We start from the raw sequence: 65,867 nt of genomic DNA, 5'->3' as shown, positions 1-65,867 counted from the left end.
GGGAAATGTTAAAGAGTGTTTTGAAGGACTTTTAAACATCCAAAATGGTAGTAATATTTTATGAAAGTTTGTGTATTTATTGCATTGAAATTTACACCATTTGGTCATTAATATAAACAAAAATCTACTGTTTAAATACATTCAATTAATGATGTATGTGACATATAATAAAGACCACATACATTATTAATTGAATGTATCTAAAGAGTGAATTTTTGCTTATATTAGTGACTGGAGGGTGTAAGTTTTTACTCCTTCCGTTTAAAATGAGTGTCACTTTAGGCAAAAAAATTATTTCAAAATGGATGTCACTTTACAATTCCAATGCAACTTTAATTTTACTCTCTCAAACTTTTCTCTCACACAATTTTCATTGCAACTTTAAATTTATCTTTTTCTTATAAAATAAGACAGTTTAGTAAAAGTGTTATGTCTAATGATTATTTTATTATATTCCTTAATATATGTGTAATTGAGTAAAACGACACTCATTTTAAAACGGAATAATTATTTCTTTTATGAATAATTTTTTCAAAAGAGTTCTCGATGAACATCCGTTGACAAGATCCTACTTTTAATTAAGAACCTAGAGATATGGAATGAGAGAGATAGGGTTGGTGTTGATTGATCTAGAAATATAAAGGCTGTTAGTTGGAAGTTAATAAGGCTGCAAGTGAAAAGAAAAGGTAAAAGGAAAAAGGTTCTACCAACCAACCAAGAAAAAGTGAAAAAGGCCAATAGCGTCATTCAAGGAAAAACAAATTGTGATTATGGTTTGTTCAGCAAAAGCAGAAGGCAATTAAGAAGAGTTAATGAATGTGTTGGATGAAGTATATTCAGTGTTGGAACAGTAAACATCCATTCTGTGTTAAATACGACTTGTGATAGAGGTTGCACATGTTAACATTGCCACGTGGTATCCATCTTGTTGTGGTATTCTAAGTTCTTAAAGTTCTTCTTCTCACAAAACACAATCTGGCTGTATGCAACACACTCCATCCCTACAATTTGTCTATCCATGGCTTGTGGTCCATGTGGATTCATGGATAGATATACATATACTCTGGTCCCCTATCCTTGCCCTCTTTTTCTTCTCATTTTCATCTCTATCAAATCAATAATTCAATTATAAAAAATATCTGTAGTACAGAATATCGCAAAATATGCTTGTACAATCCTTAAAAAAAAATAAAAAATATGCTTGTACAAAAATATGTCTGCATAGTAAAGTATTGTTAGCTTTTTATATTTTTCAACTCATTTTTGTTTCGGGAAAATACTTTTCAAGTCAAAGTGTTCCAGAAATGCCATTAATACGAGGTAATTTGGGAGACCTAATTTAGATTTAGATTCGTAAAATGTTGATTTTTTTTGAAGTTGATGACACGATAGAATCAATGAAAATATGAAATGGTGAACTAGTTGCAATTTTATTTATTTAATTATGAAAATGTTTGAAGTATACTCCTTCCGTCTCCGTCTCATATTATAAGAAAAAAAAATACATTTATTAGAAAAACTAAAACATATTTCCTCCGTTTTTAAATATAAGTAAAATTAACTTTTTAGGTTCATTCATTTAATGAGGTATGTTGTCTATATTATGAACCACATACATCATTAAATGATTGAATCTAAAAAGTCAATTTTGTTTATATTTAAAGACGGATGGAGTAGTAGTTTGTAATTTAGTTTTTTGTGTTATCTTTGAAATAAGTTTTATAGGAAGATGTAAAAACAATTTTCATTGATAGTTGATTATAGAGAAAATGGAAAAGAGAGCAAATTGAACGCACTTTACATTTAATTTTTCTTTGGAAAAGATAATTTTTTGAAAAAACATAATTAAATATGATAAAAGTTGGTCTTTTTTGCTTATAATTTAGGATAAAGAAAATAAGTTTTTTTTTTTTTGCTTATAATATGAAACGGAAAGAGTACATATATATGGGGAGAGACATCAGACATAGATGTGATGTGAGAGATGTAGTGCACGTTTGATACTACTATGTTTATAAAAACAAAGTTTGATAAAAATCACGGCTAAAAATCATGTTAGCGTAGAAGTTGGTATTTTGAGCATCTCAAAATCACTGCAAAAATGTATCAGAAAGAGTAGTGATATTTGTACATCCAATTGATGACAACTTTGGCGACAACCTTGTTTTTCTCTCTTTTTATTGGTCAAAAACAATGGAGAGAGAAAAAGAAAGAGAGAGAATAAGAATCTCATGTGAGTATGAGAGAGACAGTTGTCCAAAAGTTGTCACATAATAGTTGTACAAATATCATTTCTCTATCAGAAAACGTGCATACGTACTTTTGTATGTTGTAAATGTGAAACCAAACAGACACCTGGAGGTGTATGGGATTCAGACAAAATCAAACTAAAAATTATTCAATTTTTTTTTTATTCAATTCGAAAACCAAACTAAGCCAAATGAAATTGAACGGAATTGGTTCGGTTCTCAATTTTTTATTTGAAAATCCAATAATCCGATGACTTAGCTAATAACCAGCATTTTACTAACATTTTTACATCAAAACACAACATTTTCCAACTCGGTTATGGAAGTCATTCATCTCCAACTTTTTTGTCTTATTGGTTATATCAAGGTCGGTTTGTAAGAAGTCTCGAACATTTTCAAATATATTAAGACATTCTTGCATTGTGGAGTCCAATTTTATGCGTCTTAATAACCTTCTTATTTATCATTTCACAATGCTTCATATCTCTCTTCACCTTATCTTTAATCTGAACAAGATCTCTTACATCTTGGATCCGTTTGTTTTGACTTTTCAGCAACAAGAAACACTTCTACAAACTTCAAAAGTGAAAATTGAGTTTTCAATGTTATTTGGTTTGACTTTTCAGAATTGTTTCTATCCTCTAAAAACAATTCTCCTTAAAGCTACAATTCCTAATTTTTGGCTTTCCTAGAATCAATTCTACACTAAATTTAAAATTTTGATTATAACAACCTATTATTTTTCTTTATTACCCTTTATCAATTCTCATTCTTTTTGCTTTGTAATTAATTTGATGAACCAAATTTAATCAGGAAACTTAACCAACCAAATTAACCCCCATAAAATGTTTATGGTCATGAATTACCATGTTTTGGATTTTCCTTTACGGTATCCCCATTCAGATTTACAGTATTTTTTCTTTTACCTTTCTTTTACGCTATATTTTATATTTTTTGCAACTAATTCTAGTATTATTTAACTTAAATGTATTTTATCAAAAAATATAAAATATATGAACAAATATTTTGTAAAAAAATTAGTTTAATGATCGTATTTATTATGTTTTAAATTAATATATAGAAATTTTTTATTTAAATTAAATAATAATCTACATTTAGTATTGATCTACATATACATTCAACTATGCACATTTACTTGAATTTAGCTATATCTATTTTAGTAATTATACATTCAAAAGCAATTTTGATAAAAACTATCCAAACAACATTCAGTTTGTTTAATCAATTCTGCATTATTGTATCTAAATATAAATCAATTTTATCCAAAGCTAAACCAAACACACACCTTGTTCTAATCCAACAATCGAAAAATTGATCTTTTCAATTTCTATTTTACTTCAAGATATTTCCGAATTAATTTGTCCTTCTCTTACTTTGACAATTTCCAATTGCTTTGATTTCAATGACGTTGCTTTGGGCACAAACAAATTTGATGTCAACCCTTTTAATGGTAAAAATCAAAAGAAAAATAATTTTAGTCACATCATTTAATTATTTTTTCTTTTAATTATTTCTTTCGATCCTTATTATTTTTGACACAAAACAAACATCATTCATTCCAATTGATAGAGTACATCGATGCAATATAAGTTAGCTAAAAACAAAAAGGATGAATTTGTGGACAAATTCACAACATTCATGTTAATAACATAAAACGACAAAGTACACAAGCCAACAAATATGACTATATTAAAATCTCCGAAATAGCCATATCTCCGGATCTGCAACGTTGATGACGCAAAAGTCATTGGTTGAATCTGCATTGGATCGAAGCTGATCTGACAATCTGAACTGAACAAACACCTGAACAAGAGAGAAAAGACAAACAACGTCGCACAAAGACAACAAACAAAACAACGTTAAGACGATGAAATCACGAAAGAAAAACCTAATTCGATGTGAAAATCACTTATTTAAATAAAAAAGAAGGAGAAAAACGATGTAGATGAGTAATTTGGGGTCCACAATTGACCCTAAACCACCCCTCTTTGGTGGATGAAGATGAAGAAAAAACAAAAAACATCAAAATCAATATTCCTTTTCTTTATCTCTTTTTTTTTTTATTTTTTTTTATTACATCAACAAATTTATCACATCTATTATTTTACTCTTTTTTATCACATTCTCTCTCTAATGGGTTTCAAGCTTTTAAGAATTATTTTCCACTTTTTTACTTTTTTGTAAAACAGGGTTGATACTTGATACACCTCCTATGCTATAAGATTAGTTTGTTATGCATCCTACAAAGTTACTTTAAAAAAATATCTGCAACTACACATGCACTAACTTCTATTGTGCTATCCATGTGACCCACTATATATATCCACCTCATATTTGCACACTGACGGTATTTGAAGTGAGTTGGTCTCTAGCATGGAATATACGAGTGTTTTATACAATTAATTAGTTGTGTTTTTCTTAATTAATCACACAAATAACTCATTGAAAGTACTGTATGACCATATTTTTATTTTATTTATTATAACAAACCATGATCATGATCTTTTAACTAGAGACAAACTGCGTTACTGCTGGAAGACAAATAACATTATACTATCTAGTAGTATAAGTGAGTGTATAAACGGAACATATTATAGTTTTATATGGTCACGGGAAAAAAGCAAACTTGGTGGCTGAAGCACTATTATATTCAACATAGTTAAGATTCCCATGACATTTTTCTAATCAAAATTTGAACTTTTTACCATCAACGTGGATTCCCGTATGGTCATTCTGGCTCATTTGAGACTTTGAGTTTTCAGCATTTAAAGAATCATGGAAAAAAAAATGAATGGGTGCAACTATGCAAAAACAAGATGGTGCCTAAAGAAGTATTGCTAACTACTTTTTCATGTAGGCAGAATAATTTAGTTTTCATCACATTTTAGGAAAAATGAAGTGGGTTGAACTTTATGTCTTCGTCCAATTATCTATCATTTAGGCTACAATGTTTTGTTTGGAAGGTATTCAGAGATTTGAGATTAAATCTGGTTTTAATTTGTCCCATACTTGGAAAAGTGTCACATGGGACCCTACGACGTATTGGTTGATCATGAAAATGACACCTAATTGACAAGATAATGTGTCATTTGGTTACATAAGCATAATTTGCTGTATTAGATCTCACCAGGTACATGTGTGCAAAAATGCAAATGGAAATTTTTGGGTGTTAGTGGGGGATGCTTATGGGGTGAACCACTTAATCAAATAAAATCATGAAGCAAAATTCTCAAAGATCTACTAGTGAGGGATTTCACTTTTTAACTTTACCAAAAGTTTCCCATGCTTTGTAAATTGTACCATTACCTGTTTTGAGTGTTTCCCAACATTGCGTTTACGTCAAGATACAAGCACAACTTTAAAATGGTACTACTACTGTAAACTCGAATGCCAGAAAAGGTGTTTTTACCAATGGCCATCCAACAAATGATCTTCCAACAGGTGTTTTTAGAGCGAGAAATGATATTTGTATAACAATTTTTATACAATTTTAGACAACTTTCTCTCTCATACTCACATTATTTATATTATTATTCTCTCTCTTCCTTTTTCTCTTTCTATTGTTTTTAACCAATAACAAAAAAGAACAACAAGGTTGTCCCAAGAGTTATCATGAAATGGTTGTTCAAATATCATTACTCTTTTAGAGCATTTGTTAAGGAATTTAAGAGATAAAGTTTCATGTTGAAGATATTATTTTAAAACTTTTAAGAAAAATTATATACTATTTTTTTAATATACTCCACCCAAGTTTCAATTATAAACACCTTTTTACTTTTTAAAGTTTATATATTATTTATTCAATAAATTTAAAAAGTAAAAAGTTGTTTATAATTGAGATAAGATGTTTCTTAGTATTTTTCTTTGGAAAATGTTAACCAGTGTCCCATGAACACTAGTTAAGAAATTATAAAAAAAAATATTTTCTCGAAAATTGTGTATTTTAGTTTTTGAAACTTGAATAGGTGTTGCTTTTAATGCTGGTTTTATTTTTTTCTTTTTATTTTTAGCTGTTTTACTAGTGCCCGAGGAACACTGATTAACACGACCCTTTTTCTTTTACTAAAATCTTACTACTGCAAGGGTTTTTGATTTCATGTTTAGAAGCTTTAGAAGTGCTCTTCAAGATTCGGAAGCAAATTTAATTCTATAAAACTATGTTTGACATTTTTTTTAGAAGTCAATTTTGAAGTCTACGATCAGTTATACTTAAAGCTACTAGTGGCTATTAATGTCATTTTTTTTAAGAAGTTAAATTAGTCCATTCAAATTGATATCAGAGAAAATCGAACTTAATACCTTGATCGGTCTTAGGTCAACACCATCAAACCAATCCAAAAGTCACAACGGATTCATCAATGAATCAAACTGATGTTGAAAAATTAATTTGTATGCATCGATGATTTAAATTAATTACATATAAATCTAATTACATTTCACTATTTATATATTTGTGTATGTATAAAATAATATGATGCATAAATAGATGATGAGATTTAATTGGATATTATTATAAACCCGTTTTATGTTTTTTTTTTTTGTTACAAAGCTAAAGTAACAAAAAAACACAAAAAAAAAAAAAAACTACACTCCACGGAATCAAGTTTCCATAGAGTTCGCAATGAGGAGGTCCGAGAGGCTAGGTGGAGGGGGCAAGCATGGAACATGACGTCTATGCTAGATGACGCACCAAGCTTAGCAAGAAAATCAGCACAATTATTTTTTTCCCGGAGAGTACGGGCAACGCGAACATGCCATATTTGATGAAGTAAATTTTTGATGTCTTTAACCAAAGTAGCAAATTTGTAGAATCTTGGGTGTGAACGCGAAGAATGTTAACGCAAAGAAGAGAGTTTGTGAAACAGATTATGACATGATAATTCGACTGCTTAGCCAAAAGTAACCCTTGATAAATGGCATGAAACACGCCATGGTAAATTTTGAAGGAGCCTGAGAAACTTCATATCCAAATCTTGAAAAGGATGATGAAGCAAACCACCAAAACCAACTTTAACGGAGTTGCCAATACATCTACCATTAACATTAAGAGTAGTACAAGCTTGATTTGAGGAGTTTCATCATGTATTACTGGCTGGGAGCTAGAGAAGCAAGCGATGGAGGTGGAAGTCATATCACGGGCTTACATAGTGAAACAATATAGAATGATAGATGAGTTGGAAGAGCAAAAATAATTGTGATTAAGCCAAGTCCACCATATAGTTGCGGCAAAAGTGTTGGAGTTGATCGAAGATAGACCCTCTTTGAGCCAACAGATTACGTCTAAGTCGGAAAGGAAGTCAACATTGGATAAACCAAGAGCATGCCAAAGATTTCTAGAAGCTAAATAGTCTATATTACAATAAATGAATGACTCATTATGTTTATTACATCGGGGACATAGTGTAACACCCCGTTAACCCAACAACGTAAATATTAAATAAAATTAGAGTTAATCAACAAACAAAATGTCACACTGCTTTTCAAAAATTCATAAAAAGAATAAAATGATATTTATTAAATAATAACTTTGGTAAAACATATCAATTCATCGCAGCGGAATTATTTTCAACATTAAACAACTTTCAATAAATCTGGTACATCGCCTCAACATAATTATCTTTAAGGATTTAATCCAACACCAACAGGTTCATAATGATACATAAGGAATGATGAATACAACGACAATATTTCTCATCCCGTTACGTATCAGAGCATCTAAGACAAACGTGAGAGGAGGTCCACTCACGACAGCAACTATCCTCGATTACCTGCAAGTTACCCATACGAAGGGCAACATTTCCAAGCAGAAGGGGTGAGATTCACAAACAATAATAATAGGTATATAAATCATCAACTGTATTTAACAATCTAATTAACAACGGATAATTCAACAGTCTTGCTTCATATTTCATCAACATTAACAACACCTACGAACTCAACCAACAACAACGACAACAACTCAACCAACAACAACGACTATGCAACGTCACAACGACGAATGCGACAATGCACATGCATGTGGTACCATTTTAACGCATTTGAATGACTAAGCATTCCGGGGCATAAGTCCCCAACAATTTGAATGATAAACATTCCAGGGCATGAGCCCTCAACAGTTTGAATGATTAACATTCAAGGGCATGAGCCCTCAACGGTTTATGAGTATGCAATGGACTCAACTTTGTGTATATCAACATACAACTCAGCAACATCGACGACAACGACAACAACAATTGTGCATAAATAATTATGACTTGCTCCACAACTTGGTCAACTTAATGATATTAATAATCAACAACAACAGAGACAACAACATAAGCAACTTGCAACATAGCAATATTAATAACAACAACTTGAATGATATAAACAACGACATTTTCTATATCATACATTTTCCACAATATATATAGCTTAAATTAACCAACAACATCAATTATATTAGCTTAGATTCACTGAAAGGCTATACCTTTATAAACAACTTCCATTCCTACCCCAATGACCAACTCATGAACTAATTAGACCCTTTATACAACGTTATTTCTTTCCTAAAAACATCTCTAGATGGTTAGGATAAAGTCCATACACTTAGGAAGAAGTTTGGAAGCATTTGGAGTGAAGAAAATTGCATTTTTAAGGTTTCTGGTATGACATCATCGTGGCACGTTGGTCTCCCATCGTGGCACGATTTTTCCAGAATAGGACAGACAACATCAGATTTCCAACCTTCACGTTTTCGCGCATAAAAACCAAACCGTTAACCCGTTTTCGATGCCGTTTTCGCCTACACGCTCCTGACACTTAGCTCTATCATAATCTACAGAAAAATTCAAGTTTCAACCACCTAAAAATCGATTTCCCAAACCTCACATAATCTCTTATTTGCAAAACGTTTAGACACCGACTTTTCAAACGAAAATCCCAATTTCCATCGACTCAAACTCCAATACTGATTGGAAACTTAGTCTGTGATTATTCTACAATCTAAACATCCTTTATCACCCTAATCCATAAGATCATCTACTTCTTCCAACAATTCAATTCTACATTCTAACCCTAATTCCCAAATTCATAAACAACTACATGTTAAATCAATTTCAGAGTTTACATACACTATGATTATTGAGAGTTAGCCTCACCCTTACCTTAATTTAGATGAACGAAGCTCTACGATCTCTCCGGTTCTTCTCTTATCTTGTTTTCTCCCCTTTTCTCCAAAACGTTTTGTTTCACGTGAAAACTATTCTGACTTAGGTTTTCTCCTATTTATTCCCTCAACCTGCTTTATCTTATTCCACTAAACTCTTTTAAATTCTAAAACAGTCCCCACAACTTAATCTTATTTTCAAATCTTATTCTATTAAATAATAAAATAACACCACTTAATAAAATAACAACACACCACATAATCATTTTAATCACATAAATCATATAAATAGACTCTAAACTCAATAAAATAATCCAATAATTAAATAGGGCGTTACACATAGACCATTAAGAGCCAAGGCGGCGAAACAATAACATGGTGGGGACAAAATTATTGCAAGAAAATCAAATAAGGAACTTGATCTTTTTTGGAAGATGGAGGCTTCATATTAAAGACCATGTTAGAGGAGTTACACATGCACTTCTATGCTTCAAAATCCATAAGAAACCAACCCTGGTAGTTTAGCAACCATTTGTGTGTTTCAGACCATATGAAAGTATATATCTTCAGTGTCGGGGTTAAAGTGGAGATTAGGATTGTTGATTTGATCAATGATGTCTTGAGGTAATTGAGTGTAGAGGAGGGCGAGGCTATGGGGATACAATTCACAAACATCAATAATTCTCAAAGCAAGGTCGTTGATGTGCACATAAGGAACATTAGTACATAAAGGGCCGAAGGAAGTCAAGTGACTATACCAGAAGGAAGAGTTTCTAGAGCTTCCTTACCGAGTGAAGCCATCTTTAAGGATGTTTTTGGCTTTAATGATAAAACCCAAAGTTTTGGTGTTGGCATGAGAGAGACTGTGAGCGTCGAAGGTGTGCTTATGCGACAAATTTTTCACCCACAATTTGCCAGTTCCTTGAAGCATGTCCCAAACATGCTTTCCCACAAGAGAAGTCTTATCATCTCATGTCATCTGAATTTCTAGACCACACCCCAAATTTTGGGTCTAACAATTTTTACCCAACTCACCAAGTTAAGACCCGTGCTATTAGAGATTTTCCTTTCGAAGTTCCGAGTTGTTCGGTCTATAAGTTCACAAATAATATGAGGGAGCCAATCTACCCACATTTTTTTTATGATCATAATGGATTAAAGTGTAATACAAATTAACTTTTATGAAGTGTAATTTGAAGATCTCTTGGGGAAGGAACACATAATTTACTCTAGATTTTTACTTCCCAAAGAAGGATAGTGTAAAGTTTCACATAAAAAAAAAGATATGAGGGTTATTGAAGCTTCTCATAAGATTGATGAAGAGGGTAAAACTATTTATAAAATATGCATCCAATAATATTTAAGCCATATAAATTTTTGTTTTTAAAGGCCATATAAATATTGATTATATTAAAAAGATTAATATAAAATGGTGATAAAATATAATACAATTTAATACATACACTTTTTTCTCTAATAATTAGATACAATAGAAAGAAGAAGAAAAAGAATAAGCCCTGACCATGGTAAGTCATGAAGCACAAATCGCATGACATTTTTCTATATAAAAAAAAAAAGAAAAGAAAAAGTAAACAATAATCCCTTGTAAAAAAAAACACAATTATATTTCTTAACAACTCATTTTATCATAATTTTTCTCTTCCACATTATTAATATACGAGTCATGTTAACCGGTGCTTCCGTAACACTGATTAAGAAAACCAAAAGAGAAAGTTTTAACTTAAAAATGACACTTTTTAAGCTTTTAATGTATTGAAAACACAAATTTCAATGCAAATACTACCATATTTGATTCCTTAACTAGTGTCCCGGAGACACCAGTTAACATTTCCCGTAATATATTCATCACACCATTCTCATTATTTCTTTATCTTTCAAGATGCATACATTCATATAAAATGTATATATATACTACATCCGTCCCTAAATATAGGAGCCTTTTGCAAAAATTGCGGAGATTAAGAAAGTTGGTTGTAGTATTAAATTTGTATATAATTACTATTGTTTTTACAATTTTATCCTTAAGAGAAAGAGTTAATTTATGTTTTCAACATAATACTTATTGTTGATTGAGGAAAAAGATGCAAAATAAATAAGGGTAGGTTGGTAAAGAAATAATTAGTGTACTTGGAAATATCAAAGGAGTCTTATAAAAAGGGACAATTTTTTTTCTTCTCAAAAGGGTCTTATAATTAGGGACGGAGGTAGTATTTCAGTACGGTGTTTTTTACATGAAGCACATATATATATATATTCCATGCAAAAAATACCGCACTACAAAAATCTTAACACATAATCAATCGTAATTAACGTCCACTCACGGGTGCGGTTATCATGCATAAGAAAATCCTTCTGTGAGTTGTACTCCAAAACCATTAGATGTATTTAATGGTTTTCAGCAGGTGAAAAAAACTAAGGACCTAGAGCCATTGCCATCATTCAATTTTGGACTTACACAAATGGAGGAGGAGGAAAGAAATGGTTTCTGTGAGTTGTACTCCAAAACCATTTTGCTGTGGAAATGGTTTTTGTGAGTTGTACTCCAAAACCACCAAAATCTCCACCGACGGTGTCTTCTTCTTGAATAGTAAATTCATTTTCCAACAATTCATTTTTTGAGTTTTCTCTAGAAAGCTACCAAAATCACTAAGCTCAAACACCGTTTCGATCCATCAAGAATCGAACTGATCAAAGAGAAGGAGGTAGAAAGTTTTTATGTTCATATCTTAATTCTTAGATCTACGCTTGTTTACTGTTTGTCTTTGAAAAACAATTTCGAAAATGAGAAGTAGGAAGAAAAGGATTGTTGAATATATAATTTGTTTTTGAAACGACGGAGTTATGAGTTCCGACGCGGTGGTGCCACCACCGGCCACCGCGTCGGAAAAGCAATTCTCGCCGGAGAAGAAGATATAAGGTGGCGCTGGTTTGAATGTCCTAGAGAGAGAAGTGAGCAAAGCATTTTTAGTGAGAGGTTTTTTTTTGTCAAAATGAAGATATACCTCTTTCCTTTATTCCTTGATTTGGTGTAGTTTGAGAAGCCTAGGATTATCACGTGTACACTAAATCTGATAGTTTTGAAGTGTTTATGCGCATAAGATTTCATTATGCATGATAACTTTTGCCTCCACTCACGTCTTTGGTGGACCTTCACGTCATGTCTTGTTTAGAGCAAGTAGGAAACAAAAAGGACATGAGAAAGTAAACTTTTAAAACATAATTCAAAATCATTTGCTTCTCATTATTGTCCCCCGTCATGTCTTGTTTAGAGCAATCATTAATGACCGTGTTGGACGAATTTATGCATGTTATTTGGCAACTAAAACCAAACCATTTGGTATCGTTTGCATTATGAATATGTGAACCTTTATTGTTGTATTGAGATCAATTCGATTTTGGGATCTACTGTAAAATGGTCCACAACTCTGTATGAGTTTAAACTTAGTATACACATACCATTTCGATGAATACTAAGTACATCGAAATACTTAGTACTTTGACATTATATTTAAACTTTACACATCCAGAAATACTTTGTACTTTAACATTATGTTACGAATGTTGAAAGTCTCCAAACATAAAAGATGATGCTATAATATCTAGTGTAGAAGTTAAAGAAAAATATGTTGACATAAAATGTTGCTGTTGAGTGAAATATGTGGTATCCCTATCGAAATTATGGTGGTTATTTAAGTGCTGTTAGAAAGGGAGGAGGTGAAAGTGCTTAAATAAACGAAGGGAAGGAAATCAATTTGCAAATATTTAGTACAAGTAAATATTTCGAGCACTAAAATTATATAATGTTTTTTTAAGTGTCTGTGTTGACAATTTTTATTATTAATAAAGTTTTCTTTGTAGTTGCTTAAGAGAACAAACGTGTCAAAATAAGACGAAATATATCTATCAAATAAATGGATATCTTTGATTTTCCTATTTCTAATATCTTTTGACAAACAAACTCATTTATGGTAGTTATATATATATATATATATCATTGGAGTAGCTAATTATAAAACATATTTTCTAGGTAGCTATGCATAAACATCATAGCTTTGCCTTTGACTTTGGTCTTTAAATAAAAAAAATTGTTGATGCAAGATTCTAATCCTTTATTTGCAAGATCTCTATTTTCACCCCATCTAAAGGACTAGAATCTTTCTCTCTCAGCTCACTAAACTTGAGTAGTGTTGTCAATGATGTCAGTGTGGATCAAAACCAGAAAAAGAAAACAGAGATACATACACCTTGATTTCTCATTCTTGATAATCAAGTACATGAACCTTATTTGTGGATGAAGGAAATCTAAGAGAATTACATGCAAGTAGTCAATGTTAAGATAAACACATGCAATAAACCAAGTGCATATCTCATTCAACAAAGTGCGTCTCATGTAACAATACAATGTGTCAAGTGTGGACCCTACAACGGCTTGGACTTAGATCCTTATTTGGGCATATTTCACTAAAAATTTCTAGAAAAAGTCCTTGATTTTGTCATCAAGAACCATAGAACAAAGCAAATTATAAGCCTCTTGTGTAGGATGGTAACTGTCCCAGAATATATAGCTTGAAGGGTTTGAACATAAGTTTAAGCTGTAACTGTTACACAATATGCCTGCTTCCATTTCTCCTGTTCCACAACATCCTTCGTCTACTACTTCAAAGCCTAAACCATGCAACCAAGTACAATGAGAAATTAATCAGACATAAGGAAAAACACCAATCAAAGTAGTTTTTGAATGTAATGTCAACTAATTTCTTATACTTTGTGGTGAATATCATGTATTATTGGCATCTAAGCACTCACAATGGTATAACTGTCCAATAATATATGTATATATAATAAATATATTAAGCTACGTATAAAAGGTGAAAATGACAATGCTTGTCTCTGATTGTTACCATATTTATCAGGGTTTTGAATCATATGCATGAATGGGTTGTAAATATCAAGGTAGACAAGCTTAGCCTCTGGAAATTTATTTTCAAAGGCATCCATTTGAGATACTAGTTTGGAGTTGAAGACTATTGCAGCTTCGTTTTCTAAACCTGAACAGTGTCTATACATTCCTCCTCCAATTGTTCTCTGTGAGGGAACACACCCTATATATGGCATGCCAATTACTCCAATTCTTCTAGCTCCTAAACCATAAAGTTCCTGCATTATTTTAGGTAATAACTAATATTACTGGACAAAGAAAATGAAGTTATAAGAAACAACATTCTTATTCAAAACTCTATGAATCCATGTTTGTATAACAGAATACCTGAATGAAGTCTAAGGCATATGAAATCAATAAGTTAGTGTATGCTGGAATATCATATTGTGGTTTCCTAAATGGTGTTTGAGAATAAGTATTGGCAATGTCATCAGCCCCTATGCAAATAATGTATACACTCTTTGATATTATCATTTCCATTCTCATTTCTCCAACTGCTTCCTTTATCTTATTCTTGTACTCCTTGAACATGTTCAATTGATCTGATAATGATAACACTAACTTAAAACAAAAAAGTAAATTATAGTTAGTTTTAACATATGCATGCAATTGAAAATTCAAACTCAGTATTAGACATAGTTATTTACTGCTAATTGAGAAGTTAGAGGATCATATCCTGCACCACCAGAGGCAAAGCTTACACCTGTTAAGAGATCTTCAAGTTGTAAATTCGGATCAAGATAAGGTGGCAAAAGCTTCTTGACTCCAAATTTTGAAGCTGAACAAAAAAAAAAAATTGTTAAGAAACTTAAACAAAAAATGTGTTCATTTTGTTTTTTTCCCTACATATAAAATGTGGTATGCAACCGCAATTGCGACCTATTCTTTCTTTTTTTAAAAGGACAATTGCGGCCTATTCTTAAACCACAATTCATATCTATTATGTTTTAAATTGTGGTCTGCAATTGCGGGGACGTATATTAAGAAATTTGAGGTATCCACAACGGCATCACATTCACAACCTCAACTTCGATTGAATCAGTTGCATTTTCCTATAAAGGTTTCAACATAACCGTAACTGTAACCACAATTTAAAACCGTTGTAAAACATAATAAACAAACAAGTAGTATTTTTGTACCAATGATGTCTGAAGGGACTAAACCATTGCTAAACCTTCCTGTTGGTTGATTTCCACTACCAAAGTCTCTACCATAAGGTAGAAAGTTGCACTTGACATAAGTGCCAATGTAGTTGTTATTACCTGAGTCAACTATAGAGTCTCCAAACACAATGAGTGCTGGAATTGTTTCATTGTTTGGTAGATTCACAGCATTACCACAATGTAGAGAGATAAAGATTGTAGTAAGAGAGAAAAGATTAACAAGAGGTGATTGAAAAAGAAGATTTTGAAATAGAAATTTCATGTTTTTGTAGAATAATATGAAGGGCTTGTGACTACACTTGATTGGAACTTTATTTTAGTTTAGTGGTGTAAGCCTTTTATATACCTTCGCAAATTTTTTTTACTAGAGAAATATATTACATTTCTTTTGTGATAGCAACCTCATATATAGACTGATATATAGTTAATGAGGCATGCTGCAACAATAAAAAATACTTATTGAATTCATATAAAAGACTGATAGTGAGAGAAGCATGCATTATGGACTCTCCAATCTCCATTGTGTTAGGTTATGTAATTCTTTTAAAAAAGTTTCCCTGCCATATGAGTTTTCATGTGACATCTTGAATACTGAATCATCCTTTTCTTTTCTACAGGAAATACCAAATCCTAAAACGAAATGAGGCCTTTTCGAAAAAATAACGACAACTTCTTTAAAAATGTTCTATGTATTCTCTTTGTTATAATTTTTTTTTTTTTTGTCTAATTTTTAAGTTTGATATAATTATTGGGAAATGCTGCTTAACAAAGGGAAAAGCAACATCAGAAGAAGATCATGAAGGCAACTATAAGCGTTGCACAATTCAAAGTCAAACCAAAATTATGTTTCATTATCCCGAGTTTTTGGCCCGTATGAGATTTGATTGGATAGAAGGTAATTCGTGAAAAGTTCGTTGTAAAACGTCTCGCTGCATGTAGACATTGCTGATTTTTTTTTTCCCCTTATGTCCATTGTTGAGATTTTAACCAATTTATGCAAGGAAAAAAACAGTTAACTAGTGTAATTAGCATATAAATAAGTATATTATTAAATTATTTATAAGATAACAAATTGGTGGTCTGGTGTTGTAATTGTTTGTTTTAAGAATTTGTCGTTTGATCATACTTCAGCTGACAGGGACAATGTGGTATAAATGAGTTGGATTCGAACTTCAGATTCTCCATTTATTTATCTTTAAGAATGAATTTCAATCCTCTAAAATTACTTGATAAAAAAAAGAAAGATTTGATGTGTGATTGAAACTTGCATGATGATTCATTTCACCATTTCAAAAGCATAGTTTTTATAGCAATGAATGCTATATACAATGAATTCATTATCATGAAATCTCACATAGCGTTTTTGAAGCCACTTGAGTCACTTTAGTTCGGAAATTAAAGAAAGGGTCATGCTAACAGGGCTTCTAGGGCGCCGGTTAAGAATATTAAAAAAGGAAATTATAAATTAAAATAGACACTTTTTAGACTTTTTATGGATTGATTACACAATTTTTAATGTAATAAATAATTATATAACTTCATTTTTTTAGTATCCTTAATCAGTGTTCGGAGGCACCCGTTAGCATTTTTCTTAGGTTTTGTTTGCGAGTTTGGAGGGGAGGGGAGGCGAATGAGAGGCTTTGAGGGGTGGAAAATATGAGGAAAAATTGACAAAAAATTGAGAAATCTTTTAAATTTTTTAAAAGAGTAGTTTTTTTAGAGAATGATAAATTAATGCATATGATTACTATATTTTTAATTTTTAAAATAATATAACAACATATATTAAATTTGAAGAATTCATATACACCTTCCAAAACCCCAAAAACCCTCATCCGATACAATTTTTAGTTCCTCCAAATGAGGAAGGTTTAGTATTATGAAAAAAGGTTAACCCCTCAAAGCTCTCCCCTTCTATTTTCCTCTATTTCTTTCACTTGCTCATTCCTTTTCTTTTCCAAGTATTCCCTCCAAATTAAACTCAAAACAAAGTCTTAAAGAAATCACCTATGTAGTAATGCTATGTACTTTTATATGTATTAATTATTTTAAAAGTGGTAACTTTTACATATATTTGACTTGTATTTTCAAGATATTTTTTTTTTTTTATAAATTCTTTAAATATCGCCCTTAATTTAATTGTTAGCACGATCCAAAAGATTAATATAAATCAGAAAGTGTACAATATTTGTCAACTTTTGATGTATAAGAATCAAGAAAACATTTCTCATATCATTTGTTCCAAACATGCAATTAGCTAGACTTTTTTTAACTTTAACTTCGAATATGGATTACTTTAATCTATATTATATATAAATAAAACAACTTTTTTCATCTCTTTTAAGCTGATTTTTTCTCTTTTTAAAAATGTCATCAATTTTGAATACAAACAACACATGTAAAAAATAGATAAGAATAAATTTAAATATTAAAAAAATTTAACACGATATGAATATATGTCTAACTTTTTTCCTTTATCATTTAAAAAGTGTAACAAACTAGATAATTATATTTATATTTAGTTTTTCACTATCCCAATTATACCCTTAAACAACTTTTTTTATAACAAAGATTGTTGTTGGTGTCATTAAAAAAAAGAAGGACAAATACCTCCCCGGGTCCTTTTAGTTTCATGTTTGTTTCAGATAGATCCTTTAAGTTTCTAAGGTTTCAGATAGGTTCTTTAAGTTTCGAGTTTGTTCCAAATAGGTCATTTAAGTTTATAAGGTTTCAGATAAGTCCTTTAAGTTTCGAGTTTGTATCAGATAGGTCTTTTCTATCAACCTCTGCTAAGCCAAAGTTGATCTGTCAGTTAAGGCAAAGTTGATCTGGTAGGGGAAAAAATTGATGTCAAGTGTCAGAGAGAACCAACTCACCCACTTAACGGACATATCAAATTTGACTTAACAGACAGAACAATTTTGGCTTAACGGAAGTTGATAGAAAGGACCTATCCGAAACAAACTCGAAACTTAAAAGACCTATATGAAACCTTAGAAACTTAAAGGACCTATATGAAACAAACATGAAACTTAAAGGACCCAGGGATGTGTTTGGCCAAAAAAGAATTTAGATTACATTTTTTTTTGTTATATTGTTGGTGTCATTGAAATAAATAATCTTGATTAGTTTGATTTGTTATAACTTGAAAGCAACAAATATTTATATTTTTTCCTTCAAAAAAACATTTATATTTTTAGTTGTATTCTAAATCAAAATTTCATAAAAAAAAAACACCATTAATAATTTTCAAATATTAACGTAATAAAAAGAGCGGAAAGACGGACACGTTTTTGCTAATAATATTATAAAAAAAACGATGACCCCTACAAATTATAATACAATCAACGCAATTTTTTTCCTTCACATTTCAGTAGAAAGCAACTACTAACTAATTGAAAAGTACACGTAAGGGTTGCAAAAAATCGTGGAGGCAACTGCTATATATGAAGAGTTACTACTTGAGGACGATTTGACGACAGAAAAAGGGTTTTCATTAACACATGAATGGACGTGAACCTATTAATTATTGACATTGACAAAATAAAAAGCATATATGGTGATACAATTCCTCAAAATTCATGACAAAAAAAGTTGTACCACCAAATGTGGATGTTGCGTAGCTAGCTTCGATGGTGAGCTAGAGCAGTAGATATTGAATCTTTAGTTGGACCAGCTCACACTAGACTATATCTTGTGTCATGTTTTCTTGTTAGGATTAATTTTGTATATCGTTCTCAAGACTCAAATATTTAGGAATAATGTGGAAGATGATGATAAGCGCTGATGTTTATCTCACATATAGAAAACTTTTGAGATGTGATTTTTTTTATGAAGTTTTTTTTTAACAAACAAAAATGAAATATATTAACACCAAAACATAATTGCTCCAGCACAAGATGTGCCATAACAATCACGGAGAGAAATACAGACTAGTCAATGATATAAGACAGTTGGTCGATACCTATATATATGAGCGGGTTCGACCACCAATTATGAATACCAAAACTAAAAACTACATTACTAGCTTTCAGCCACCACAAGGTACATGATTTTAATTTATGTAATAAATGCGGTAAAGAGCTTTTTTTAAAAAGTTAAATTACCTCATCCAAATTGACAACATGTAGATTTAAGATGTGATTTTTGTTACGCGTTCTCCACTTAATATATGTTTGGTTTCACGTTTTGGACTATTTAACACGCGTTTAGGGCTATTCAACACAATATTATTTGATTTTAATGGATTGCGATCATTTTTCCTCCATTTTGTCCAATCTCATGATCACGAACAATTTTATTGTCAAATTCAAATACACTACAATTGAATTCTAGTTGTCCACTTCCTTATTTTTCATACATTGAACACACTATAAAACTGAACTTGCCTTGACAATATCTTGTAGCGGCCACATAGCAGACTTGTTCACAAGGTTCGAACAAAAGATATGGACACACATATAAAAATACATACTCCCGTGGTCTCTTAACAAGTGAACATCTTGTTAAGAGAAAGAAAAATGCAATGCGTATAAGTGAAAGAGAAAGAAAAATGGTGTTGAATGTCTTGTCAAATATATTGATGCATTCCTCGTTATTATCATAAATGCAATGCATAATATATTGAATTGAGACCGATAAAAGTAGTATTGTTAATTAGAGTTATAATTGAAAAAAGTAATTAATATTAGATTGAAAAGTGAAATTGATCAATTTTTTAAGATTTTTTTTTTTGCAAATAGCTAAGTTATTTTAGAACAGATGGGAAGAAATTATTTACTTCTTTTCTCTTTTTACCTTTTTTTTTCTTCATTTTTGTGAGAGTGGCTAAATGTTTTGACTAAAATCTTGTGACAATAGAGTTCCTCCCTCTAATTAACAAGAGCAATTTTAATTTCGACACAACTCCAAATTAATTTTATTTAGACACATACTCGTAAATGAAAAAAAATAAAAGAAAAAAGAATTAAATGATGTGACTAAATCATTTATATTTTAATATTTTACATTTGTGTGTGCGTCTTAATAAATTTGATTTGAGGTTATGTCTATAATAAATTTGATTTGAGGTTGTGTCTAAGTAAGAATTGCTCGATTAATGATTAACTACTGTTTTAGTCATAAATCAAACTTGGTATATGAGATCTTTCAACATTAACTAAAACTCTTCAATCACTACAACCCAACCACTTGGTTTATTAGACTTGGTTTTTCTATACAATTTCAAGATATAATTTCATAAGGTACCATCAAATTCATAAATTGAAGATACAATACAAATAGAAAGTAGAAGCCATTAGAAGAAGTCCTTGATTTTGTCATCAAAGACCATAGCACAAAGCAAATTATAAGCCTCTTGTGTGGGATGGTAACTGTCCCAGAATATATAGCTTGAAGGGTTTGAACATATGTTTGAGCTGTAATGGTTGCACAATATGCTTACTTCTATGTTTCCTGTTCCACAACATCCTTTATCTGCTACTTCAAAACCTAACCATGCACCAAATACAATGAGAAATGAATTAGCCAAAAAAACAAATACACTAATCAACTCAGTCGAGGGATTAACGTCAATATCATTCTAAATTGATTTTGTTATTGTGTAAGATAAACTGTTCAATCTTAAATTAACGGCCAAGATCAAAAACTACGTGTAAATACTTATTTATTCCACTGCAGGGAATCCGAATCTATGAGTAGAGATCTCTATATTTCTCACAAAATTGAGAGTTTTGTTACTAAATAATTTCCAGTACCTATAAATAAAGCAGACGTTTCTATCAATAGTAATATAATTAGGCCTTCATATACTCTGAAATCAAAGAAATTTTGTTCTCTGATTCTCAAAATTTTCATTTGAAAAATACCGATTATCTTTACTCAATCAAATTCGTCAATTCGGTGCCTGATGGTCATCATAATATTACTATGGTTTTGTCTAACATGCACAAGTAAATTACTTGCACAATGCACAAGTTTACTTTCTATCGTTGGATCCAAAAATCACATCATATTTCAATTAATTTAACGGTGAAACTTATTGATCCAATGGTGGAAACAACTTTGTGCATGGTGCAAGACTTAACTTCCTTGTGCAGAATAGACTTAGCTTTACTCTATATATGAAGATGCAAATGAATTTGAATTGATCTAATAACTAGTAAATGTTTTCCTTTTATTTATGTGAAAAGTTTCTTATACACCAACTTCTTATACTTTGTGGTGAATATCATTTACTGTCTATAGGCATCTAAATGTTCACAAATGTATAGTATAACTGTCCAATAATATGTATAATGAGGTAAAAATGACAATACTTGCTTTTGATTACCGTATTTTGCAGGGTTTTGAACTAACTGCGATAATGAAGTGTAAATATCAAGGTAGACAAGCTTAGCTTCTGGAAATTTATTTTCAAAGGCATCCATTTTAGATACTAATTTGGAGTTGAAGAGTCTTGCTGCTTGGTTTTCAAAATCTGAACATCCTCTTTCAATGCCTCCTCCAATTGTTCTCTGTGAGGGCACACACCCTATATTTGGCATACCAATTACTCCAATCCTTCTAGCTCCTAAACCATATAGTTCCTGAATTCAATTCAATTCAATTTTATATTCAATTCATTCAAGTTCGAAACTTATGAAAACTAATAACACTAGACAAAGAAAATAATGTTATAACTGTTCTGGACTGGCCAGAAGGTCAATACAACGATGATACGTGGACTAAACGTCCACTGACTAAGGCGCATCGCCTGAAGGAACACGCCAACGTCAGTGCACCGTACCACATTAGAGCACGCCTCCGTGCATCAAACACCGTACATGTGTCCTCTAACCGCTCCCTAATCACACGCCGCATATCCCGGAGGCAGTTATTCTCACACAAATCTATATAACGGTGACTTAGCTTCACCCTCAATGTATGATTCACTTTTCCCACACTTTTTACACACTCTTTCTCAGTTCCAATACTGACTAGAGCATTGGAGTGTTAACGTGCCTGCATGCACCTTTCGTTCTACCGCACAAAGACTCATCGCCACCGTACCAGAGCACTTTCCGCCACCATTGCCTCTCATCCATCCTCATCGAACATATCAATAACAAACATTAAGATCCTGTTTGGATTGATTCGTTTGAGTTTATCTAATGTCATAAGATCTTGTGATATTATTTGAGAGAGCTTAGGAAACAAGCCTATTACATGTCTGTAAGTTGTTTTTAGCTTATTTTCATAAACTCTCCTGCAAAGTTTATGAAAACTGCTTATAACTTATATGAAAACAATGTGACTTTATTTAATCTTATATATAAGTGTTTATACTATTAGGGCTTAATTTAGATGTTTATCCAGACAAAGCCTATGCCTATATGTTTGATGACTTTTAGTAAATACATCTTTTTTTTTTTTTATAAAAGAATTGGCTAATCACTGATTATTAAAAGCTACATTGGATAACTTCAAAATGTACAAACAAGTGCACAAATGATATGTTATTGTTTGTATAACAGAACATACTTGCAAGAAGTTTGAGGCATATGAAGCCAATAAGTCTGTGTATGATCGAATATCATACTTCACTCTCCTATATGGTGTTTGAGCATAAGTATTGGCAATGTCATTACTTCCTATGCAAATAATGTATACACTCTTTGATATTATCATTTCCATTCTCATTTCTCCAACTGCTTCCTTTATCTTATTTTTGTACTCCTTGAACATGTTCAATTGATCTGACAATGATATCACAGACTTACAACAATAAAAGAATTATAGTTAGTTTAAATATATGCTATGCATGTAATTAAAGATTTCAAATTCAGTGTTAGACATAGTTATTATTTACTGCTGATTTAGAAGTTAGAGGATCATATCCTGCACCACCAGAAGCAAAGCTTACACCTGTTAGAAGATCTTGAAGTTGCAAATTTGGATCAAGATAAGCTGGCAAAAGCTTCTTGACTCCAAATTTTGAGGCTGAAAAAAAAAATGAACTTGTTATTAAGAATCATGAAAAAAATTGTTCATTCTAATTTTTCTCCTATGTATAAATGGTTTTAAATTGCGGTCTGCTACCGCAATATAAATAACTATATTGGCTGCATTATCCACAATATAAAGGTTCGCATTGTAACGGGACAAGAATTATTTTTGTACCAATGATGTCTGAAGGGACTAAACCATTGCTGAATCTTCCAGTTGGTTGATTTCCACCACCAAAGTCTTTACCATAAGGTGGAAAGTTGCACTTGAACACAGTGTTGATGATGTAGTTGTTATTACCTGAGTCAACTATAGAGTCACCAAAGGCAATGAATGCTGGAACTGTTTCATTGTTTGGTAGATTCACAGCATTACCATAATGTAGAGAGACAAGGATTATAGCAAGAGAGAAAAGAGTGACAAGAGGTGATTGAAAAAGAAGGTTTTGAAAGAGCAACTTCATGTTTTTGTAGAATAATATGATGAGCTTGACTACACCTTAGCTTAGTGATATAAACCTTTTATAAACCTTAACATAAATTATGTGATACCAACCCCAGATAAAATGTTTAATTTACTGGATTTTAATCCTTTAAGATATTGAATATGCATCTAAAAATATATTGAATACACAATTTTTAAAGAGTGTAATTTGGTATTTCTCGTTTATAAATTATTTCTTACATCCCTTCAAAAAAATATTTCTTACATATTCTTAAGAAAAGTATACCATTACGTTTGTTTAAAATTATTGGGGAAAAAGTTGTATTTCTATCTCTTCTATTAAAAATGATTTTCTTCGAAAGTTAATGAAAATAGCTTTTCATTTTTCAGCATAAATATAACTAATATAACTTTTGATAAACCTTAAATAAAGGAAACTTATTGTGGTCCTATACATGGCTTGGTATCACATAACAACAAAAAATAGGGAGAAATGTACATTATATTTTTTATTGTATAAAAATGGATTAAAGTGTTTATCTATGGAGGGAATTTTAGATTTTAAAGTGTTCATCCTTAATTCTTATGTTAATATCAAATTTATACTCACCACTTCTCTTATGTAAAATATATTAGAGAAGAATACACTTTTCTCTTCTTATAAAATCTTTGAATTACACTCCGTTTATCCTCTTATGTTAAAATTTACACACACTTCCTTTAATAAATATTTTAGTTTATTTTAATATAATCAAACTTGTAATTATTTTCTTTTCGTTATTTTTGATTCACACCATTAATATATAATTGATACGCTATAATAAATTATGAAGCAATACATGATAAAATAATTTTGGATAAATTATTAAATCTTAGGTGGTGATCTATATAATGGTATGTAGATGCAACACTTAGATGTGATATATTTTTTGAGAGACTTAGATGTGATATTAGTTAGGTGTTCTCTTCTTAGACAAGCATGCATTGCTACCGTCTTACATATGAAAACGGATTGTATCTAATCTGTTTTATCAAATTGCTTTTTCTGCTATGATGGTTTTGCCTGACTTTGTAATGTTTTTCTTTATATGTGTATGGTTGATGCATGTCTCCTTTAGATGGTGATCTATGATGGTAGATGCAACACCAAAGACGTGGTCGTAGTTAGGTTCTCTTCTTAGACATGCATGTGGGTGTCTTAAATATGAAAAACTAATTTGTATATGGTAGATGCATGTCGGTGTAAGATTTCTTCCCTATATACACACCCTTTTTGTTATGTAGAAAATTGACTGTTAATAAATATTTCGTTTATATATATATATATATGTGTGTGTTTTGTCAATTTGCTTGTTTTGCTATCTTGTTTTTGTCTGCCTTGGATAAATATATTTATGTTTTTCTTTTATATATTTATAGTTGCTAAGTTACTCTCACTTAAAAATAGCTCTTTCTAGTCTCATCCCATATAATTCTAGTTACACCCAAATTTATTTAAAATTTTACAATAATACCAAAATTGTCCTCTTCATGTAAATTTCTAAAAACCATTCTTTCATTATCATTCTGAACCCTCATCCCTTTTTCACCCACAAACCACCATGGATATGAAATCAATACCTACAAAAATCGTCAATTGAATCAATATCTATTCCATTGATAAGTACTCGATTCATACGAGTGAATTTCATAAATTTCTTCGAGTTTCTATTTATCGGTCCTATGATTTATTCGATGTTGTTAATTTTATCGTGAATGTTTATAGTTGTTGTTAATTTCACGTTTGCATGCCGATGTCGATTTATTTGATTTAAGTTTATGTAGAAGGGTAACGTAATTTAAGTTTACATAGGTCTCACGTGAATTTAGTTTACGTGCATATTTTAAAAAGGAATAACATACACGTAAACTCACTTTACATGAACTAAGTAAACTCAGTTTATATAAACTGTGCAAACTCAATTTAAGTTGGTTTATTTAACTTATGTAAACTTAGTTTACATAGTATATGTAAACTCAGGTAAACTCAGTTTACATAAACTACGTAAACTCAGCTTACGTTAGTGTACTTAACTTATGTAAACTCAGTTTACGTAGTGTATGTAAACTCAGTTTACTTAACTCATGGCACTATATAAACTGAGTTTACGTAGTGTATGTAAACTCAGTTTTAACTCATGTAAACTGAGTTTACTCAGTGTATGTAAACTCAGTTTTAACTCATGTAAACTGAGTTTACATAAACTAAGTAAACTGAATTTACATAAATTTTTTAATTAAAGGGTATATTAGTAAGTTTGGGGTGTAATTTGGATTATTTTGGATGTGGATAGTATCTGTCTTAAAAATATGACGAAGTAACTTAACAAGTATACACTCGTATACTTTTGACTAAAATTTTATTTTCAAATTATTTTGAACTAGCGTTAACTAGTAAAAAAGTTAATTTTGTAAATTTATTTTTAAACAGACAATTGTTGCTGAATTACGGGGTATTGTTTTGTTTGGTTTTGTCGGTGATCACCCGGGTTTAGTTTTTTATTGTTTTATATTTGAGGCTAGCTCATATTGGAATACAATTTTTTTTGGTCAAGTAGTCTAATGGTTAGAATTTACCTTTTTAAAGGTGAATAAGTGGGGTATCCGGGGCTCGAACCCCGACCATGCATATAATAATGCATTTCTCTGCCAAGTGCCAACTGAGCTCTGCTCACAGGGATGAACACTAATTTATATACGTGGGTAATAGAACCCTTCCTCGACATGCTAAGATAATTGTCAAATTTGTCCAACCTTGAGCTAATTTTTAGGTTTTGTTTAGGAGTTTGGAGGGTAAGAGAAGGGAGAGCTTTCGAGCGCTCGAAAACACTCTAGAAAAATGAAAAAATATTTCATATTTTTTTGAAAGACCAATTTTTTAAAGAATGATAAAATGCTTATGATTTTTATGTTTTTAATTTTTAAAACATCACAACAACATATATTGAATTTGAAAATTTTATATAAACTCTACAAAACCTCCAAAAACCCTCCCCCAATGCAAGTTTTGAGTTCCCTAAAATAAAGGAGGTATTGTATTATAAATAAAAAAATTAACTTTTAAAGCCTTTTCCACTTAATGTTTTTTTATTTCTTCAACCACCTCCTTTCTTTTTTTCAAAACTCTTCCCTTCCTTCCCCTCCAAACTCCTAAACAAAATCATAATTTATTGTTCTTAGAGTCTGTCCTAAGATTTTTTGTCATGGATGAATCAATAAAGATATATCATTTTAATTATTTAAATATTTTTCTTCTTACATTTCTTTTTGTTACAAATGATTCATTCATAATTAAGACTCTCTAAAAATATATCTTCAATATAATTAATCAAAATGAGTTAAAAAAAATATATATATGTACACTAACTATTAAATATAAATAATAATTTTAACATTTCTAAGTAAATGGTGTCATAGACGTGGTCCTCTGTCTATCTCAGGCCACCCCTAGTTGTTGTATTTAGGAGTGGCAATATGATCCATGAGATCCATATTCATCCAATCCATCCACTACAAAATCCATCCAATCCATCCATCAAACAAAAAAATTTGTTAATGGATTGGATTTGATCCATCCATTAAAAACTATGGATGGATTTGATCCATCCACCTTATTTTAAAAATCCAATGGATCACCTCTTAAATTAAAAAAAGTCCAATGGATATATTCAAAAAATATTAATCTTTTTTTATTTAAATAATTATATTTTTGATTATCACCTTATTTTTTTTAACTAAACTATTTAAATAAAAAAGCTTATTTATGCAAAACAACTTATTAATATCTCATTTTCAAAAACAACTTATTTATGCAAAACAACTTATTACGATCTCATTTTCAAAACAACTTATTTATGAAAAACAGCTTATTAATATCTCATTTTCAAAAACAACTTATTTATGCAAAACAACTTATTACGATCTCATTTTCAAAACAACTTATTTATGAAAAACAACTTATTATGATCTCATTTTCAAAAACAGTTTATTCATGCAAAACAACTTATTTATGCAAAACAGCTTAGTATGATCTCATTTTCAAAAACAACTTATTTGAAACAACTTATTTATGCAAAACAACTTATTAATATCTCATTTTCAAAAACAACTTATTTCGATCTCATTTTCAGTAACAACTTATTCAAAACAGCTTAATTATGCAAAATAGCTTATTATGATCTCATTTTCAAAAACAGCTTATTTCGATCTCATTTTCAGAAACAACTTATTCAAAACAACTTAATTATGCAAAACAGCTTATTATGATCTCATTTTCAAAAACAGCTTATTACGATCTCATTTTCAGAAACAGCTTATTCAAAACAACTTAATTATGCAAAACAGCTTATTATGATCTCATTTTCAAAAACAACTTATTACGATCTCATTTTCAAAAAAATATTATTTATGCAAAACAACTTATTAATATCTCATTTTCAAAAACAGCTTATTCAAAACAGCTTATTTATGCAAAACAGCTTATTATGATCTCATTATCAAAAACAGCTTATTCAAAACAACATATTTATGCCAAACAGCTTATTATGATCTCATTTTCAAAACTAGCTTATTCATGCAAAACAGCTTATTTATGCAAAACAGCTTATTATGAACTCATTTTCATAAACAACATATTCGAAACAGCTTATTTATGCAAAACAGCTTATTAATATCTCATTTTCAAAAACAACTTATTTATGCAAAACAGCTTATTACCATCTCATTTTCAAAAACAACTTATTACTGAAAATGAGATCGAAATAAGCTATTTTTCATAAATAAGTTGTTTTGCATGAATAAGCTGTTTTTGAAAATGAGATCATAATAAGCAATTTTTAATAAATAAGCTGTTTTGAATAAGCTATTTTTGAAAATAAGATCGAAATAAGCTATTTTGCATAAATAAGTTGTTTTGAATAAGCTATTTTTGAAAATGAGATCATAATAAGCTGTTTTGCATAATTAAACTGTTTTTAATAAGCAGTTTTTGAAAATGAGATCATAATATGCTATTTTGCATAAATAAGCTGTTTCTAAAAATGAGATCGAAATAAGTTGTTTTGCATAAATAAGCTGTTTTGAATAAGTTGTTTTTGAAAATGAGATCATAATAAGCTATTTTGCATAATTAAGCTGTTTTGAATAAGCTGTTACTGAAAATGAGATTGAAGTAAGCTATTTTGCATGAATAAGCTTTTTTTGAAAATGAGATCATAATAAGCATTTTTCAATAAATAAGCTGTTTTGAATAAGTTGTTTCTGAAAATGAGATCGAAATAATCTGTTTTGCATAAATAAGCTGTTTTTGAAAATGAGATCAGAATAAGTTGTTTTGCTTAAATGAGCTGTTTTGAATAAGCTGTTTTTGAAAATGAGATCATAATAAGTTGTTTTGCATAAATAAGTTGTTTTTCAAAAGAGATCCTAATAAGTTGTTTTGCATAAATAAGCTGTTTTTTTAAAAAGAGATCGTAATAAGTTTTTTTTGATAATACACCTATCAAAAAAAATAATACACTTTAAAAAAAATAATTCACCTATAAAAAAAATAATACACTTTAAAAAAAAAATTATACACTTTGATTTATGGATCAGATGGATTATCCATCCATTAAAATCTAATAATGGATGGACTGGATGGTTTTTTTTTTTAAGAAAAAAGAATATTGGATTGTAATGAACTAATGAACCTTTTTTGATCCATCCATTAGGATCCAAATCCATATCCATCCATTTTGCACCTCCAGCTGTATTTCAATTCTTTTATCTTCTCTTGTCTCAATTTTTTTAGAGTATCGCTTTGTTTTATTTACTTTAAACCTTGTAATTGGTTGGACTGCTGGAGTATCATATGTACTCAGTTATATATTGGTTTTCATTTGCCATTAAGAAAAAACTGTTTTCTTGCTATTCAATACATCTTTCACCATTGGTAAAAAAAAAAAAAAAAAAGAATTTTTCCCCCACCCTTCTACAAGCATAAAATGACAAAAGAAAAAGAAACAAAAAAAACTAATCTTTGAACTTTCACCAGATTGTTCGATGGCTTTTTCTTTTCTTCTTTCCTTCCTTTGGCAAGTCCAATTGGAGGTGTCCCACCAAGCAACTCATTGCTCAAGTAGAACCTTCTAGCGAAAGCCATGCCAAGAAGTTCATTAATGTGATCATGCATTGATTTTTATATACACGTACTTTTTTCTCTATTGTTTATTTGTACTTAATCTAATTTCAGCAACCATTGTCCTCTTGGTTTGTTTAACAAAATATGGGTGCCTTAGATATCATCTCTGAGCTATGTGAATTCTGTCACGTGCACCACGGTCGTAAGCTTGTGAAACGCAACCAACTTCAGGTGAAAATATTAAGCATTTTCCAAAAAAATAAACTGTACTAATTGTATGTTTGGTAAGGTTTAATTTACTAAAATTAGATAATGGTGAAATAGGTAGTGGAGATAAAAGTGAAGATGGATTGCGAAGGGTGTGAAAGAAGGGTGAAGAAATCAGTGGAAGGCATGAAGGGAGTGACAAAAGTGGAAGTGGAACCAAAACAAAGCAAGCTCACTGTAACCGGCTACGTAGAGCCAAACAAAGTGTTGGAGCGGGTGAAGCACCATACAGGAAAGAAAGCCGAGTTTTGGCCTTATGTTCCCTACGATGTTGTTCCGACCCCTTATGCACCGGAGGCCTATGATAAGAAAGCGCCGCCTGGGTATGTGAGAAATGTGTTGCAAGATCCAGAAGCTTCGACTCTTGCACGTTCAAGTCCGTTCGAGGTTAAGTACACTACTGCATTTAGTGATGATAATCCAAATGCTTGTACAATCATGTGAGTAGGAATTTGTTGCTTTGTAAAATATATGTCTTGTTAGATTGGGTAGTGTAAGTGGTTGTTTATAAAATTTAAATTATCCTTAGTTTCAATTTCTCAATAATGTGTGATTCGTTACTGTATTACAAGTAACACCACAAGAAAGATGGCTAAATGTATGTTTGAAATCTCATTAAATTGACACTATAATTTTGTTTAAGCTATAAACTAGTGTGAAAACTGGTACAATGCAAGAGGTTTTGGAGTGATATCAGTGTGATAAGTAAACGACATAGTGTAAGTAAGTTTCCTTAGATTTACAATTTCCACCACACAATCTCTAACACCAGTTATTTGCATACTTCAAGTTAAACAATCTTACAATTACAATGATCCAATTCTTCGCAAGAATGATTCTAGAAATAAACCCAATTCGTTATGTAAATTATGGAAGACTTATTATCAATGTTTACAATTTGAGATAAGATACAGGTTCTTACTCATGGCAATGTTGGTATTTAGATTTATAAGAGATTGTTCTTTACTTTAAGGGACCAATGAGAAAACTTTTAAAGTGTTTTGCAACTTACAACCATATTCATAATCAACTAATTAGCTTATCATTAAAAAAGAGTTTGTAATTTTTATTATCCCTCGTATAGTACTAATATGTACAATCCAACAATAATTCGACGCGCGGTTTGACGCGCAACGAATATGTTGTTAAGTTATAAATAAAATCAAATATTTTTTTGATAAATTGACTATTATAATTGATTTCAAATTAAATCAATTTTATACATTTTTTTTAAATTAAAGTCTATTTTTTGTGGTGAATAAAACTTTAAATGAGTTAAATTTCAGAAATTTATTAAGAGATTTTAAAAACAACGTTTACTTAGTTATCCACAATCTTACAAGTGAATGTAACTAACCAAATTTTTCTTTTCAAAAATAATTTATAATAGCCAATTTAGGGGTCAAATAGCAAAACGGAGAAATTAAGAGGAACCATAAGCATATTCTTATTCTGAGCAGAAGTAGCACGAAGAAGAACAAAACAATTTCCGTTGAACAAACACTTAAAAAAAAGCAATCAAAATCGAAGTTGAGAACTTCGCCGGAGAGAATGATGATCGACGGAACCGAAGATGAAGAGAAGTTCCTCGCCGCCGGAATCGCCGGTCTTCAACAGAACTCCTTCTACATGCACCGTGCATTGGTAACTCCTCCGTTAAACCCTAACCGTTTTCTCTCTTCTTCAATTCCACTCGCGATTCACGATTATCGTAATTACAGATTCGCCTTTGAATTTCAATTGATTTGGATCCGATTTCATTTTCCGATTCGTTTTCAGGATTCGAATAATCTCAGAGATGCTTTGAAATATTCTGCTCAGATGCTTTCTGAACTTCGTACTTCCAAGCTTTCTCCTCACAAATACTACGAACTCTGTGAGTTCTGACTTCAGAATTCAGATCCACTTTCATCTTGTGAATTTGTTTCTGATTGTTTATTTGTAAATTGAATTCTGTTTCTCTGTGATGTTTTAGATATGCGCGCATTTGATCAATTGAGGAAGCTGGAGATGTTCTTCGAGGAAGAGACTCGTCGTGGATGCTCCATTATTGATCTTTACGAGCTTGTCCAGCATGCCGGCAACATTTTGCCGCGATTGTAAGTGGCGCGGCGGTTTTGTAGAATCTTTCTAATCTTGTTTCCTTTATTATATAAATTGTTCAGATAGGAAATTATTACAAAATGTCCTATTTAGATATATATTTACACAACGGTGAAAATTAGTTTTGTAGTCGTGCTGAGTAAGTTTTTCCTAATTCTAGATTGATTTTTGAACACGGAGCTATGCACAATCTTATCGATACTTATACCTAATCACTTAGCTTTAGATTGATATAGTGTTGTTAAACAGTGATACTATGCCTCTACAGCATAGCAGAATTCAGACAAACCACTCTTGTTCCGCGATACACTATTTAGTAAATATCAAATAGATGCTATAGTAGCACTTTTGCGTAGCGGAATTTTAACAATCCACTATCGGCGATTGACAACATTGGTTTGATATTACTTTGAGCCGCGATTGACAACATTGGATTGATATTTTGTCAACGTGAATGACGGCGTTGTTAAATATCGGCTATGTGATATTGCGTAGCGGGATTTGAACAAATCGCTATTGTTCGATGATACGCTATTTAGTACAAAATATTCTGAAATAACTGCTACAACACTGTTGTGTAGCGCAATACAAACAGACCACTATTTCCTGTGATCCACAATCGATATTCGATAACACTGGTGCATGGTGAAATTGATTATACTTGCTCAGAAACTGATCCCGGTGTAATTAATGTTACTGATGCCTTGGCATATGTTATATGTCCTTTTGGTTATGAAGCTCACATGCTAGTTTTTGAGGAGAAGGGTTTAAAGTATTGAAATTATGAAGTTGCATCAGTTGTGTGTTTTTATTCTCTCCTATTTAGTATGCTTCTTGCTTATGAGATTTTGAATTTATGATTATGATCAGGTATCTCCTCTGTACAGTAGGATCTGTATACATCAAATCGAAGGAAGCTCCTGCTAAGGATGTTCTTAAGGATCTTGTAGAGATGTGTCGTGGCATTCAGAATCCTGTTCGTGGACTCTTTCTCAGAAGCTATCTTTCTCAAGTTAGCAAGGATAAATTGCCGGATATTGGTTCTGAGTACGAGGGGTAAGCACTAATCAAGCATTATTTTTTATCCTCCACTTCTGTTTGTGGTTTCTTGAGTCGGATTTGAAGTTTCTATGAACAGAGTCAGTCAGCTGTACCCTTTCGGACCATCTCTTCTTTTAGTTATATCTGGACTGCCAGCCGAATCCGAAGACATCCAAACTAATTTATTATCTCACTGCACTTTTTCAATGTTGATCAACGTTGTAAACTATTGAAGTCAGTATAATATTGGATCCCCCCTCTGCAATATTACCCTTTTTGGGTCATTATTTAAGCATTTAATGCAAATATTACTATATTTGACTTCTTAACCAGTGCCCCAGGGGCACCGGTTAGCAGGACCCTTTTTTTTATTGTTTTCTTTGATTTTCTTCCGTCTCTGCAATTCAAACACTGTGATTTCTACATTTGTCTTGATGATTGGGAAGTGAAATTGATTTTGAACTGTAGCAAATTAAGATTGAACCTGATATGTGGATGTCTACTCTGACAACTGTAGGGATGCAGATACTGTATCAGATGCTGTAGAGTTTGTACTCCAAAATTTCACAGAAATGAACAAGCTTTGGGTGCGGATGCAGCATCAGGTTGGTTGAGTATTTTGCACATTGTTGATGCTCTCATGTTTGGACATGCATGTCTAGTCCTGTTCATGGTTCATGAAAAAACCAAACTAAACTGTAAACTGCACTGAACTAAATTCAGAAAACCAAGCCATTAACAGTAGTTACTAAACTGAACTGTCATTTGGTAATGGTTCGGGAACTGCACACTCTTAGGAATTTAGTTTGGTGAGCCCTGAACCAGCTTGTTGTATTTTAATATAATTTAAAATCAATAAGATAAATGTTACTAAATCAGTTTGCTAGTGTGGCAATAAATATGCATAATATAGAAAAACTGAAAATCTACCTTGTCTTTGCTGAAGGCAATGCAGCCAGTGCTGCTTAGCTTGCAGATTTTCATCATATTATCAGTTCGCTGCATCACTTTATGGTTGGGTTTGGTTCACAATATTATTAGCAATTCGCTTAACTTTAAGATCAGTTTGGTTCTTAAAAACATAACAGTTTGGTTCAGTTTATTAGATCTATTTAGGAGTTCAGCTTAGTTCAGTTTGGTTTTCTCTTTGAACCAAACCATGACCAACCTTATGCATGTCGTCATAATAGTTGCATGTCATGAGAGTAAAATATATCATGAGGGCATGATTTCTGGTCATGCAGGTGTAGTAATGCATGTGATAAATTCATACTCTTAGCTGACCCTGAGTTGAGGCTTGCTGTCGGGCTTTCTGGTCTGCAGGGGCCTTCCCGGGAGAAGGAGAAACGAGAAAAGGAGAGGAACGAGCTGCGAGATCTTGTAATACCCGAAGCCTGTAACTGGTTTGCTTCACTATGATGGCATTGTATACATGATCAAATGCTTATAGAAGGCTTCTCTTGCTTTTTTATCCTTGATACATTATTAGGTTGGGAAGAATCTTCATGTTCTCAGTCAGATAGAGGGTGTTGACCTTGAGATGTACAAAGATGTTGTGCTTCCTAGAGTACTTGAGCAGGTAATTTTAAAAAAAAAAAAAATTTCTAATTGTTAAAGACATTTCCGCTTTCTAATCGGATAAATGGTTCCGTATCCTCGATTATATTGGACAGGTCGTGAATTGCAAAGATGAGTTGGCCCAATTCTACTTGATGGATTGCATAATTCAAGTCTTCCCTGATGAGTACCATTTGCAAACTCTTGATGTGCTGTTGGGCGCTTACCCTCAACTTCAGGTTAGGGAACTTGCATTTTTTAAATACTACTTCTGGAGGATGCCTTGATACGTATATGCTTTTTCTTCTTCCAAAACAGTGAGATTTCATTCATCCAAGAGGGTTCTGAAGAACAAACATCAATAAAATACGAGCAATGTGTTTACTGAACATTATCGAAAATTAGAGAAAGTAAAGGAAACGACTATGTATTAATTAACAAGTTTTCATTGGCTGTAACACCTGTACAGTTAGAACTTGAGGAGCAGCTGCATTTGGCATCCCCAAAATTTTGCTAAAAATCTGATTTTAAGTTGAAACTTCCATTCAATAATTCTAAATTTGTGTCTATCCATATGCCACAGATGGAAGCCGGCATAACCATATTTTGTCACCTTCATTTGCAGATGTTTTTACAGTTAATGTTTCATGTTATGTTATGATCTTGTATTGATATTTATGCTTTTAAGGACTATTGATGATGGCACATCAATACTAGTTTAAATAAATTAGTATTTGCATTCTTTGACTGCTAGTTGTCATCTGTTACTTTAGAAGTTAAAGTAACCTTGTCTCGAATCAACCCAGTTGTCACCTGTAAAGTGCCACAGTTTTAACATCTAAGCACACTTTTTGTTTTCCGCTCTGGATTAGTTTATAAACACATGATTCACTGTAGCTGTTGTATACTTGGTTCAGATCTATAAAAATCTGTATCCAGATATCTATTACAATTTTATTTTGCAAATCCAGTAGGTATTGTCACTCAGTTTCTTTCTGTCTTTTTTGTCGATATATTTCAGTCATCTGTTGACATCAAGACAGTACTATCCCAGTTAATGGAAAGGCTTTCAAATTATGCTGCTTCAAGTGCAGAGGTTTTGCCCGAGTTTTTGCAGGTGGAAGCATTTTCCAAATTAAGCAATGCAATTGGCAAGGTATTCTTTTTGATTCTATAGATCTTGGAAGCTACAGTCATGGACTGAACATATAAAATTCTATGTGCTGCCTAAAAGTCATGAAGCATTCATGGTTTGTGCGACTATGCAACCAGCACACACATATAACCAGAGACTAATTGATAGACTTTCCAGAAAGTACATAGTCAACTTGTTTACTTCCCACCAGGAAATTTTTAAGTGATGAATAATAATGTTCTCAATGTGCTATTATTGAAAAGAAAAATGAATTCAAAAGAAATAGTACAACATTGCTTGTTCTTCTATTTTTAGGATTGATGAAATTGTAGGGATTTAAATAGAGAACTGCTAGAGAAAAGATCAACGTATGGCTTCAATATAGCTTATAAAGCATGAACAATCCTCATCCTTCTAGACAATTATGTGGGGTTGAATTTGACCCAAAGTCCAAGATGAGATCAAAGCTGATCCTTGATTAGTTGTTGGGCCACCTGTATTGTCCTGGCACTGGAGCCAATACCTTGGGCATTAGGGGGTGTGGTAGAGGAAAGCTCAAGTCCCTCATCTAAAGATCTGGATTAAATAGAGCTTATAAATATCGGACAGTTCTTACCGTATATGTTGGTTTTGTGGAGTGGAATAGACCCAATAAGAACAAAACGGATAATATTATAAGATGTAAACGATTTGATATTGAAACAAAGCATTGATCCATATTTATACTAATACTAGATTCCTAATAGTAACTAATTATGGAAAAAAAAGTCATGAAACAATAATGAAGTAAGAAAATTATTCCTAAGAGGTCATGTATCAAGGTTGCGATCTGAACCATGAATAAGATCGCGTTTGAGTGGAATCTTAGCAAGATTGAAGGGAAACCACTTCTAGATCGTGAAATAGCACGATTTTGTGTGATCTTGGATGTTTATTTATGGGCACAAAATCCCAAAATAAACTATTTTCGAGTTAGGCTCTCTATGCAGCCATCTTTGTGCGGTTGTCTTTTTCTGTACAGCATGAGCGAATGTCTGTGGTCGTCTTGTGTGACCCTTTTTTTGCTTTCTCTGGTCGCAATGCCTTCGAAGAATGGGGGAGATGATAATGTCAATTGCTGGTGCAGCTAATGGAATCTGCTAGGAGAAAAGAAAATTAGTGTTAGAGTTAATTTGTTTCTGTCTTAGGGGCAGTGTTTTAAAACCTGGGCTGGATGGTTGAACCGGGCCGGAGCGAACTGGAAACCAGACCCATGCCCGATTTGGTCAGGGCATTAGACCTTTAATGTATTTGAACGGACCAAAATTCGGTTGGACCGGTCAAAATTGCATGAACTGGTAAGAATTGTCCGGTTCACAGAAAATAGGGTTTCATAAAAGTGGCACATAAGAATCAAACCCGCATGCTTTTCTTAAAAATCTATATATCCAATATATGCTTTGATTTTAGAAAATCAATCCATATCCACCCCAGTTTACGCCCTCACCAACTATTTTTTAATAACTCTCTTTATCTCTTCATTATTAAAACATGAAGATAGTATACTTGACTTATTAATGTTTTAATTGTGTGGAATTTATCAAATTTGGGTTTTTTTAAATGTATGATTTTTAATTAAACTTTTTAGTTATGAAATTTATGTCATGAATATTTTTCAAATTTTTAATATAAACTGGGTCAACAACCGACATTTCTTATTGAAGGCGTGCCTGGTGTCCAAACGCGTCAATATGTGACACAGAACATGTGATTATATTGAGTTATGTCATTTTGCCAAATTACTGCTGATATCAACGTGTCAGTGTCGTGTCCATGTCGTTACTTCATAGCAGTTCAACCAAGGCATAGGGTTTGGATCCTCTATTTTCTATGCTCTCCATTTCCTCCATTATTATAGTTTTGGAATGTAAATACAAAAGGATGACATTAAATGAGTGGAAATCTTTTTTATACCCCCCCAAAACATTTACAAACTTTAGTAATGGAGAGAATAAGAGAGAAAATAAAGATGATCTTGACTCTGGCATAGTGCCTTGACCCATTTGATGACCGGTTTTAAAACACAGATTAGGGGTATTGGTTTGGGCCGTTCGTGTGAGAGAGGGAGTATTTTCTAATCATTTTTTACTGATCTGTTTTTTTATTAACATTGGTGGTTTGGGCTGAGTTCTATCCATGAAGGCCCAGGTATAGATTAAGAAAAGAATGATGAAATCAATTAGTTTTAAAGAATATATTTTTAAAATTTATTATATTATTAATATTAGTATTTCATAATAAAATCAATTAGTTTTAAAGAATATATTTTTTCATCTGTTTTATTTAAAATGTTAATGTGTTTTCAAAGTTTGTTTATGTAGACAAATATTTATATTATTTTAAATTGATTGGATAGGATCTCGCGATTCTGATTGCAATCTTACGTTTTGTAATCTTGCTACCCTCTCCTGATCTTAAGAATCATAATTCTGACAACATTGGTGTAAGCTTATGCAGGCATATTATATGATACTGATAGTATAATGATATGCTGAGAGTTGTTTCCGATGATATTTATGTCTATGCATATGTGGATTGTGGGTGGTATTCCATTTTATGGGGATTAAAATACTATAGCTGATCTTGATTCTTCCTCTTTCTTTTGTGCTCTGTTTATCTAAACATTTCTTTCGCAAGTCATCACTTCAATGTTTGATTGTAAAGCATGATTTTTGACATGCTCATTTTGAATTTAACTATCAAAGTTGTCCTCTGTTTTCTACTTCTGATTTGCATCTTTTTTTCTATGTTTAATTGTTATCGTTGTTTTGATCACAAATTGTGAAATCTGAGTTCCTCAATTGTTATACAGGTCATAGAGGCACAGCCTGACATGCCCACCGCTGGCGTTGTAACTTTATATTCATCTCTTCTTACCTTCACTCTTCATGTCCACCCTGATCGACTAGATTATGCTGATCAAGTCTTGGTATGTTTCATTCTAAACTATTTGTGCTTATTCATGTTAACTTATTGAAGATTCATATGATTAATCTGATCAGCATGCAGCCTTCGACATTATTTATTTCATTAACTCATGGAAATACTTTGCTTTCAAAGAATGAAAGACACTTTTTGATAATATTTATCAGAAAATAGTTTTTGCATTTAATTAATCTGCATAGTGTTATTGGTTATTTTCATATAAGAAAGCAGAATTACTCTTGGATTTTCCAAAAACAATGCCTGACTGTGTATACTTGTTAGGGAGCATGTGTGAAAAATCTCTCTGGCAAAGGTAAAATTGAGGACAAGAAGGCAACTAAGCAGATTGTTGCTTTATTAAGTGCTCCACTAGAGAAATATAATGACATTATGACTGCCCTGAAGCTTTCAAACTACCCTCATGTAATGGAATTCCTTGACGTTCCAACTAACAAGGTCATGGCAACTGTTATTATTCAAAGCATTATGAAAAATGGAACACGCATTTCTACCTCTGACAAGGTATGTGTTATTTTACTTTCTGGTCTAACGTTTGGTGTGAGCTTTTTTTAACAAAGCTTGGTTTATTTGTAGGTTGAATCATTGTTTGAACTGATAAAGGGGCTTATCAAGGATTCTGACGGGACTCCTGATGATGAGGTCATTTCAGTACCACGGCTAGTCATGCTAGGCTATTTTTTTACAATGCCTATTGTTTTGACTTCTCCCATTACATGGCACCTTAAATAATCAAATGTTGTACATTTCAATTTAAGTAGGATAAAATTTTCCTTATTTTTGTGATACTTTCTCTTATTTTTCCCATTTTTTCCTTTCTCTTTAGTTGGATGAAGATGATTTCAAAGAGGAGCAGAATTCTGTTGCACGTCTGATCCAAATGTTTTATAATGATGATCCAGAAGAGATGTTGAAGGTGAGTTACGGATATTCACGTGTTATGACAATAATCAAAAGAAATTTGATTTGTTGCTCATGACTGCATATTTCATAGTTTATGCCCTATTCAGGGAGGGGGTTTATGTTGTAGTTTATGAGTTCAACTTTTGGTTAAAATTTGAATGGGCATGCACTAAATTGCAGATAATTGAAACTGTGAGGAAGCACATACTGACTGGAGGACCAAAGCGTCTGCCTTTCACTGTTCCACCTCTTATGTTTTCTTCTTTAAAGGTTTGGCTGACCATTTTGATTAGTCCGATGCTTCTATTTTACACTGTTTTACATAGTTTGTTGCTTAATGGTGAATTGATAATGCTGGCGGCAATGACATACGATGGAGATCATACCAGTTTTGCATTTTGGCCTAGTTTTTATCTTGCGGTTGACTGTAATATTTCATTGACATTACAAGATGATAATTTAATGGGATTATAGTTTTAGTAACATGTTGCTAAGGCTTTGATTTCAAGCTGAAAGTTCGTATTAATATTTAATTTACTGTCCATTTTAAACTTCAATGAATGAGGCAACTGGGTCAGTAAGTTGCAAATTTTCATCATTAGATGAAGTTTATGTTTCTATTTCCAGCTGACAGTAGTCATATTGGAAGCTCCATTTCTCATTCAGATGAACTGGCAAAATGAGTCATTATAACTAAATGAAGCCAAAATGCCATGACTATTTGATTGATGTTTATGGTCATGTCATGTTTTTTTTTATGCTGTGGTTCCCCGTGTCTGATTTTTTTGATAGAAAATGCACATGTCTGTCTACAACTCCGCTGCTTATCTTTTTCTACAGCCCAGTGAAATAATTTAATATTTATTTATTGTATGTACTTTACTGCCTACAGTTGGTCAGGCAGTTGCAAGGTCAAAGTCAAAGTCAAGAAGAAAATCCTTTTGGAGATGATGCATCAACATCACCAAAGAAAATCTTTCAGCTTTTAAATCAGGTAATATGCTTGTATAAAGAACGCCGGTTCTTTTATTTATTTATAAAAAATGTAACTTGCACCAACCTAATTGCATATAAATAAGAGGAGTGTTATTTGAACAACCATTTTGTAGGACAACTTGTGGGACAACCAAAATATAGAAAGAAATGTGAGTCTTGGCACAAAAACCAAAGCAATAGAGAGAGAAAATGAGAATATGATGTGAGTATGAGAGAGAAAGTTGTCACAAAAGTTGTCACAAAATGGATGTTCAAATATCATTTCTCTATAAATAATTGATTGTTTACTAATACCGAGGATTTGAAGATTTGTTGGTACAGCAACTGGTAGGCTAAACAATAGACATTCATTGATTGTCTCTTCTTTGTTCTTTTTTAGTGATTAATCGGTGTATTATTAGAAGATTATGTGTAGTTGATTTGAGTGGTTAACTTGTTTGATGATGTTTTAATCTTTATATCTCAGACCATCGAGACTCTGTCCGGTGTCCTGGCACCAGAGTTAGCATTGCAGTTGTGCTTGCAATGTGCTGAGGTACTGGAATATATTTGGTTCTTAGAACATCAAAATGATTTTTCAAACTATATTTTCTGATTTACTTTTTCTTCCGTTAAGGCTGCAAATGACTGTGAGTTGGAACCAGTTGCATATGAATTTTTTACGCAAGCTTATATTCTATACGAAGAAGAAATTTCTGTAAGTCTTACCATATAACCCCTACGAATTCCACCCACCACACACACAGAATCCTCTTTTCTTTCATGATAAAAATTTATGGCTCAGCAGTGCTCAATTACACATTTGTGTTGTTATACCAGGATTCCAGAGCACAGGTCACAGCTATTCATTTAATAATAGGAACTCTTCAAAGGATGCATGTCTTCGGTGTTGAGAACAGGGATACTTTAACTCACAAGGCCACAGGGGTGATTATTGAATTCTTTTATTTAGCGGTGGTTAATGTCTATATTTTATTATTCTTATTTTGAATATCCTTTTTGGTGCCTTTTCATCGTATAGTATTCAGCAAAGCTTTTAAAGAAGCCAGATCAATGCAGAGCTGTGTATGCATGCTCACATTTGTTTTGGGTTGATGATCATGATAACATGAAAGATGGAGAGAGGTTTGTTTCTAATTTTCTATTGATATAGCGTCTAGGAAATCTTAAACTTTTCAGGAATGCTTGTTTCCTTGTATTGCTCTGTTTGTAAGATTGTTTAGTGCTTCTCCTAGATTCTCTTTAGTTGAACATTAATAGTTGTAGATATATGTCAATAATTTTCATGTCCAAATAATCCTATAGTTGTAGATAGAGGTTTGTTTCTAATTTTCTGTTGATATAGCGTCTAGGAAATCTTAAACTTTTCAGGAATGCTTGTTTCCTTGAATTGCTCTGTTTGTAAGATTGTTTAGTGCTTTTCCTAGATTCTCTTTAGTTGAACATTAATAGTTGTGTAGATAGATGTCAATAATTTTCATGTCCAAATGATCCTATTGTTGTCTATACCATTTTCGGCAACAACTAAAGTATGCAATATGTAACTAGAGATAAGAATGATTTAATCTAACGCTGCTATCCTGATGAAAGTGAAGTAGTGAACATATTTGCTCAGTGACCACAACCTGATCATAAGTTGGAAATACTGGGCAAGAAAAAAGAAAGAAGGAATGTAGGATCTGTCTCAAAGTTTGAAAAGGAATATGGAAATTTATTGCTTACTTTATCTTATTATGATTCTTACTGTTTTTGTTGTTATTCTTATGTGTGTATTTTTGAACCAGAGTCCTATTATGCCTTAAGCGGGCTTTAAGGATTGCAAATGCTGCACAACAAATGGCAAATGCAGCACGAGGTAGCACCGGATCAGTAATGCTCTTCATTGAGATTTTGAACAAGTAAGATTAGCATCTGTAGTCCTAAGCTAGGGTTGTTTTTCTTTGCTTCTCAACAGTAAATTGGAATGATGATGTGTGTTTTTGCAAGGTATCTTTACTTCTTTGAGAAGGGAAACCCACAAGTTACAGTTGCTGCTATCCAGGGCCTAATTGAGTTAATTATGAATGAAATGCAAAGTGACACTGCAACTCCAGATCCATCGGCAGATGCTTTCTTAGCCACTACTATGCGCTATATACAGTTCCAAAAACAAAAGGGTGGTACAGTTGGTGAGAAATATGAACCGATCAAGGTTTGACATGTGGACGACTAATAGTTTTGCGTTTGTTATGTTACACTTCGGACCAATTTGCTCATGTGATGATCCAGCAACTGCTTTGAATTGTCTTCTTTGGATTTTAACCGAGAAACCACAAGTTTGTGTTCATGATTTGAGCTGACAGCAAAAACATGTTCAGTTTGGACTTCGATTCATTCACTATGTAACTATTGAGACTGGGCAAATTTTAAGTTTGCTAATCCTTTTCTCTACAAAATTGACATTCAGTTTAGATAAGTTATCTGTAGTACAGTTACTAGATTTAAATTATTCTAGTTGTGCACAAAGGTATACACAGATTTATGGATTTCTGTTGTAGAGTCTATATGCAGATAATTGTTTTTGGTCATATTTTTTAGCGGAATTTCGGTACTTGCTGTTGAAACTTGAAACGCCACAATGTGTTATGCATTGAAGCAAACCACTTGATTTCCTGACTTGTGGAAAAGCGGCAAATTCTTTTAATACTTGAAGGTGTGACAAAATGTTTACAAATATAAGAGAGTACATGAAATTGAGGGTCGTGCTTAAATAAAACGAAATTGGGAATTAGTGCCTCAAATATGTTTTTACAACAAGTGGCAATGGAATTAAACGGTTAAACACGAATAGTGGCTTAGTATTCCTATATCTTGCTGCATTTATTTCATTTTCCTATATTTTTGGTTGGGTCTTTCGCTAGGGTAATCTACAAATGTTTTTAGGCGAAAACTATCCACATAGACATTATTTTGTAATGTGAAATCTTGGTGAAAATCATCAAATCTAGTCTCGTTTGTGCTCACGCAAACTATGGTAGGTCTTCCCTATGCTAGTTAAGTGAAATTCTCACGCAAGGTAAAAAGAAAGAGGGTGGAGTGAGAAGTTAAAAATAACTTTTGGAAAAAATGTAATAATAACTACACACAATTTTTGGGTTTTTACTGGCTTTGAAGCACAAACAATGACGACTCCATCTTCTTTGTTCGGCTTGATCTGGTCCACTGCTAATGCCATATAAATTTTGTATTTAGTTAGGAGATTATTATCATGCTGACTCCTGTGTTGAAAACTTTTGTATTCGTGGTTTTGATTGATTTCTCACATTATGGCCAACAGCAGTTTGCAAAGGTTGCAGAGGAATGCCGCCTTTGTCTTGAAACTTGCATTATATATTGTGATCGTTTTGTGATGAAAGACTTATTTTGTTATGGGCACCATGTTGTTCTATGGAGAATGGAGCTCAATTTAACCACGAGGATCGTTGAGTTTAATTTAAAATATGCCATAAGTAACTTAACATTCGTAAGAACAAAATTGATTAAATACTTGTATTTTTTTAATTCGTAGGAATTTTGGTTTTTCTCAACTCTTTGGTTAAGTCTACTAAGAAAGAAGTCAACGTAATTACCGACACATTAGTGGAGATGACTACATTTGTCAAATTTATGATCATGTTATCATTTATACGACACAATTTTGACTTTTAATAATATATGTATTGTTTTTCTTTTGTAAAAGTGCTTTTAGTCAATGCTCACCATGAACTGGTCATTTTTAGAAGATGCGAGAAAACAAGGGAACTGCTCCAGAATAACCAAATGACAAGAAATGTCGTTTGTACTAACTAGTATATCTCAATTTAATAGTGCATCAATAAAAAAAAACTTAAAAAGATGGGAAGCATGAAATGCAAATTTAACTATTAGAGTTGACAATAATAATTCATAGAAAGCAAAAACATTAAGCCACCTTATGCTTCAAGGAGATCTAGAGTATTTGTCTGAAAGAACACCCACACAGACTCTCCAACTTCTTCAATAACAAAGAAAATGATGAAAAGAAGGGGAGGGGAATACAGGTAGAACAAAGGACAATCAAATGTTTACACCTAGTGAATTACAATATTGAACAGGCCTTTTGTGCTTTATTCTTCTTTTTCTTCTGCTTTGGTGGTTGAAGGACAACTCTTATGGCTGCATCAAACACCGCCTTCACGTTCTGCAATCAATACATCCAACAAACTTAAACTTCACATTAAATTAACCATTGTGAATTAGAAGAAACAAATTAATCAAAAAACCATATACCTCCTGTGATTTTGAACTGCATTCAATGTAAGCTGGTGCATTAATCAGCTTCCTCAGCTCTTCTCCCTTTAATAGGACCCACATGTCAGATTTAATTTAATATACATTTAACAAGTAGACAAGATCCTAGAGTGGCAGAATAAAAAATCACCTGAGCTGTGGTAATGGGAACGGCACCAGGATGGTCTATGCAGAACTGCTTATCATCCCGAAGATCTATCTCGATACAAATGACAAAATAATAGGAACTAAATATTAAGTCGAAAAAACCGGTACACTGATCAGGAAACTAGCACAATCATTTGTCTAACTGGAAGCTAACAAAACTACTTAGAGGGAGATTATTCGAAAATATTTAATACAAATCTGAAGACAGGGAAATACCAGTTGCAGATACAATGTATGGATAAAACTAAAACAAACCAGAAAGGCAGAAACATCAAAACATTGACCAAAACTGATGCATCAGATACCAGTAGAAAAACAATGGTGATGAAAAACAAAGAATATAATAGAACGAAATTGAAATGCACCAGAAATCCCCCCTTCCCCCTAGCAAACAAAAAGAACCGGTTCAGCAGTTAGCCAGTTCGACAAATGGAAACTTCCAAAGATATCTACATCATCAATATAGTTGATTATGAAATGCATGGGGCTATGTGATTTCATCATAGAAAAACCCTGATTAATACCATACATAAATAATGAGAAAGATGGCATCAACATATCGATATCACATTATGCAGCAATTAACATACCAAGCTTTGTTCCAACCAGAATTATGGGGACACCAGGTGCATAATGCTTCAACTCTGGAATCCACTGAAAATGAAACAAGAACATGTGATGTATCAGTAATTTCTCATAAACTAAACATTCTACTAACATATAACACAACCTGTATATATTGTTCACCGCAGATAAACCAAAATACATAAAAAAACACAGAGGACACCAAAGCAAAATGGGAACAAGCAAGCACCTTTTTGGAGACATTTTCATAACTGGCTTTGCTTATGAGAGAGAAAGCCAATATGAAAACATCGGCACCACGGTAACTCAAAGGTCTTAATCTGTTATAATCCTCTTGTCCTGTTCCACAAATAAACACAATAAATCCAGAGAGAACCTCCCAAATAACAAAATCCACCAAAATATAAATCAAATAACAAAACATTACCAGCAGTATCCCACAAACCCAGATTCACAATACTTCCATTAACAACCACATTCGCACTGAAATTGTCAAAAACTGTCGGCACATAATCCTGTTTTCAATCAAAAAGCAAGTTCAATAAAATAAATTGATAATCCAGCAAATTCACAAATCAATATCATCGTCAACACAAACTCAACCCAACTTTTAATTCCAACAATCACACATAAACTCGAACCCAAAATCTCACATTATATCCATTTCAACCTTTACACCAAACACTAAATGTATCATTTCAAATCACAATTTACATACCCAGTTGCCTTACAAAGTATTTTCCATACCAAAATTGAAATTTACATGAACTTAAATATAATCGAAACGCCTAAATTTTAAATTCAACAAACTCAACCCAATTACATATAAATTCCAAACCAAAATCCCACATTGTATCCATTTCAACCTTTAAATTAATATCCAACCCATCATTCCAAATCATAATTTACATACTCGGTTGCCTTACAAAGCATTCTCCATGCCAGATTTCAAATTTACAAGAATTTAAATATAACCCAAACACGGAAAAATCAAAATTTTCAATTCAAAGTTGAAAAAACAGGAATTTAAACACAACTCAAACAACCAAAAATAAAATATTTCAATTCAAAATCTCAAAAACAGGAATTTAAAAATAACACAAATAAGCAAAAATAAAAAAAAAATCAATTGAAAAAGCCAGGAATTTAAACACAACCCAAATACCCAAAAATGAAAATTTGAAATTCAAAAAGGAAAAAAAAGAAAAAGGGGAAGAATGACAAACCGTGGGGAAAGTATTGCTGGTGTAAGAAATCAACAAACAAGTTTTGCCAACAGCTCCATCACCAACAGTAACACATTTAATAAACCTAGAAGCACTCATCTTGAAAAATGAAATATCCAAAATAGCCTCAGATCTTCACCTGAGGACAGTCCCCCTCCTCCAGTACTTTCTTCTTCTTCTTCTCTTTCAATTACTATCACACATCTAACAAAAAAAAAAACACAATTTTTCACAATGAGAACAAAAATTAAGAAAGAAAAAAGAAAATGCAGAAGAAAAAGAAAACGAACCCTAATTGAGAAAATGCAGAATTGGGAAATATGGGGAAAAAAAGAAGGAAATGAGTAAACCCTAACCCTGTGAGAGAAGAAGGCAATTAACGAAGAAAGAAAGAGAAAGAACCTATTTGGAAGATGAGAGTGTGATTTTAGCGTTGAACCGTTCGTTTCGTTAACACAAGCTTCCAACTATTTCGTATATCCTCTAATTTTTTTACTCTACTTTTTATCTTTTTTGAATTATTTATTTCCTTTTTTGAACAAAGTTGTGTTTTTTTCTTTTCTTGAAAATGTAGAATGTCCTTATTATTGATTTCACGAACTTCTCGCAATGAAATTAGGATCCTCACTTATTAATTCATGGTCACGGACACTTTCTCGTTTGCATTTTCAGTTACTGTTAACACATGTTAATTAGTGATAGAAAGATGGGAGAGTCCAAGTTTGATTTTAATGCTAAAAAATCTTCGGAAACACTAGTTAAAAAACAAATATAAAAAATATATATTTTTAAAGTAAAATTTCCTTTTTTCAGTTCCTATAAATATGTTTTTAGTTTCTATAAATATATCAAATTTTCATTTTAGTTCCTCTAAATATTTTCTTCGATTTTTAGTCTCTTTAAAATTTTCAATTACCATTTTTTATCCTTATTTTAAGTCAAATTATATATTTTTTAATGAAATTGCGCACAATGTGTGGAATATTGTAAAAATCTCTGAAAAAAAAAAGAATTGTTTTAACAAAACTGGAATTAAATATAAATTTTTACCGCCAAAAATATAAAAAACATATTTAATTAATGTTTTGTTAAAAAAAATATATTTTTTTGGGAAAGATTCTTATATATTTTAAACTTTTCTGCAAAAAAAAAAATTCAAAAATATGAATTATACATATGAGTTTACTTAAAATGAGGGACCAAAAGTAAAAATAAAGAACTTTCGATGGACTAAAAGTCGAAGAAATTTTAAAAAAATTAAAATGAAAAGTTGATATATTTATAACGACTAAAACATATTTAACCTAAAAAAATATTTATAAGGAACTTTTGATATTGGCTCAATTTTTTTTGAACAGTGGTTGGTTAGGTTGGATTAGTGAGGAATGTTAGCAACAGTCTCTTTTGAGCACACTCTCTCTATCACTCACTCTTTTATTAGGTGAAATCAATATATGACATACACTTTGGAAATGAAACCCACAGAAAGTGGAGGGACATATATTAATTTTACCAAATAAAAGAGTGAGTGCTAGAAAAAGTGTTTAAAAGAGAGCGTTGCTAGCATTTCTATGGATTATTTTATCAAGTGAAGATTTTAGGAAGTGTCCACATTTCTCTAAGAACAACAATTCATTAAAATTTAAGGAAGCTACGATAGTTTTCCCCCTTCTTTTTCAACATTGTGAGGGTATCTATCTATTTTATGGTACAACATGGCCAACATATTGTGGTACTGGTCGCATATACATATTTAGACCGAACATCATTATTTAATTAAGCTTTATAAAAAAAATCATTATTTAATTAGTAATGTCGGAACTTATTTACGGTTTTGATTGATGATTGATAATAATTCAAAACTTATTTTTTGAATCATACTTCAAAACTTTTATCTCCAATTTTTCCTGTTTCATATGTTAGCCTTCAAACGTATGGTTGAATTATTAGCAAAAAAAATTAAAAGTAGTACTAAGAGTTGTTGGATCAAATGCTACAAGTCTCTTTAAGTAATCTCGAGTTTGAATGCGAGTGCACAATATTATTATAACTTTCAACAAATATGTTCACGAGTTCGATATTTGGTCAGTGTGTATGGAAAATACATATTAGAAGATGTCAACATTTTAAATAGATTTTCGTACATGCACGATGATTAATCTCTAACTTTAGGTTGAAGAATACCTAGATAATCAAAAAGTTAAACCGGTAACATGCGAGGATATCTAAATTAAATATTTGCATAAAAAAAATACTCCCTCCATCCCTATATGTAAGTCCTCTTTATCTCTAATAAAAGGGTGCTTACATATAAGGATGGAAGGAGTATAAGCACCGGCGGAGCCATAATTTTTTTGGAGCCTGGGCAAAATAAAACAACGATAAGTTTTAGTGACCGCCGCAACCGTAGATAGAGGTCCATAATATTTTTAAAATGGTCTCATTAGAATTACCTACGGTTTTTTTCGTAGGTAAAGGTGGAAAACATGCAGTGACAGTCATTTGGCAATGACAAACAAATTTAGCTACGGAAATTTGCCCTATAGTGACGAATTTTGGCCGTCACTAAAAGTCAAATTTCTTGTAAATTTCTCGTATAAGACTTGGCCGTCACAAAGTCGAATTTTGGCGCGTGCCCAGGCTAGCTTGGGTTAAAATTGCCCATGAGTATAAGACTTGCTAGTGAAGTGTATATGACTTGAAACTTGATCTACATGCAAATTAAGGCTTCAATTATGTGCAACACGTGTAGTTTGATGCGAAAATTCCCACCATTTTCGAATTTATGTTGAGTGACATTAGTTTTCCAAAGAAAGAAAATAACAAAGAATGTAAGAAAATCTGTGGAAGCATGTCAAACAAACAATAAAACCACCGAAGTTTTCTCTTGAGTCATGTAATTGAAACCCTAGTTCTTGAATATAATATCATATACTCAAACATCATAAATGATATATCACCATTTTCATAATGCTTGTGCAACAAGCAATACCCCCATGCACATGTTCATAACTTGGAAGCAACCATATATTGAATTTTTTTAATCCACTTTTCTGTTTTGTCAAACCAAAAACTACGATGTTGATCACTAATATTAGGCTTTTTGGTCATCACCACTATTGCTGCACTATTTTCTCTTTCAGCAGTTGTCCATTGTGCAGAAAAGGGTGTGACTTATGATGGTACATCACTCATCATCAATGGTCAAAGGATGCTTCTTCTCCTTCTACGGTTCTGTTCATTATCCTCGTTGTCCTCCTGAGGTACACATGCATTAGTGCATCTGTATTAGGATTTAAGTGATATGCATAGATTTGTATTTATGTTGAGACAATATAGTGAAATAAGATTAATATTTATGCAATACTTGTTTATTAATAGCGTTAGTGTATAGTTATTAAACTCTTGGATTTATCGCCTGCTTCATTTTGGTTAGATGTGGCCAGACATTTTCAAGAAAGCTAAACAAGTAGGGCTAAATGTGATTCAAAGTTTAAACATATGTTTTTCGGAACATTCATGAACCTGTGCATGGCCATGTAATGTCTGCATATCTTTTAAGACCAAATTTGATATATTTACTTGGATTGTAATAAGCTATTGCTAACAATTTTTTGTTATTATGTGCAGTTCAATTTTGAAGGAAATTACGATTTAATAAAATTTATAAAGATGATTGGGATCATGATATGTATGCAACACTTAGAGTTGGTCCATTCATTGAAGCATAATGAAATTATGGGTAAGGCCATATTCTTTGTTGATTCAAATTTTTCGTCCAAATACTAACGAGGGTTGAGTCAAACAGAAAGGTTATTCCTCCAGTGTGGCGAACCACGAGTTGAACTTTGTCGATAGAGACATATACGTTCATTGTGTGACGCTTTCTTGAGCAAGATTGACTCCGTATGAGAAGACCAATGAGTTCATCCAAAATAAGTTTCATCCAAATATTTGAATTAATACCACTGATCTTTGTAAATCTTGTTCAACTGATTTGAGCTAAGAGTTAAAGAAGTTGAAAAAGTTAATGATTCAAGGTTCAAACCCTAGTGAAGGAGAAGATACTAACATAACAATTAATATGCTGACATTTGTCTACCAATTTTTATTTTTTTCTTACCACAAATCTTTCCTTAATCTCGTTTTATTGGTTACTTTTCAGAGAATTACCAATATGGCTAAGAGAAATTCCCAACATTATATTCAGATCAGATAATCAACCTTTCATGGTGGTTTCCCTAACTCATGATCACATATCTGTTTTATAATTTCTTCTCAAAAAAGCATAAGTGACCTTAAAATACTAGTTGTATATATATGCAGTACCATATGGAACAATTCACCAAAATGATCATAAAGAAGATGAGGGATGAAAAGTTTTTTCCTCGCAAGCAGGTCCAATTATTTTGTCACAGGTTAACAATTGGAGATAACAAAAAGCAGTTCAAAAAAAGTATGTGTAATTCATTTATATCTTTGTTGACTACATTAGGTTTACGTTTCATCATTGTTGATTTGTTAGATTGAAAATGAACACACAGCTGTTCAACAGGCATACAAAGAACACGGCATGCGATATGTGCAATGGGAAGGAAACATGGCTGTAGGACTAGATACTGGAGTTCCATGGATCATGTGCAAGCAAGTGAATGCTCTAGGACCAGTGGTAGGTTCACTCAATATTCCTCTTTAACGATTTCAATTTTTTCCTTTATTGTCAATGGAAATTGATAGGAAGAACAATTATGTAGATGAACACTTGCAATGGAAGGTACTGTGGAGATACTTTTTCTGGCCCTAATAGCCCTAATATGGACTGAGAATTGGATGGACGACACAGTAAGTGTTCAAAATTTTCCATTACTTGCAATGGAAGGTACTTCAGTGCACGTTTGATTATTTTGTATTAGAATTGATTGTCACCAGAACTCTTGATTTTGTTACCAGAATTCGGTTTGATTAGATGTGATAAAAAGTAACATTTGTATTAGGTTGAAAAATTTATACCAAGTTTTTTTTAAAGTAAAAACAAGTCAACTTGATTCATTTCACTTCAAACTCAACTTTAACTGAATCAACTTTATAATTTGAAATTTTGTTTGAGAAAATTCTCATCTAAACATACACTTGCGACATTACAGATACCGAGCATTTGGAGACCCTCCATCTGAAAGAACAGCTGAAGACATTGCAATTGCTGTTGCTCGTTTCTTCTCAAAGAAAGGCACAATGGCTAACTATTACATGGTAAAAAACATGGCTTTCCAAGCTTTGGTGTTAAATTTTGTGCCAAAAACCAAATAACATCACTCTGATAACATGTTATCTGTTTTGAAGTATTATGGTGGAACAAATTTTGGCAGAACATCGTCTTCTTTTGTGACAACTCAATACTATGATGAAGCTCCTATTGTCGAATATGGTTAGGCACGTTGGACTTGATCCCTTATAAAAATTATAGTACACCATTCAACTTTCTAGATGTCCAACCTTATGTGCTTTTGTTTGTGATATTCACAGGTCTACCAAGGGAACCGAAATGGGGTCACTTTAGAGACTTGCATGATGCTTTAAAACTTTGCCAGAAAGCTTTGCTATGGGGAACTCAACCAGTGCAAATGTTGGGTAAAGATTTGGAGGTAGGCCAAAAACAGTTTGGTTCTTACGTTTCAATGTTGCCATTCAAATGGAAACCATGTCCAAAGGAATGGTTTGGGTGAATGGGAAAAACCATTGGCCGTTATTGGTCATCATACCTCTCTCCTCTTGGAAAGCCTTCTCAGCCAGTGTAAGTATTGTGACATTACCATAGTAATAACTGTCTAAAACTCTAAATTACATGCATGCAGTCAAGACATGTATATGGTTAGTGATAGTAGTTGAAGCTAAAATCTTGTTTCCATGTTTTGTTTTCATAGATATCACACTCCAAGGGCGATCTTGCAGCCAAAGAATAATTTTCTGGTTGTGTTAGAGGAAATGGGAGGGAAACTAGATGGTATAGAGATCCTAACTGTCAATAGAGATACAATTTGCAGCATAGCAGGAGAACATTATCCTCCAAATGTTGAGACATGGAGCAGATATAAAGGTGTGATAAGGACCAATGTGGACACCCCAAAACCAGCAGCAAACTTGGTGTGTTTGGACAACAAAACAATTACTCAAGTGGATTTTGCAAGTTATGGTGATCCGGTGGGAAATTGCGGACATTTCATCCTTGGAAAGTGCAATGCACCAAATAGCCAAAAAATTGTGGAATAGGTTAACACAATAGTTTTTTTCCTTCTTGATTTTCTTTTCTCACAATACAACTTTGTAATAGACTCTTGACTATATAATGGACAAAAATGACTTATCAATTATTGATCATGCCGCAACTTCTAATAATACAACTTTTTTTCTTTCTTTCTAACAATACAACTTTGTAATAGACTCTTGACTATATAATGGGAACCGTCGGCGTCATCCCAAGCACAGGAAAAATACAAGTGAGGTTATCACAACATACAAGCATTCACTATAAATTACAAGGAATTGCATAAAGCTGCAATAGAAACATCGAGCCGAAATATCAAGATTTACAGAATGCCTGTAGTGTATCATCTAGAGCCTTTCTGTCATAATCCCCTGTGAAAACGCAATTTCCTAGAGGACCCTTTAGTAGGATAAGTCTCAGCAATCCGTCTGCTACCTTCTTATCAACCTGATATGCCAATATAAATGAACTTTTAGTCAGCACAGTAAAAGCAAATAGAGCATTGAGTATTGAAACTGAAGCATCATCCCTTACCGCCATGACAGACTTAAACATGTCCACAGTCATCATTTCAGGAGGCACAATAGGTAACTTAGTCTGTTTCAAAATGTCACTAACTCGCTTCACAATAGAATCATCAATCCAACCAAGGCGATATGACATGTCAACAGCCATTACCTGTGAACATTGGCATAAAGTTTCCCTCAGAATAGAAACAAATGCAGGTATAGTTCATGGTTTTATTGTAAAAAATATATATTTATACCGTGCCAGCTGCAACAGCCTCTCCATGAAGCCACTGCCCATAGCCAACGCTAGTTTCTATTGCCTAAAAAAGGTGCCATGAGAAAGAACATTAAATCAAAGAAGTAAATTTACTGATAAAGAAAAGGCAGAAACAATTTTTGTTACTATTTAGATGAAAACAACTTGAACAGCAAACAAACATGCATTCTTAGATTTTTAATCATTATATTATTCATTTAGATGAAAACAACTTGAACAGCAAACAAACACGAAATGGGGCATGAGTGATAAATTAATCAAAACAGTAATAACTAAAATGCATATTATTCATAACATTTTCTTTATTCTAACATTTTGTAGCATAGTTATCAAATCCCAATTTAAATCCCAAAATCGCGGAGTTTACGATTTCACTGAGCCTCACCGGTCCAGATTGTGCATAGAATACCGATTTGGTGTAATGGGCTTGGGCGCTTGGCCCAAAACTAGTATAAATGACACTTAATTTTTTTTTTAAAAAACTAACCTTTTTCCAACCATCCCCCCCTTTCTTCCAAAAACACCCCCTTATTGTAACCACATCCACTTTTTCCCTCGAAAAATGCTCTAGTATTACTATGTATATATACTAGTATTATTATTTTTTCCTTGATTTTATGTTTTACAAACTCGTTACCCCCTTTTGATTCTACAAAATTAATTGGGTAAGATCCTTCAATCTTGGTTGCAATCTTATGTTTTACGATCTTGCTATCCCCTTCGATCTTATGCAAGATCTCGATCCTGACAACATTGCTCTGTATAAACTTAAATAACATGTTTGATTAAATTGACTATTGATTTCAATAACCATCTAATATCGATTAAATTGACAATATTGCTACACTAATTCTTTTTCATTATTTTGACAATTTTATACTTGATAATGAAGACATACAAAATGTATAACCTAAGTTATAAATATTTCAAACATCAAGAAAGCGAAGAATTGCCTTCACAGCAAAGATTTCAAAGTTTTGCATCCGAAATAATACAATAAACAGTAAAAACTACTTACATGGCCAAATGTATGACCCAAGTTCAATGTTGCCCTCACTCCACCTTCTCTCTCATCCAAGGACACAACCTCAGCCTTGTTTTCACACGATCGCTTTATAGCATATGCCAATGCATTAGGATCTCTGCAATGGATGCCGATAATTTGTAAAAATTGGAAGAGTAGTAGAGCATTACAAAGGCAATTGGACAACATTAAGATGAAAAAAGATAGACAAATAATAAATAGGGTAACATGATACACAATAATGTACAGATACTACAAAAATGGTATTGTTTTTGAAACTTTGCATCCGATTGAGTGAGGGAGCACACATGAAAATTGAGCTATGACAGGAAAATGATATGTAGATAATTTTTATTTTTTACATATATAAATATGGAAATTTAATTTAAAAGATGTTGCCATATACATACCCCTATAATTTTCTTTTAAAAAACTGTAGCAGTGGTATATAGTACTAGCGTATTAGATAATCATATTTGTACATGTGCAACATGGTTAACATGTAATGGGAAGTCAAAAAGGTCAAGCTAGAGATGCCTTTTCAAGCCAAAAGTACATTTCCTAGAAGAACTGCTTTTATGTAATATGAAACGTTAAACCGATTAATACAAGCTTCATATCAGAAATGGAAGAAGCTAGTAATAGGAACAAAAGCTTGTTACACTACTCCTAGTAAGATTTTACCTGGCCATTAATGCCTGCATATTTTTCTCTTGCCACTCAAAAAATTCTGTATCCCTAATGAGCCCATACTTTATAACCTCTGCAAAACCTGATGCCAGTTCCCTCTCTGGTAATGTGTCTAATGTGTCTGTGTCTATAAGCACACATTGAGGTTGGTAAAAAGCACCAATCAAGTTCTTCCCAAGGGGATGGTTTATACCAGTTTTGCCACCAACTGAAGAATCAACCTAAGAGCATAATACACAATTCAATGAATATGGAAAAAGGTTAACTTATGTATCATAGACTAGAACCATCAACATAACACAGAGCATAACAAATCTAATTAACATATACTGTGAAAAGAAATTTAAAAAGAGCAGCTTAAGACCTGTGCCATAACAGTGGTTGGAATCTGAATAAAATTAACACCACGTAGGAATGAAGCGGCAGCAAAGCCACACATGTCGCCAATCACACCACCTCCAAGGGCAACAAAAGTACACCGCCGGTCCAATCGAGACTCAATGGCCTTGTCAAACACTTTCATAAGAGTATCCTGTCAGTTGACCACACAATCAATTTTTACAACATTACCAAGAGTGTCAATAAACACAAAACCAATTCAAACACAAAATAAAGACCTACCATGTCCTTGTACTGCTCACCGTCCGGTAAAATTACACTCTCAACAGAAACATTTGGGTTTCCACTTGTTAAAGCATCAACAACCTTGTCTAGATACAAAGGTGCAACTGTAGTGTTAGTGACAATAAGGACCTTCTTTCCATGGACATGCCTATTATTATAAACATGAAATAAAATCAGTTTTACATCATAAAGTTTAATTCTCATGCATGTTTGTAGTTGAGTAGGAAACTATACAATTAGGGATGGCAAAAGGATCCACTGCGTAAATTGTAAAATACTGCACTTGTCCCTAAATATCTGAGCCTCTTGAGATATTTTCTCGTCTCTTTTTACAAGACTCGTTTCAAATTTTCAACTGCATCAACTATTTTTTTCACTAACATACCCCTAATCATGTTACATATTTTTCCACAACTTAAAAAAAAAAAAAAAAACTATGATGATTATGAAAAGGAAATTGCTACTTATAACGAAAGGAAACCTCGCGTAAACATCACGATATCACAAAGTACCCCATGTATCACCCAAAAAAACTACCTCATGATCTCGCGTATATTCCGAACAGCAACAAAGTCAATTGGTCAATTGTGTTTCGCGAACTGTTTGTGGTCAAAGCATCACTCTTATGAAAACATAAATTAATTCTCTCGAAAACTTGTTAAACAATACCATTTGTCTGTAAATTTAACATTATTGCCAACTTTCTAAAATATCTCCAATAATATCTACAGGGTGCAATTTAATTGGATACATACTTTCTTTCAAAAAAAAAAAAAAACATTGGATACATACTTAAAAGTATACAACTTAAACCTTAATTGAAAATTGATAACGTGAAATTGCTTGCAACTGTAAGTCTGTCACTACCAATTTACTAATCATGAAACATAGGCTAAAATTGCAAATAAAAATTCTAAAAATTAAATTTTTAACGAAATTCATCACAATTACCTTTGAAGAAGTTCAGGTTTATTGAGCAACCCGGATCCGATGTAAATGGGGTAGCTCCGATTACCCAAATCAACGTTAACAATGGTGGGAACACCAGGTTGGATTTTTGCTGAAAAGGGGTCCATGAGTTGAGAGGAACTAGCGCATATTGGTGACCTAAGAGGTGTAGAAAGAGAGATTTTTTTAGGAAAAAGGTTGGTGGAGTGAGGGGAGAAAGAGTGGGGGTGTAGAAAGTTAGGATTTTGAAGGGAGGAGAGGTGAATTGGTTGTTGTTTGAGGGAGGGGGAGATGGAGATGGAGAATTGGGTGGGTGTGGAAGCCATCGGAATTGGAATTGGAATTTCGGTGGTTGGTGATTGTAGAAGAATGTAACAAGAAGAATATCAACATGGGTGTTCGCTTTTTGTTGAAATGAATATTGTGTTAGGTGAGAAGGATTCGGATCCTCTTCTGTTTCACTTTTGAGCCTATATGATCCGTTGGATTAATCCAACGGTGGATAGATAAAATGTTAAATAATTAATAATTAAATAAAAAAAGATGTTTCCTTTCCTACTACTACCACTTGTTGTAACCTCATCAGATGAAGGATCAATTTTAATCGGAGACATTGCAGTTTCTCTCAGGTAAATTCACTTTCTTCTCTCTTCTTTATTAGGGTTTTGAAAAAACAGTCAAAAAAGCATGTAATAAATATCATCATTCCACCAACGTAGAATGCTTAAATTGACATGCATTTGATTCCCATGATTCTCAATCGTATAAAGTTTATTTTTTTACCCTTTTCCATTCATGGGTTTTCTCTGATTTTTGAGATTTTCATTCTTCACTGGATGCATGCAGAGTTGTTAATTGCATGTACAGTGGCTATCACTCTGCTAACATTAGGCATATTTTGCAACGTGAGCTTAGCTCAGTTGGTATGGACAATGTATAATATATGCAATTTTCGGGATTCGAATTCCGGCCACCACCAAAAAAAAAGAGGCATATTGTGCAACCATATAGTCCATTTGTGATATTTCCTTAGTTTTGCTATTGATGCATTTAATTTAGTGAATTTTTTGTTTTTAATTGATGTTGTTTGCTTTGTTGGTGCCAATCAATTTGGTTTCTCCCTTCAAAAAAATCAATTTGGTTTCTGAATTAGTACCATATATTTTTATCTTTAGTGTGCCGTGCTTGTGTTTGTATGTGGCAAATCTGTAGGTTATATTGTGAGTTATGAGTCGCCCTCGCCCTGCCCCTGTCGTTTTCTTTGTGTGTGTCCTGTTGTGGCCGGAGTTTTGTGTTCCGGAGTTATGAGTGCTTGCGTAAGAAGATAAGCTCAATAAAGTCAGTCCAAACAGATCGTAATTTCATATACTTTTGCTGTTTTTGTTGTTTGTTTGCACCCGTTTAATTATTGCTAGCCACAATGAATTAGAATCTTATATCCAACTACTAGAATTCACTCTTGCTATGATCATCCTCTTAGGTTTATGCAAACATGTGTTTTCATGAGTGTATATTGTGTGTGACTGTATGTGTTTAAACTCCTCTTTATCGATTACTTATGTTAGTTAAAATATAGATGGCACGCCGAATTACCAGATCAAGAAGGCTAGAAACGCAGCAGCTAGAACAGTCAAGGGCTAAGTGGACAGCATCACTTACTAAGATACTGGCAGATTTGATGGTTGACCAAGTACACAAAGGGAACAAGCAAAACAATTCATTCAATAAGAAAGCATGGAAACATATTTGTGATGGATTTCACAACAAAACAGGTCTGAAATGGGATAAGGAAAAACTCAAAAACCGACATTCAGTGTTGAGGAGACAGTATGCTATTGTGAAGCCCATTCTTGATGAAGGTGACTTTGTTTGGGATGAAGCCACGGGAGCTATAATTGCGAATGATGAAATTTGGGCAGAATACATCAAGGTATGTTCATCCATCATTTGTTTTGTTGTTATTAATTGAATACAACAAAATGGTCCTTCTTCGGGGAGGAAACTTTTGAATTGTTTCTATTAGGATTTACCCCTCTTCTAAAGTAAGGGGCTCTACTTAAGAGGGAAAAGTGGGGAGTATAGCTATTAATTGAAAAATCAACAGTTCAGATTATAATAATATGCATTGCACATTCTTGACAAACTATGAAGTTATTTAAATCTTAACCGTTGATCTTCTGATAAATAACAATAATCCCCAATCTTTCCTTTCACTTTAGAGAAGCCAAATCATTTCTAGTTTCATTGTACTTGACAAACACAAAAAAAAAAAAAAAAAGAATTTTAGAAACCCATTTTTGTTTTTTTGAGAGGAGGAGGGGTATTCGGATATATTTTTTTGTATTATTTTGGCGATAATCTATTCGCTGTTCTGTATTAAATACTTGATGTAACTCTTGAAAAATTACAGAACAATCCTGACGCCGAGACTGTAAAAAGTGGTGGCTGTTCAATCTTTAAGGAGCTATGTACAATATTCTCTGAGGCAGCAACGAACGGACAACATGAATATGCTGCATCTGATAGTGAACACACTCCTAGAGCTCCTTGTCCAGAATTGTTGAGCACACATCAAGATGAGTCTTCATCTGAATCCGAGGATGAGGAAGATGCAAATGGCCCCCAAACAGTTCAACCTACTACACCTACAGCAACTTGTAGTAGTCGCAAAAGAGGGCGTAAAGGAGTTGATGGTGCTATTGCAGACGCTATATTAGAGATGGCATCTGCTTCAAAGATGAGAGCAGCTGCCATAGAGCAACATAACTCTAAATACAGCATATCTGACTGTATCAAGGATTTAGATTTAATGGAAGGTGTTGATCAACAACTATATTTTGCTGCTCTAGATCTTTTCAACAATCCTAATGCAAGAGAGATATTTTTGTCTCTCAAAAAGGATAAACGTTTAACTTGGTTGCACCACAGGTGTGCTGTTGTATCCAATAGATAGGTTGAAAAATATATGAAATGATATCTTTTTGGCCACTTTGATATGTTAGTGTTGAATTATTCACAAGGAAACTCATCAATATCATGAAAGCTCCTCGAGTTTTTGTGTTAAAAGATATTAATGTCTGATTGACATGCAACTATACTAACAATTGAAGCAATCTGTATCACCAAACATGCACTAAAGAGTGAGTTGAATGAATTGATCAAGTCTTACAATCTTCACTAAATGCACTAAAGATGTTGGTCATTTTTATCAGAAGTGCAGATTGATGTTCTCGTCTAGTTTTTAATCTAAAAGTTGACTGAATGCATGCTTGAAACTTGTTTAGTGACTTACGAGACGTGAAAACAGAGAAGCAATACATGTTAGTTTGGTGCAAGCTTACGTCTGGGTGTTGAATCTCAAAACATAGTAACATACCAAATTTGTTTGGAATTGTGATATAAGAGTTGATGGATTTTTTGTTCAAAAAAAAAAGAGTTGATGGATTTTTCAGTTTTCCGAAGATTTCGGCAATCTCTTCATTTGTTGGGGGTGATTTGGAAGCTCAACAGTCTACCAATTACATAGGCAAAGAAGTATCATGAGTTTGGTAGTCACTATTCTCCATGGAGATGCTAAGGTGATGTTTGAATGAGTTTATGTATGTTTTGCATCAGGTTCGAATATACTTATAAAAAATAACTTATGTCTATAAATTCTTTTAAATTTATTTCATTGTGCTCATTAGAGTAACTTATAAATAATTAAATACTGTCTAATAAGCTTATCAAGATAATTTGTTAAATAAGTGCTTAATTGAAGTGTTTACAAAAGTGTGCTCTAAATTATCATTAATTAATATTCCTCTTTATATGTTTGACTTGCATTATATTTCAAAAACCCAAACCAATGTTACTTTATTGACAAGTTTTGAGTTTGTCAAAAGCCAAGAGTTGTAAGAGAGAAACTAGAACACTTTCTGAGAGCCCTTTGTAAGTTATAAAGAAGATTTGCGGGATTTTAAAATTAGAGAAGCTAATAGCAGAATCTAACTAAAGAAAAAGAAAAGTGAACAGTAAGATTTACTCTTAATATCTTCATTGTATTGATAAATGCACAAGTATAACATGTAGATGTATAGAATATACACAACTAGTTGTAGAAACTAGAAACCATGATGAATGTAGCTGATAAATGCACAAACAATCACAGTTTAGGTTGAAATACAAAGTTTAGGTAACATAAGTATTAAGTTTGGCATTTAAGCAGTAGGGTAAGATGCCTGCATTGCAATGCCACAGAGCCCTTCAGCAGCTTCAACTCCCCTTTGCATCATAATGTAACCTTCTTCACCCCAATCAGTTCCCCATGAGTTCTTAACCAACCAATACTTGGTTCCATCATTACTGACACCATAACCTACGGCAGTGACACCGTGATCCAACTCAGTTCCGCATGAACCGGTAAATACACCACTTTTGTAAAATTGAAAGTCAGAGCCACTAGCATCAATTGCTACAGAAATTGGTTGATTTGCCACTGCTTTTTGCAGTGCTTGCTCATTGTTGGCAGGAACATCTTCATACCCGGTAATAGTAGTTGCTTGAATGGATGCTTTATTTGCATTACATGTTCCATCAACACCCTGATAGGGGTATTGAGCTTCAGTGTTGAGTCCATGATTTTGAATGATGAATTTGAAAGCATCATCCATAAGACCACCCTCACAACCTTGGTCTACACCTTTTGTGTCACAATCAACAAGTTCTTGTTCTGATAAAGAGACCAACTTTCCAGTACTCAACTTATGAATTCCTTCGGTTGCTGCAACAGCAGAAAACGCCCAACAACATCCTACAAAATGCAAGTTAAAATTTACCCGAGTTAGATGAAAATTCAATTTTTGATCACATTGAATTAAATGCATTAGTTTTTAGATAGAAACGTACCACATTGGCCTTGGTTCTTCACAGGTGTCACTGCTCCTTTCTTCCTCCAATCCACTGTAGATGGGATTGCACTTACATTTTCATACTTAAAAGTAGTTGTCCTTATGATTGATGAGCACATATGTCCCTTGAATTTGTTCCTAGATGCTACAAACTCCTCATTGGTGAGGTCTGCAAATTGATTAATGCCTAGTTTGTATGATTCGTTATTGTCACCATTATTGAAAGCTTCAATGTATTTCATGTTTTCTGTGAATATCTTGAAACGCTTCTCCCTTTCTTGATGATCCTTATAGACTTTGCCATAGTGATTCATCCACCGCTCATGCCTCTCATGCATGGAGCCATCTTGGAGAGTACGAGAGGTGACTTGAATAGCCCACAATCCCAAGCAGAAAACCAATGCCAATGAAATATGATATAATTGATTATTAGCAGCCATGGTAGAGCTAGTGAAATGTGATAACAATGAGAACAAATAACTGCTTTGAGGTTGATTAGTAAGCAGTTAAATGTGAGAAAGATGAGTGGTGCTTATACTCAAGAATATTGTGGTATTTATAATAGACAAAACAAATTTTATTAACATTGTTGTAGCTTTCAATTTTGAAGTTTAAAACAAAATTCTCTTCTATACGTTCCCGGGAGAATTTTCTGATTGAGACCCTTGTAGATAGATGGCTATGGACAAATTTTGTGTCAAGGAGGTTTTAATAATAAATAGTTTAATCCAAAGGATTCCGTGTGAGCTGGAAAAGTTTTGGATCATGAAAGTTGAAGGTTTGACAGTATAATTAACTTTATGTGCTTGCAAATTGTTAATTAGACATGACCAAATGAAATCTTTTCAAAATCGAATACAAGGTTTCTCTACCTAAATATAAGTCATATTTGAGAAAAACTTATTTATTTAAGTGTAAGTTTGTTTTCAAATTTTGCCAGATGTATTGGTTATTTCTGCAAAAAAATACTCATAATTTTCATTGGTACCAAAAAATATTCATAATTAATCGACTATCTTTCAGTGTCATTGTTTAATTAAAATATTAACTGAATGACAATTTTAGAACATCAATACATAAAATTTCTGAATGACAATTTTAGAACATCAATACATAAAATAAATCAATTTTCTATGCTACTTTTCTTATATGTAAAATTATTCGAAGATGTTTACAATAAGAAATAGAAGAGTAAATTATGCTAATTATCTTGAGAGATGCTTAAATTACACTACTATCCACTCTTATGTTAAAATATATCCCAACTCATCCTCTTATCTCTTCAAAAGAGTAGTGATATTTGAACAACCATTTTTGACAATTATCATGACAACTTCCTTTTCCTCTTTTTCTATTGATCAAAAACAATGGAAAGAGAAAAAGGAAGAGAAAGAATAAAAACATAATGTGAGTATGAAAGAGAGAGTTGTCAAAAGGTTGTCATAAAATGGTTGTACAAATATCATTTCTCTATTCAAAATATATTAGAAGAAAAAAAAATTACACTATCCTTCCATAAGAGATGATTGAATGACATTCCTCTCTCTTTTTATGTTAAAATATACACTCTCATCTCTCTCCTTTAAAAAAAAAAATCTGCACTCCCATCCCTTGTCACAATTTTTTGGTCATTTTTTAATATAATTAAATATCTATTATGTATTATTTTTATCTATTTTTCATCACAATATTGTTAACAGCATATTATAAAACTATGAAAGAAAATCAGATAAATTATATATTTTACATTCCAACCTTTGTTTTCATAAATTATTTTTTACATATCTACAATATAAAACTCATATACACTAGCATCTAATAATATTATCATTACAAAATTTTGGTTTGTAAAAGACACATCAACGTCTTTTGAGAAAAAATACACTAGGAAAGAAAAAATCACATGTATGAATGATTTGAACCAAAAAAAGGAATAATCGACTAAACTCTTACAAAAATTGAAGATAAATAATTGTGCGAGCATGTATGAATGCGAGCACTTAGATATCTAGAGGTTACGAATACGGATATTGAAGTTGTTAAACACAAAGACACAAGGTCTAGGTATTTTTTGAATTTGCACGTATGGAGAAGGGCACCATAGTGTCCTACCATACCCTCTCATCCCTAGAAGGGATTGTGTCTATATATATATATATATTAACGGAAGAGGAAAGAAAAATGTGATTCAAATTTCTCTAAAAGAAAGAAGAGTCTAATTTACTCAAAATAGAAAGGCATTCACTCATTCCATACATTTTGTACGAATTTTAAGATTTTCCCATGAACATTTAAAAATTATAACTACCCTTGATTGTTTTACAAATTTTCATTTTGAAATGGAAAAATTATAAACACTCTAGATATAACGAAGGTGGATTCTAACATTGTTGAAGATTTCAATTAATTTTTATGGTTGAAAGCGGTTCTGTTGAAGGTTAACATAGTTGTTTGGCGTCTCTTTCTGAATAGACTTGCTACAAAAGATAACTTGCGTAAAAGAAATGTCATTGATGCCACTCTTATGGCTTGCACTAGGGCTGGACATCGGTCGGTTTCGGTCGGAAATCAGGGCCAAAATCCGAAACCGACTTACCCGATGGTTGGAATATCTCGAGCCATTTCCGCCCATATGAGACAATCGGTTTCAGCGGTTTCGGTTAATCGGTTTTCACGGTTAAACGGGTGGGTTGTATCGGTTTTGTGATAAAAAAAAATTGATAAGAAAAAAACTTCGCACATCCATAATTTCAGCACACAACCAGTATTTTAACAGACAAAAATTCTCCATAAACTTGAATACAGAAGTGTCCTCATGATAAACAAGCACAAATCCAGAACTTTAACACACAAATTATCCAGAAACTCGAACTCAGAAGTCTTCATGATAATCAAGCACGAATCCATAAATACAACAAATTAAAAATGTCAAAACTTGGTCAGATCTATTGTTGAAAAAGAAGGAAGAAGTGATAAAGATAGATCTGTGTGGAGAATAAGGATTGTGGAAGATGGAAGAGTGTAAAGAAATCAAGGAGTGTGAAGTGTGGATGTTGAAATTCAAAGAGGTTGGATTGTTGGAAGTGTATGGTGAGAGAGAGAGGGCAACTGGCGGCACAACAAGACTTGGGAGATTAGAGAGATGAAGTGAAATAAAACTTGGGTTTGGTTCTACTTGTTGGACTGGGTTTTATTATTGGGCTTATTGATAACATACACGGTCGGATTCGGTTTTCGGTGGGCTGGATCTACCCACTCGAAACCGAC

At 32.5% G+C, this 65,867-nt stretch overlaps 8 protein-coding genes and 1 pseudogene across 12 annotated transcripts; 4 read left to right on the top strand and 5 right to left on the bottom strand.

Moving 5' to 3' along the window:
• Nucleotides 1–13,801: 13,801 nt before the first annotated feature.
• Nucleotides 13,802–15,830, bottom strand: LOC11418762 (GDSL esterase/lipase EXL3). The gene is made up of 5 exons (XM_003612170.2): nucleotides 15,514–15,830; nucleotides 15,022–15,152; nucleotides 14,702–14,935; nucleotides 14,337–14,592; nucleotides 13,802–14,100 (listed from the first exon to the last, which is right to left on the bottom strand). Exons 1-5 carry the CDS (start codon nucleotides 15,797–15,799, stop codon nucleotides 13,907–13,909), a joined length of 1,101 nt encoding a protein of 366 aa, XP_003612218.1. The 5' UTR covers nucleotides 15,800–15,830; the 3' UTR covers nucleotides 13,802–13,906.
• A 5,003-nt stretch (nucleotides 15,831–20,833) lies between these two features.
• Nucleotides 20,834–23,986, bottom strand: LOC11418761 (GDSL esterase/lipase EXL3). The gene is made up of 5 exons (XM_003612169.3): nucleotides 23,698–23,986; nucleotides 23,387–23,517; nucleotides 23,059–23,292; nucleotides 21,869–22,124; nucleotides 20,834–21,027 (listed from the first exon to the last, which is right to left on the bottom strand). Exons 1-5 carry the CDS (start codon nucleotides 23,984–23,986, stop codon nucleotides 20,834–20,836), a joined length of 1,104 nt encoding a protein of 367 aa, XP_003612217.1.
• Nucleotides 23,987–30,193: 6,207 nt separating this feature from the next.
• Nucleotides 30,194–30,891, top strand: LOC11423815 (heavy metal-associated isoprenylated plant protein 27). The gene is made up of 2 exons (XM_003612168.3): nucleotides 30,194–30,358; nucleotides 30,452–30,891. The coding sequence occupies exons 1-2, from the start codon at nucleotides 30,272–30,274 to the stop codon at nucleotides 30,836–30,838; spliced, it is 474 nt and encodes a 157-aa protein (XP_003612216.1). The 5' UTR covers nucleotides 30,194–30,271; the 3' UTR covers nucleotides 30,839–30,891.
• Nucleotides 30,892–31,810: 919 nt separating this feature from the next.
• LOC11423814 (vacuolar protein sorting-associated protein 35A) lies at nucleotides 31,811–43,693 on the top strand. 2 transcript variants are annotated; one of them, XM_003612167.4, is made up of 21 exons: nucleotides 31,811–32,038; nucleotides 32,174–32,270; nucleotides 32,370–32,493; nucleotides 33,368–33,553; nucleotides 34,056–34,143; nucleotides 34,862–34,918; nucleotides 35,028–35,117; nucleotides 35,212–35,334; nucleotides 36,117–36,251; nucleotides 39,082–39,198; nucleotides 39,477–39,716; nucleotides 39,789–39,854; nucleotides 40,039–40,128; nucleotides 40,296–40,385; nucleotides 41,008–41,109; nucleotides 41,578–41,646; nucleotides 41,728–41,808; nucleotides 41,931–42,038; nucleotides 42,133–42,236; nucleotides 42,896–43,009; nucleotides 43,098–43,693. In XM_003612167.4, the coding sequence occupies exons 1-21, from the start codon at nucleotides 31,946–31,948 to the stop codon at nucleotides 43,306–43,308; spliced, it is 2,385 nt and encodes a 794-aa protein (XP_003612215.2). In that variant the 5' UTR covers nucleotides 31,811–31,945; the 3' UTR covers nucleotides 43,309–43,693. The 2 variants fall into 2 exon arrangements, with proteins under 2 accessions (XP_003612215.2, XP_039690081.1); XM_039834147.1 differs by lacking the exons at nucleotides 31,811–32,038; nucleotides 32,174–32,270; nucleotides 32,370–32,493 and adding an exon at nucleotides 32,532–33,262.
• A 1,283-nt stretch (nucleotides 43,694–44,976) lies between these two features.
• Nucleotides 44,977–47,938, bottom strand: LOC11421840 (rac-like GTP-binding protein RHO1). Of its 3 annotated transcripts, none has more exons than XM_024784198.2 (8): nucleotides 47,780–47,938; nucleotides 47,378–47,581; nucleotides 46,579–46,666; nucleotides 46,381–46,490; nucleotides 46,157–46,220; nucleotides 45,550–45,614; nucleotides 45,399–45,464; nucleotides 44,977–45,309 (listed from the first exon to the last, which is right to left on the bottom strand). In XM_024784198.2, the coding sequence occupies exons 2-8, from the start codon at nucleotides 47,474–47,476 to the stop codon at nucleotides 45,208–45,210; spliced, it is 594 nt and encodes a 197-aa protein (XP_024639966.1). In that variant the 5' UTR covers nucleotides 47,477–47,581; nucleotides 47,780–47,938; the 3' UTR covers nucleotides 44,977–45,207. The 3 variants fall into 3 exon arrangements, with proteins under 3 accessions (XP_024639966.1, XP_003612214.1, XP_024639965.1); XM_003612166.4 differs by having other exon boundaries at nucleotides 47,734–47,887; XM_024784197.2 differs by having other exon boundaries at nucleotides 47,668–47,864.
• Nucleotides 47,939–49,811: 1,873 nt separating this feature from the next.
• On the top strand, nucleotides 49,812–53,681 carry LOC11433999 (beta-galactosidase 13-like; annotated as a pseudogene).
• Nucleotides 53,682–53,718: 37 nt separating this feature from the next.
• Nucleotides 53,719–58,132, bottom strand: LOC11420575 (3-dehydroquinate synthase, chloroplastic). Its single transcript, XM_003612164.3, has 8 exons — nucleotides 57,715–58,132; nucleotides 56,761–56,911; nucleotides 56,504–56,671; nucleotides 56,134–56,360; nucleotides 55,444–55,567; nucleotides 54,406–54,468; nucleotides 54,174–54,317; nucleotides 53,719–54,086 (listed from the first exon to the last, which is right to left on the bottom strand). The coding sequence occupies exons 1-8, from the start codon at nucleotides 58,035–58,037 to the stop codon at nucleotides 53,955–53,957; spliced, it is 1,332 nt and encodes a 443-aa protein (XP_003612212.1). The 5' UTR covers nucleotides 58,038–58,132; the 3' UTR covers nucleotides 53,719–53,954.
• Nucleotides 58,133–58,251: 119 nt separating this feature from the next.
• On the top strand, nucleotides 58,252–60,893 carry LOC11424850 (L10-interacting MYB domain-containing protein). 2 transcript variants are annotated; one of them, XM_003612163.4, is made up of 3 exons: nucleotides 58,252–58,340; nucleotides 59,288–59,641; nucleotides 60,122–60,893. In XM_003612163.4, exons 2-3 carry the CDS (start codon nucleotides 59,288–59,290, stop codon nucleotides 60,662–60,664), a joined length of 897 nt encoding a protein of 298 aa, XP_003612211.1. In that variant the 5' UTR covers nucleotides 58,252–58,340; the 3' UTR covers nucleotides 60,665–60,893. The 2 variants fall into 2 exon arrangements, with proteins under 2 accessions (XP_003612211.1, XP_024639964.1); XM_024784196.2 differs by having other exon boundaries at nucleotides 58,276–58,340; nucleotides 59,277–59,641.
• Nucleotides 60,894–61,718: 825 nt separating this feature from the next.
• LOC11430286 (senescence-specific cysteine protease SAG39) lies at nucleotides 61,719–63,145 on the bottom strand. Its single transcript, XM_003612162.4, has 2 exons — nucleotides 62,599–63,145; nucleotides 61,719–62,503 (listed from the first exon to the last, which is right to left on the bottom strand). Exons 1-2 carry the CDS (start codon nucleotides 63,038–63,040, stop codon nucleotides 61,911–61,913), a joined length of 1,035 nt encoding a protein of 344 aa, XP_003612210.1. The 5' UTR covers nucleotides 63,041–63,145; the 3' UTR covers nucleotides 61,719–61,910.
• Between the last annotated feature and the right edge of the window lie 2,722 nt (nucleotides 63,146–65,867).

Source organism: Medicago truncatula, chromosome 5, assembly GCF_003473485.1.
Source record: "Medicago truncatula cultivar Jemalong A17 chromosome 5, MtrunA17r5.0-ANR, whole genome shotgun sequence".
Classification (NCBI taxonomy): Eukaryota; Viridiplantae; Streptophyta; class Magnoliopsida; order Fabales; family Fabaceae; genus Medicago; species Medicago truncatula.
The sequence above is the reverse complement of the archived record's forward strand: the minus strand, read 5'-3'. Positions and strand labels throughout refer to the sequence as shown.

Excerpts from the sequence above, each read along its gene's own strand:
- LOC11418762 (XM_003612170.2), bottom strand. The coding sequence starts at position 15,799 with ATGAAATTTCTATTTCAAAATCTTCTTTTTCAATCACCTCTTGTTAAT. Across the intron at positions 14,936-15,021 it reads CTCTAACTTCTCAATTAGCA|TTAGTGTTATCATTATCAGA; the intron begins GTAAATAACTAT and ends TTTTGTTTTAAG. Across the intron at positions 14,101-14,336 it reads TCAAAACCCTGATAAATATG|GCTTTGAAGTAGTAGACGAA; the intron begins GTAACAATCAGA and ends TGCATGGTTTAG.
- LOC11418761 (XM_003612169.3), bottom strand. The coding sequence starts at position 23,986 with ATGAAGTTGCTCTTTCAAAACCTTCTTTTTCAATCACCTCTTGTCACT. Across the intron at positions 23,293-23,386 it reads CTCTAACTTCTAAATCAGCA|TCTGTGATATCATTGTCAGA; the intron begins GTAAATAATAAC and ends TATTGTTGTAAG. Across the intron at positions 21,028-21,868 it reads TCAAAACCCTGCAAAATACG|GTTTTGAAGTAGCAGATAAA; the intron begins GTAATCAAAAGC and ends GTGCATGGTTAG.
- LOC11423815 (XM_003612168.3), top strand. The coding sequence starts at position 30,272 with ATGGGTGCCTTAGATATCATCTCTGAGCTATGTGAATTCTGTCACGTG. Across the intron at positions 30,359-30,451 it reads TGAAACGCAACCAACTTCAG|GTAGTGGAGATAAAAGTGAA; the intron begins GTGAAAATATTA and ends ATGGTGAAATAG.
- LOC11423814 (XM_003612167.4), top strand. The coding sequence starts at position 31,946 with ATGATGATCGACGGAACCGAAGATGAAGAGAAGTTCCTCGCCGCCGGA. Across the intron at positions 32,494-33,367 it reads GGCAACATTTTGCCGCGATT|GTATCTCCTCTGTACAGTAG; the intron begins GTAAGTGGCGCG and ends GATTATGATCAG. Across the intron at positions 40,129-40,295 it reads ATCCAGAAGAGATGTTGAAG|ATAATTGAAACTGTGAGGAA; the intron begins GTGAGTTACGGA and ends ACTAAATTGCAG.
- LOC11421840 (XM_024784198.2), bottom strand. The coding sequence starts at position 47,476 with ATGAGTGCTTCTAGGTTTATTAAATGTGTTACTGTTGGTGATGGAGCT. Across the intron at positions 46,221-46,380 it reads ATGAAAATGTCTCCAAAAAG|TGGATTCCAGAGTTGAAGCA; the intron begins GTGCTTGCTTGT and ends TTTCATTTTCAG. Across the intron at positions 45,615-46,156 it reads TCTGGTTGGAACAAAGCTTG|ATCTTCGGGATGATAAGCAG; the intron begins GTATGTTAATTG and ends GTATCGAGATAG.
- LOC11420575 (XM_003612164.3), bottom strand. The coding sequence starts at position 58,037 with ATGGCTTCCACACCCACCCAATTCTCCATCTCCATCTCCCCCTCCCTC. Across the intron at positions 56,912-57,714 it reads AAACCTGAACTTCTTCAAAG|GCATGTCCATGGAAAGAAGG; the intron begins GTAATTGTGATG and ends TTATAATAATAG. Across the intron at positions 56,672-56,760 it reads GTGAGCAGTACAAGGACATG|GATACTCTTATGAAAGTGTT; the intron begins GTAGGTCTTTAT and ends GTCAACTGACAG.
- LOC11424850 (XM_003612163.4), top strand. The coding sequence starts at position 59,288 with ATGGCACGCCGAATTACCAGATCAAGAAGGCTAGAAACGCAGCAGCTA. Across the intron at positions 59,642-60,121 it reads TTTGGGCAGAATACATCAAG|AACAATCCTGACGCCGAGAC; the intron begins GTATGTTCATCC and ends GAAAAATTACAG.
- LOC11430286 (XM_003612162.4), bottom strand. The coding sequence starts at position 63,040 with ATGGCTGCTAATAATCAATTATATCATATTTCATTGGCATTGGTTTTC. Across the intron at positions 62,504-62,598 it reads GAAGAACCAAGGCCAATGTG|GATGTTGTTGGGCGTTTTCT; the intron begins GTACGTTTCTAT and ends TGCATTTTGTAG.